At 39.9% G+C, this 72,089-nt stretch overlaps 1 non-coding gene across 1 annotated transcript; it reads right to left on the bottom strand.

The window, feature by feature from the left end:
- Positions 1-31,127: 31,127 nt before the first annotated feature.
- Positions 31,128-31,236, bottom strand: LOC148703698 (small nucleolar RNA R71). Its single transcript, XR_015982292.1, has one exon. It is a non-coding gene; the product is annotated as a small nucleolar RNA R71 (small nucleolar RNA).
- Between the last annotated feature and the right edge of the window lie 40,853 nt (positions 31,237-72,089).

The raw sequence follows: 72,089 nt of genomic DNA, 5'->3' as shown, positions 1-72,089 counted from the left end.
TTTCCATCCATATCAAACTTCTTTAGCATTTTCTTGATGTATTTAGCTTGATTGATGAAAATCTCTTCCTTGGATTGTTTGATTTGAAGTCCGAGGAAGTAGTTCAATTCTCCCATCATGCTCATCTCAAATTCACTCTGCATTAATTCAGCAAACTCTTCGCAAAGGGGATTGTTAGTAGCACCGAAAATAATATCATTTACATAATCTGCACTACTAGCATATTTTTGTTTTCCTTTTTCAAAAATAGGGTTGTATCAACATTTCCTCTAGAAAATTCATAGTCTAATAGAAATTTGCTAAGTCTTTCATACCATGCTCTAGGGCTTGTTTTAGACCATAAAGTGCTTTATTTAGTTTATAAACATGATTGGGGTATTAATGATTCTCAAAATCGGGATGTTATTCTACATAAACCTCCTCATTAACATACCCATTCAAGAAGGTACTTTTTACATCCATTTGGAATAATTTAAAATCTTTATAACATGCAAATGCTAGTAACAATCGAATTGCCTCAAGTCTAGCTACAGGAGCAAAAGTCTCATCAAAGTCTATACCTTCTTCTTGATTTTGCTACTAGTCTAGCCTTGTTCCTAACCACAACTCCATTTTCATCAAGTTTATTTTTGTATATCCATTTAGTTCCTATTATTGAGTATTCAGTGGATCTTTCAACTAAGTTCCATACTTTATTTCTTGTAAATTGGTTAAGTTCCTCTTGCATAGTATTTATCCAATTTACATCACTTTCAGCCTTAGGTTCTAAATGTGAAACAAATGCAAGATGATTATTTAAGTTTCTAAGAGAGGCTCTAGTTCTAACAGGTTGAGATGGATCATCTAAGATTAACTCTTTAGGGTGACCGTGAGCATACCTCCAAGCCTTTGTAAGCCCATGTTCGGCAATTACCTCTTGGCTTGTTGAAGTTTCTTCAACTTGCTTAGGTTCATCCTCTTGTAGAGTCATGTGATCCATCTTTTCTTCAATTATTCCTGCATCATCATCAAACACTACTCTCTTACTGGAGTAAGCATCATTAGACTCATCAAAAACAACATGGATGGATTCTTTAATAACAAGGATTCTTTTGTTGAAGACTCTATAAGCCTTACTCGATGTAGAATATCCCAAAAAGATACCTTCATCAGATTTGGAATCAAATTTACCTAAGTTATCTTTGCCATTATTATGAATGAAACACCTACAGCCAAACACATGAAAGTAGTTTACTTTGGGCTTTCTATCTCTCCAAAGTTCGTAAGGTGTTTTCTTTATAATTGGTCTTAATAGAACTCTATTTATTATATGACATGATGTGTTAATGGCTTCTCCCCAAAAATACTTTGGGAGGTCACTTTCACACAACATGATCCTAGCCATTTTCTCTACGGTTCTATTCTTTCTTTCCACAACTCTATTTTGTTGTGGTGTCCTAGGTGCAGAGAAATTATGAGTTATTCCCTTTTCACTACAGAATTCATCAAATAAATGATTTTCAAATTCCGTTCCATGATCACTCCTAATTGCTATAACTGAACTATTTTTTGTATTTGTTACCTCCTTGTGGAATTTCTTAAAAACTAAAAATGCTTCATCCTTATGAGCTAAAAACATGATCCATGTGTATCTAGAAAAATCATCAACTATGACAAGTCCATACTTGTTTTCACCAAGGCTTGTGGTCCTAGTTGGTCCAAAAAGGTCCATGTGAAGTAGCTCAAGGGGTCTAGTTGTAGAGACACAATTTATGGACTTAAAAGAGCTTCTAGATTGTTTGCCAAATTGACATGCTTTACAGATTTTGTTTTTCTCAAATTTCAGCTTTGGCAAACCAATCACGGAATCTCTTTTAACTAATTTAAATAATGTGTCCATGCTTGCATGACCTAATTTACGATGCCATAACCAACTTGCCTCACTAAGCTTAGTATCATTAGCTACTAAGCAGTGGCTGTTTTTAGCAAGATCATCAAGATCTACTACTAAATATTGCCACGTCTTAGTCCTTTGAAAACTAAACTATTGTTAGTTGAGTTGGTTATGATGCACATAGATGGCTTAAACAATACGTCAAAACCTTTATCACATAGTTGACTAATGCTAAGTAAATTGTGCTTAAGACCATCTACAAACCAAACATTATCAATAAAGGTTGAAGGTGTGATTTGTATCTTACCAATACCCATGATGTGACATTGGTTATCATCTCCAAAAGTCACCACACCTCCTTTCTTAGGTTCTAGGGCGAAGAATTGCTCCTTGTCACCCGTCATGTGTCTTGAGCAGCCACTATCTAAGTACCAACAGTTTTTATTGGGCTTGGCTGCAAGACACTCCTACACAAGAAAATTATATAATCTTAGGTACCCAAGTTTTCTTGGATCCTTCAAGGTTAGCTATGTTGGTTCCTTTTGGAACCCAAACGTTTTTAATATTTCTTTTAGCTTTTATTTTTCTATGGTCACACATATTAGCTTTATGTCCTACTTTTCCACAACAGAAACAAGTTACATTTTTAATTTTACTTTCTCCGGCTTTTACAAAAAAGTTTTTAAGAAATTTTTGCTTATTCTTTGGCTTATACCTTAAACCGGCTCTATTAAACATAGCTCTTTGATTATTAAGAATCATTTCTAATTTTTCAGAGCTATAGGTAAACTTCTCAACAATAGATTTATATTTTTCAAGTTCTTTTGTTAAGTTCAGTTTTTCTGTTTTTAGTAAGCTTAAGTCTTTTGTAAGGTTATCTTTTAGAGTTTGATTGTTGTTTTTAAGTTCTGAAATTTCTTTAGTTAGTCTTTTTTGTCTTTAATTAGGGTACAGTTCTTTTGAGTTAGCAATTGGTTGCTTGTTTTAAGTTCTAAGTTCTTCTTAATAATGGAATCCTTTTTCTTAATCAGATTGTCATTTTTATGACTGTAGGATTGATTAATTAGCCTCAAATTAGCCTCAAATCTTTATTTTTAAGATTTATTGATTTATACTCATCCATTAGCTCATTAAAGGCATCATACAATTTTTCAAAAGTAAAATCTAAATGAGTTTCAAATGTTACCTCATTTTCATTTGCCATAAAGCAAAGATTGGTCTTTTCCTCTTGTTCCTCATCCGATGATGATGATGATTGATCGGAGTCTATCAAGGTGGAGACAAGAGCTTTCTTTTTCTTGTATTTGTTGTCCTTCTTCAGCAAGGGACAGTCGACTCTGAAATGTTCCGGCTTCTTGCATTCATATTCCTTTCCTTACCTTTATCCTTGTTGAAGGAACTTGAGGAACATCTCTTTTGATGAAAGGACTTCTTCCGGTTGATGAATCTTCTGAACTTTCGCACGAGAAGAGCCTCTTCTTCATCTCCCTCATTGTCTTCTTCCTCGCTGCTGCTACTGTAAGATAGATCCTTGTTAGAAGAAGTAGATTTGAGGGCCATTACCTTTTTCTTATGAGAGGATTCTTCTTCGCTGTGTTGTTTCATTGTGAGCTCATGCGTCATTAGGGATCCAAGAAGCTCCTCGATTGGCAGCTTGTTCAAGTCCCTTGCTTCTTGAATTGCCGTGACTTTGGCTTTCCATGACCTTGGTAAAGAGCGAAGAATTTTCCTGACAAGATCACCGTTAGTATAACTTTTGCCAAGGCTTTTTAGGCCGTTGACAATATCAGTAAATCAAGTAAACATGCAAGAGATGGTTTCATTAGACTCCATTTTAAATAGTTCATATTTATGAACTAGCATGTTTATTTTAGATTCCTTGACTTGATTTGTGCCCTCGTAAGTCACTTCAAGCCTATCCCATATCTCTTTTGTAGAATTGCAAGTAGAGATTTTATTGAATTCATTAGCATATCTCTTCATGCTCCAAACATCATAGTCTTGGGCTTGGATATATATCCTCATCCTAGCCTTCCAATGGGTGTAGTTAGTTCTATTGAACAATGGAGACCTATTGGTGGATTGCCCCTTACTAAGGAAAGATCTAAAAGGGGTTGTCATTTTAATCTTTTACTCTTTTGGGGATTGAAACACCAATCGATATAAGAGCACCTGCTCTGATACCACTTGTTGCCCAAGAAGACAACCCAAGAGGGAGGGTGAATTGGGTTTTAATTAATTCTTGACAAATTAAAATTTAATGAGTAATTAAATAAATTTATTGCAAGCAGGTTAAATAGATTACTAGATGTAGTGAATGGAGAGAGTGGAAGAGATAATTAATCAATACAAACACAAGAGACTTTATAGTGGTTCGGAGCCAACTCTTGCTCCTACGTCCACTTCTCAAGCCGCACTTGGAAATTCACTATAATCTCTAGGATTACAGCTGGTTGTTTTACAAGTTCACAACCCAACTTGTTGTTTTTACGAGATCACAACGAACTCGGTCGGTTTTCACAGGCTCACCGACTAGAACCATCCGATTGTTTTTCCGGGATCACAATCAAACCCTTACACCGTTGGTTTTAACTTTGGCTCACTAACAAATCTTACCACCCTTATTCAATCCCCTGATTGAATCAAGTAAGAAAAACAGTTTGGAAAAATCACAAGGAAAGCTTCTAAAAAGCAAATGTGAACAATATTAATAGAGAAGGGTTAGAAGCCCTCAAACAGATTTCGAAAGAGAAAGTAGGGGATTCTCGATTTCTGAGTCTCCTCTTGAATGCACAGAAGATTGAATTACAGTAGTGTTAGGGTATGTGGAGACCATTGGTGATGAAGAGAATTGAAGGAGAATCAATTCTGCATAATTCTGTCTGGCGGACTGTCGGAGTCGACTCGAGCTATAGTCGAGTCGACTCGGGAACAGTCGAGTCGACTCGGGAACAGTCGAGTCGACCCAGGAGGAGAAAGGCCAGAAGACCGAGAAAACCATGTTTCTGTCTCGACTGTCAGAGTCGACTCGAGATACAGTCGAGTCGACTCGAAGCATCGTCGAGTCGACTCGAGCTACAGTCGAGTCGACTCTAGATCGTGCCAGTTTTGTCCAGACGTGCCAGAGTCGACTCGAACCACAGCCGAGTCGACTCGGGCTCGCGAAAAATCGTACGAACGATTTTCTTTTGGTGTTTTTGGTGGCGTTTCGACGGCTATGATCATCTGAAGGTCTTGAGACTATATATAGGACTCATGAGAGCCCTAGGAGGAGAGATATTCAAGGATATTTTTGAGAGAGACTCTTGTTTTGTGCGGCTAGGGTTCTAGAGAAGAAGAGGATTGGGATCCTACTTCTTGTGCAAAGGGAATTCTGTGTGAATCTCTTGTAAAGCGATCGCGTGTGATCGTTCCGGTGTGTGCTATCTCTGTAATCTGTTCATCCTAATTGAGATTTGGAGCGGTGGAGGACGTAGGCTACTTGTAGCCGAACCTCGTTACATCTTTGTGTTTGCTTTGCTATTTTCTTCCTATTTCTTCTTCTTTTGGTTTGATAATCCGCTGTGGTGCTCAAGTGTTTTACCCTATTGATACCACGGGGTAATCTTTTGCCCTTCGTAGCGGAAGCGAAGCGGTGATCCTTGAGTCCGGTGTCGAGGGAGCGAGAGAGTGCTTATCCGTTTGCTTCTCTCTTTGCTTGTCCGACGTTGGTGGTTGTACCGGTGTGAGTGGGTTCCGGTGCGGGTCGCTGCCAACAAGTAGTAGAGCCTTGATTGCGAAGGAAATACTTGTTGGGTTGAGTTGAATGTACTTCTTCCTTCTTTTGCTTGTATTGTCACTCTAGAGGATCTTGGTAGTTGAAAAGCTTTAATGCACACAATGGAATAGCTCAATCCTTGTCTACTACTGTTTACTCTGGCTATTTAAACTGTTTCCTACGGAAAATAGCGTTAGACACTGATTTGTAGCCGTTCTGTACAGTCTACACATCCTGATAATGTATCCGTTAGGGTCGGAGTCGACTCGCTCGATCTAGAGTCGACTCGGCTGTTGTTGGAGTCGACTCATGCTTCACTGGAGACGACTCGTCCACTGTTCAGGATTTGAATTAAAGTGCTGTCCCATTCTGGAGTCGACTCGGACCAAACCTGGAGTCGACTCGCCAATATCTGGAGATGACTCGGCACTTTTGGAGACGGCTCGTTCTCAGGGTTCCAGAAATCCATTTCTCTGCTTTTCTCTCTCGAGTCGACTCGGATTCTCTTGGAGTCGAGTCGGCTCTCAGAGTCAGAAAAGCCGATCCTCTGTCTGTTGATCTGAACTGCCTCGGAGTCGACTCGCACTTTGTTGGAGTCGACTCGGCTGACTTGGGAGTCGACTCGGCTGACTTGAGAGTCGACTCGTTCATAGGATCTCCGAAAATGGTTCTCTGCCTTTTGGACTTGCTTTCATCTGGGAGTCGACTTGGACATAACTGGGAGTCGACTCGCCAAACATCGGAGTCGACTCGGTAATAGGGTCTAAAAATCATCGTTCTATCTTTTTATCTGTTACCCTTTGGAGTCGACTCTGAACCATCGGGAGTCGACTCGGCAAGCATCGGAGTCGACTCGAAATCTTCGGAGTCGACTCGGTGACAGGATCTGAAATTCATCTTTCTGTCCTTCTGTCTGTTCTCAGTTGGAGTCAACTCGTAGTGTACCGGAGTCGACTCGAGCTTGTGCCAGAACCTCTGAAACACTTAGAGTCGACTCGCAATCTTCCGGAGTCGATTCGAGCTTCAGACTTTGGTTCAATTGAGTTCAACACTTAGCCAAATTACTTTGAACCAAGGCTCAACGCACTTAAACATAAATTCACATATATTCGCCTGAAATACTAGATTGAATTCATTAGTACAACATGAAATATACTCAAATGCTTTGAGTTCATCAAAATCAAATAGGGGTATAATCAATCACTCCACAATAACAAAAGTTTGAGCATAAAAGAGCGGGGAAAGGTCTCCAAACATCATAATGTATTATTTCTAGAGAATATTAATTAAGTAGCTGAAAGAGATAATAAAAATGGTAATATTTTGTTTTTTTCCTAATTGGCAAGATGAACATAAAGTTTGTCATGATTTATTTGAGATTGAAAGAGATGACAAAATAGAGGATAGGGTATCATAAGATGGATGGCCGAGATAATGTTGCTAGAGATCAATAGAGATGCAATGGCTCACATGGGCTATTGATGAGTGATTATGTGCATCTTTTTCTAAGAAATGGAAAGGATAAAGTCCATTCTCAGTCATCCCGCTATACAACATCTCTCGTGCATCCTTTTTCTTATCAATGAAGCCAGATTCATCAAACAAAAAATAGCAGTTATTATCATGAGAGAAATAGTTTATAGATAATATATTTGTTAAGGTTTAATGATAATGAAGAACATTAGATAAGTGAAATTTAGTTTTATGGATAGTGATGGAAGATGAACCAACATGATAGACAAACCTTATCCGTTGCCAACTTGGACACTATCAGAACTACCATATTTTGATAAGACAGAAACTTGATGAGGTCGGCGATGATATAGTGAATAGCACCAGTGTCAGAATACCAAGATTTATTGTTAGTGAGTGAGGATGATAGTGGTATTTTGATGATTAATACAATAATCAAGAGTATGTTACAAGTTAATTCGATACATCATTTATAAGTCTGTTACTCTCAGTACATTAGTATAATAAGATAAAGATGCATTTCATTGTTTATATGGATGAAACTAACCTTAAGTTGCAGCAAAGTGTGGATTGAGTCGACCCCAGGTTGATTGAGTCGACCCCGGCACATCAAGAAAGCATCTGGCACACTTCTGCAAAAATGGCACGGATGAACAGTAGTTGGGTCGACCCAAGCAAAGAATGAGTCGACCCAAACCTCAAGCCTCTCAGGCCTCAAGAAACAGTTCTCTGGAAACACTGAGAGGGTCGACCCAAATGAAACTTGAGTCGACCCAAACTTGAGTCGACCCTAAGTTAACATGAGTCGACCCAAAGGCAATGACATTCAAAAATAGGTTCTCTGGAAACCCTGAGAGGGTCGACCCAAGTGGAAGTTGAGTCGACCCAACTGAACCTTGAGTCGACCCAAAAAGATGTTGAGTCGACCCAAGTGAAGGAAGGCTGAAATGCAAAGTTCTGTGGTTCTGAGAGGGTCGACCCTAGCAAAGGTTGAGTCGACCCAAGTGAAAGTTGGGTCGACCCCAGTAAAAGTTGAGTCGACCCAAGCACGGGCAGAAGCATAACGGCTAGTTCTGCAGAAGTACTTTTTGACCTTCCAACAGTGAGTAACGGCTAGTTTTTGAATTCTAACCATTGGGGCTTGTCCAATGGATGAAGGAAACTATTTAAAGTGACACTATTCATCAGAGAAAACATCCTTTTGTAAAATATCAAAGATTACACAAGAAAGACAAGTGCCCTAATCTTCTTCATCCAAGTGCTTCATTCAAGAGTCAAAAGAAAGTGGTTGAGCAGATTTCAAGAGACATTAAGAGCTCCATCCACCCTTGAAGAGTGAAGCATTCTTGACAAAGAAGAGAGAAGTCTCATCAAGCGATAACTATTCTCTAAACTCTTCTTTGTAGATTATAATTGTTATATTTGCTCATCTAGGAGCTTAAACTTTCTTACTTCTTTTATTAATCACCTTGTAAAGGTTTGTTGGTGAGCCCGCAAAACCAACGGTGTAGGTTTATTGGTGAACCCGTAAAACCAATTGTAAAGGTTCGTTGGTGAGCCCGGAAAACCAACATAGGTTCGTTGGTGAGCCCGTAAAACCAACATAGGTTTTTGGTGATCCCGGAAAACCAAAGTGTAAAGGTTTTTGGATTGTGAGCCCGAAAAACAATCCAACTGTAATCCGCGGGATTACAGTGAACTCCCAAGGGGTCGCTTGGGGAGTGGACGTAGGTGCTTAGGAGAGCACCGAACCACTATACTGTTGGAATTTGTATCCTAAATGTCAATCGTCAGTATATTGATGATTGAATTTTGTAAATGAATTGACAAATTAATAAAGTGTTATTTGGCATTATTCATCATTTCATCTTCAAATGAACTCTTATATGATGAAGTCCTTAGGACTTATGTTATGATAAAGGAGGATTTATCTTTGAGTCCTTAAACTTGTTTGCGACGAAATGATATGTTGTTACTAGGACGACAACATTATCGAGATTAGGTCGTTGTGTGACATATACGTTGGTTGTCCTCTTAACCAAGGAGTGTGGAGACACTGGTATGCCACACAAGTGAAGTGTAGAAGTACATTTCACTAAACGTGACCAATTCCGGAACGCTCTACTGTCGAGAGATGTTCCGAGTGGATATGGGTATAAGTTTGGCCCTCTGACCTGAGACCGCAACCTGTGACTAGCAAGCAACTCACTGTACTTTGGTACCGGACTACCTGAATTTCTAATTCAGTGACGGAAGGTCACTGGGTGCAGTCAAGTACTTGCGTAGTCAGTTGTGAGTCAAGATGGAATTGACCCCTCCTGAAAACAGGAGATAATGTCTTGTGATTAATTTAGCAAAACCTTGGCCAGGGTAATCCCAGTGAGGAGTCACAGGATATCTAAAGTTAATCACATAATGGATGTACTAATTATAGGGTTGACAGTGAGCTCTAAGTCATCCTGGCATTAGGAGTCAAAGGGATTGAATTATACAGTAACCATAGTTCAGGGTTCCAGAATATTTGCTTCGCATATATTCGACCTATCCGGACGTTGGGTACCATTGCTAGATGGTCACATCGATTAGTGTAGAAAATTGTTCCTATACTACCGGCTTAGGTTCGAACCTATGAGGTCACACGCATAGAAGATTCCTGATTGATCAAGAAAGCTGATGAATGATTAAGAATCATTCAGGGGTAATTTGGTCAATTTGATTGGCAAATTATCTTATAAAATAATTAAAGTAATTATTGAAGGATTAATTAGTAATTAAATTACTAATAAACTCAATTTGATTGAGTAATTGTGCTAAGGATGAGCCAAATTGAATTGGATTCAAGTTTGGGCTCAATCAGGGTTTTGACCTGATTGGATTAGGTCAGAACCAAAAAGGACTTAAGCTGATCAAATTAATTTTAAATTAATTTGTTCTTAATTGGGGATTGACCTAATTGAATTAGGTCCAACACAAAGTAATAATTCAATTTGATTGAGTTTGCATGAGCCAAAATTGAATTGGATTCAATTTGAGCTCAATCAGGGTCTGACCTGATTAGATTGGGTTCAACCAAATTGCTTTGTTTTAATTCGGGTTTGACCAAATTTGATTAGGTGCAACCCAAGGGGATTAGGCTCAGATGATGTGGCAATTATTGGTGACATGGAATTGGATTTCATGAATTTTAAATAAACCAAAATTATTGCATGGCACATGGACCCATTGCTTGACACATGGCGACATTGTTTGTTATTTGAATTTAAATTCAAACATTAAGCAATGTGTTAAATGATTTTAATCACTCAAACCATCAGCCAAGGTGGCGTCTGAGTTTTTGAATGGATTAAATTCGAATTTCAAGAGGTGATTTCGAAATTATGAAGTGTTTTACCTTGCCGCATGGATTTCAAATTCCTTCCCTCTTGCACATGTGTTTAAAATTTGAATTTAAATCAGATTTGGTTGAGATCTGATTTGGGTTGTTCCTATTCCTTTGCATGTGCCAACTAAAAGAGGTTTTCTGAAAATAAATTTCGAATTTTGAATGAAAATTCGGAGGCCATTAAAAGGGGTCAAACATGGGCACCAAAAAGACATCCATTGCAGCCTTCTTCCTCACCCGCCTCCTCCTCCTCTTCTTCTCCATTTTAGATAGGGTTTTCAAGGTGAATATCTAGAAGATTCAAGATCAGATCTGAGTCCTCTACTTCCCTTACAAACCTCATCTCTATCTGCTTCAAGACGATTGATCAAGAGTTGATTGAATCCCGGCGGGCAGATTTCAGCTTTCAAGTGTTCTGCAGCTGCTAGCACTGTTGCGGAAGAAGATCCTTCAGGACTTCGCGTGTACTTCTCGTAGAGGCCATTCGTGTGCGTGGCTGCGAAGTCAAGAATCAGATTCACAACTTTCATCCATCATAAAAGGTATTAATCTAGCATTAATCATTTATTATGGTGTCAAGGTCTAGGTCCAATTTCCCGAGGTTTTACCCTCTTTTGGGGCTCCTCACGGAGATATCTCCAGAATCCATTCGATGGATATTCGGAGATTAATTGGAATAGAGTTCTTAAGTTTCAGATCTGATAGTTAATCATGCATAAAAGTTTTAGCATAATTGTTTAAACGATTCCGGCATAATCCTATATGTTCTTAAGGTGCTGATTTCCAGATTTGATCTTGTAAGCATGCATGAATTAAATTGTTTGATTCGGTTTTTCCGCTGCATTTTAAAACTTAAAAAGAACTACGTATGGCTTGATCCCCCTTATGAAGGGGTACGTAGGCAACCCGATCAGGTTCAGCCATGGTTTTCAAAAAAAAAAAAATTCAGCATGCTAAACACCGAAGAACCTAGGATTCACTTTCAGTGGTATTAGAGCCAGGTTTATGTTTAAACTTTTATGTTTTAATTCTTGCAATTAAATCTGAAATCATTAACATGTTTAGATTACATCTAAAGTGCTTTTTATGATTGATTTAATTGCTGATTATGCATGATTAAGTAGATCTGAAATTTTGGATGCATATGATGCATGTTTGTGTTAGGATTAGTAACATGAATAAATCTGAAATCATAATATTGTTTAGATTAGATCTAAATAAAGTTTATGATTCATATGATCTTTAATTTTAATGAACAAATCAGATCTAAAAATAAAAGTGAAAAAACAAATACATAAGATGTATGTTGTTTGTATTAATTCATGTTGTTATGTATATGTGATGTATGAACATAAAACATAATGACTTAAACATGAATTAAATCTGATTACATGTGATTAATTACAAAAACTCAGATCTGAAAATATGTTTTAAGAACTGAAAGATTGTAATTAATATGTAATTAAAAAAAAATATGCAATGATCAAAACTTTCATAAGTCTAAACTTAATTGAGAATTAAGTGTTATGAAATAGAATTGTAACTCAATTAATTGACATTGCATAATTCTTTGGGCATATGGGTTAGCTTGAATCAAGTTCTTAGGATTGGGTTAGACCTAAGGTTAGAATCAAACATGGTCTAATTAGAGTTAATTGATCAAATCTAATTAAGTAGTAACTAGATTAGGTCAAGGAAACTCTAGGTTAAATACAATAGTTGTAGATTGATCAATTCCATGTCTTTGATTAGACCAAGATGGAACTTGATTTAGGCTCAGAGGTGTAGCCCGAGTCATTTGAGTAATCAAATCGAAATTGATTAACCAGTCGGTGTCTAAGGTAAGTTTGGCAGTTTTGACCGGTGGTTTTTAATTGGGAGCTACTCGCACTGATTCGTCTTTGTCGAGTTAATGGCATATCCCTTCCACCGATCTCACTTACCTGGCCGACATGGTCAATCACATTTTGATTGGATCACTTAATGATTCGAGTTAGCCCATGCCTTAAGGAAAATCAGTGTGACTGATTTAGGTGTCTCCTTAACCGATTTGAGTCTAATCTGATTTGGTGAAGTCAGTGGGAGAAATTAGACTAACCGGATCTTCTCATCTATCCTAATTATGAAATCCTCTAAAATTATTAGGTCCTTAAAATGAAATGGTTATGGAGATAACTAGGTCATAGCCTCCCATTAAGTTGGGTGATAATGGATCCAATGTTTTGATAATTATTGGAGGCGCCACACGCCTGGTACTTATCAAGCATTGGAATTGTCATTCAATATATGATGAGTTAAGTGTACCTTCAATAGGCGGTCAGGTGAGCCGAGCCATACTTGGGCTTGGTCGTCTATTAGTTGATTAGACTTAACCCTATCATTTAATGGTTGGACCTGACTAGGGTATTCGGTGGAGGCGCCACACGCCTGCCGGAAAACCTAGGGCAAAATCATCACTAGAAGTTGCTTGGTGAAGCAATTGGTTAAGAACCTACCAATAGGTGCATATGGATTGGCCGAGCCACACTCGGGCCTATATGGGATCTATTGGGTTCTAGTGCCCACTAAAGAATTAGAGTAATTTTTTGAATTAGAGGTAGAGGCTACCAATTTGTATAAAATAGTGGGAATATCTTTAGACTAAAGTCCAAGTCTACTGTGTTTAGTCAATTCATATACTAATAGCCAATTTTTTTTTTTATGTAGAAATGGCCACTAATTTATCACTTCGCTCATTGTTGGACAATGACAAGTTGACTGGTCCAAATTTCAATAATTGGCATTGAAAACTGAAAATAGTGCTAGAGCATGAGAGGATCCTTTATGTGATAACGGATCAAGCACCTGAGCAGCCCGCTGCTAATGCATCAAGATCGGCCAGAGACACTTATCAGAAGTGGCTCAGTGACCGGATCACTGTTCGATGCATCATGTTGGCAGCAATGAGTGATGAGTTTAGTAGGCGTTTTGAGAATACGCAGCCGGAAGATATCATTCAAGTGTTGAATGAATCATTCGGCGTTCCTGACGACGTTGAGAGGCACAAAACTAGTTGTGCCATCTTCAGCGCCCGAATGAAAGATGGGACCTCGGTAACTGATCATGTACTGTACATGATTGAGTTGATCGAGCGTCTAAGCTCTCTTGGCTTTCCCCTTCATGATCAATTGGGAAAGGATGCCATACTAAACTCATTGCCTGGATCATACCGTCCTTTTCTCACTCATTTTCGTATGACGAACCTGTAGTGAATTATCACCAATTGTTGGGGTTACTACAGACGTTTGAGAATGATCACCAACTTCTTAAGAAGACGGTGAATTTAGTGGGAGGTTCATCCAAGGGTCGCACCTTTAAGAAAGGAAAAAAGAAAAATAAAATCCAAAAGAAACAGGTGCACCATGCTCAGCCTAGTCAGAAAAAGAATAAAAAGGCTGATCAGAGCAAGGCGGAGTGCTTCTTCTGCAAGAAGCAAGGACATTGGAAGAGGAACTGTCCTCTTTACATTGCATCCCTCGATCCGAACCGGCCTAAGAAAAGTGGGCAATCAGTTGCCAATCAAGGTACTTATATGATAACACCTTGCAATTTTTCTATTTGTGATAATTCGACCTAGGTATTGGATACCGGTAGTCCTTTTAATATTTGCAATTCGTTGCAGGGGCTACAAGTCAGTAAGAGGTTTGAAGAAGGAGAAAGGTTCCTGAATGTTGGAGATGGAAGACCAGTTCCAGTTCTAGCTTTAGGAATTCTTAAACTTGAATTCAGCTCTCATGTAAATGTCCTTAGTGATTGTCACTATTGTCCAAGTTTTCTATTGAATATCATTTCTGTAGGCCTTTTGGCCAAAAATGGTTATGAAATATCAATAAAAAAGGATTATTGCAATGTCATTTGGAATGGTGTTGTTGTAATGAATGGAATTCTGAGTAATGGCATTTACATTTTGTCACAGCCTGTTCATGTAATGTATAAATCCAATAAGCGCCCTATAATAGATAATGTCACGGATGTCTACCTTTGGCATCATAGGCTAGGTCATATTAACAAGAATAGGATGAACAGGTTAAGTAAAGAGGGAATCCTTGATGTTAATGATTGTGAATCATTGACAACCTGTGAATCATGTCTTCTTGGTAAAATGACCAAATCACCTTTTACCGAAAAAGGTGAACGAGCCAGTGATTTATTGACCCTTGTACATTCTGATGTATGTGGGCCAATGAGCACAGATGCTAGAGGTGGGTATTCATATTTCATTACGTTTACAGACGACCTTTCTAGGTATGGTTATGTCTATTTAATGAGACATAAATCTGAATCATTTGAAATGTTCAAATTATATCGTAATGAAGTAGAAAAACAAACTGGAAAGAGTATTAAAACTCTTCGATCAGATCGAGGAGGTGAATACCTCTCCAGTGAATTTTTGACATATCTAGGAGAAAATGAGATTCTCTTCCAATGGACTCCTCCTGGTACACCACAATATAATGGTGTGTCAGAAAGAAGAAATCGAACTCTGTTAGACATGGTTCGATCCATGATGGGGTTTGCTAATCTGTCCATATCCTTTTGGGAATATGCTCTTGAGTCAGCTTGCTATATTCTAAATAAGGTTCCAAGTAAGTCTGTAAATAAAACACCACATGAGATGTGGACTGGATGTAAGCCGATGCTCTCTCACCTTAGGATTTGGGGGTGTCCGGCGTACGTCAAACGTTTGAAGACAGACAAACTTGAACGCAAGTTTGACAAATGTTTCTTTGTTGGTTACCCTAAAGAAACTAAAGGATATTACTTCTACTTTGCTGAAGAACAAAAGTTGTTCGTAAGCAATATAGCAATTTTCTTAGAAAAGGAATTCCTTGGTGAAGGAACAAATAGCTCTAATGTTGAGCTTAGAGAAGTTCAACATGTAGAAGATCCGACACCATCTACTGAACCAGTTGAGTCAGATTTGATTAGATCAGATCCAGAACCCATATTAGATGCACCATTAGGGCGATCGAGTAGAGTACCACGTCAGCCGGACAGATACTACGGTTTCTTGGTCCGGGATGGGGATCCTATCGAACTTGATGAAAACGATGAGGATCCGATCACATATATGGATGCAATGCAGAGGTATGACTCTGATAAATGGCTAGGAGCCATGCAATCCGAAATGGAATCCATGAAGGTCAATGATGTTTGGACATTAGTTGACCCACCTGAAGGAATTAAATCCATAGGGTGTAAGTGGATATTCAAAAGGAAACGGGGCGCAGACGGAAAGATAGAGACCTATAAAGCCCGTTTGGTTGCCAAGGATTATCGTCAACGTTATGGTATTGACTATGACGAGACGTTTTCTCCTGTGGCAATGCTCAAGTCCATTCGGATTGTGCTTGTGATAGCAGCACATTTAGACTATGAAATCTGGCAAATGGATGTAAAGACCGCATTTCTAAATGGAGATTTAGAAGAGGAAGTGTATATGATACAACCTGAAGGTTTTACATCTGCAGATGAGTCTAAAGTGTGCAAGCTTCAAAAATCCATTTATGGATTAAAGCAAGCTTCACGGAGTTGGAATATACGTTTTGATAAGGTAATCAAAACATATGGCTTCATTAAGAATGAAGAGGAATCTTGCATTTATAAATGGGCAAATGGTTCAGTTATTATATTCCTTATTTTGTATGTGGATGACATTCTTTTAATCGGGAATGACATTCCTGCATTACAAGGAATAAAGGTTTGGCTATCATCTCAATTTGCCATGAAGGATTTGGGAGAAGCATCTTACATCCTATGGATGAAGATCTATAGAGATAGATCTAGAAGATTGCTTGGATTATCCCAATCCACATACATTGATACTATACTGAAGAGGTTCAGTATGATTAATTCCAAGAAAGGCTATCTTCCGATGGGCCATGGAATTAACCTCTCTAAAAGGGATTGTTCGACAACCCCTCAAGAAAGAGAGAGTATGGATAGAATTCCATATGCTTCGGCAGTGGGATCTATAATGTATGCCATGACATGTACTAGACCAGACGTGGCATACTCACTAGGAGTAGTGAGCAGATACCAGTCTGATCCAGGTAGCAACCACTGGAAGGTTGTAAAAACCATCCTTAAGTATTTGAGAAATACTAAAGATCAGTGGCTTGTCTATGGTGATTCTGACTTAAAACTTGAGGGATATACTGATTCAAGTTTTCAGTCAGATCAAGATGATAGCAAGAGCGTGTCAGGATATATCTTCACTCTTAAGGGTGGGGCCATCTGCTGGAAGAGTTCCAAGCAGCATACAGTGGCAGATTCTACATGTGAAGCAGAATATATCGCAGCATCTGATGCCGCCAAGAAAGCTGTATGGTTGCGGAAGTTCATCACCGAGCTTGGAGTGACACCCTCCATTGATGGTCCAGTGCCTGTATTTTGTGACAATACTGGGGCCATAGCTCAAGCAAGAGAACCCAAAGCACATCAGCGGACCAAGCATATTCTACGTCGCTACCACCTGGTTCGAGAGATCATCGATCGAGGTGATATTGATCTTCATGAGATTGACACAAAAGAAAATCTGGCTGACCCATTTACCAAAGTCCTCGGCATCAAAGAGTTCGACGAACACAAGTCGAAGATGGGTATTAGATACTGTGCCGATTGGCATTAGGCTAAGTGGGAGTTGTTGGAATTTGTATCCTAAATGTCAATCGTCAGCATATTGATGATTGAATTTTGTAAATGAATTGACAAATTAATAAAGTGTTATTTGGCATTATTCATCATTTCATCTTCAAATGAACTCTTATATGATGAAGTCCTTAGGACTTATGTTATGATAAAGGAGGATTTATCTTTGAGTCCTTAAACTTGTTTGCGACGAAATGATATGTTGTTACTAGGACGACAACATTATCGAGATTAGGTCGTTGTGTGACATATACGTTGGTTGTCCTCTTAACCAAGGAGTGTGGAGACACTGGTATGCCACACAAGTGAAGTGTAGAAGAAGTACATTTCACTAAACGTGACCAATTCCGGAACGCTCTACTGTCGAGAGATGTTCCGAGTGGATATGGGTATAAGTTTGACCCTCTGACCTGAGACCGCAACCTGTGACTAGCAAGCAACTCACTGTACTTTGGTACCGGACTACCTGAATTTCTAATTCAGTGACGGAAGGTCACTGGGTGCAGTCAAGTACTTGCGTAGTCAGTTGTGAGTCAAGATGAAATTGACCCCTCCTGAAAACAGGAGATAATGTCTTGTGATTAATTTAGCAAAACCTTGGCCAGGGTAATCCCAGTGAGGAGTCACGGGATATCTAAAGTTAATCACATAATGGATGTACTAATTATAGGGTTGACAGTGAGCTCTAAGTCATCCTGGCATTAGGAGTCAAAGGGATTGAATTATACAGTAACCATAGTTCAGGGTTCCAGAATATTTGCTTCGCATATATTCGACCTATCCGGACGTCGGGTACCATTGCTAGATGGTCACATCGATTAGTGTAGAAAATTGTTCCTATACTACCGGCTTAGGTTCGAACCTATGAGGTCACACGCATAGAAGATTCCTGATTGATCAAGAAAGCTGATGAATGATTAAGAATCATTCAGGGGTAATTTGGTCAATTTGATTGGCAAATTATCTTATAAAATAATTAAAGTAATTATTGAAGGATTAATTAGTAATTAAATTACTAATAAACTCAATTTGATTGAGTAATTGTGCTAAGGATGAGCCAAATTGAATTGGATTCAAGTTTGGGCTCAATCAGGGTTTTGACCTGATTGGATTAGGTCAGAACCAAAAAGGACTTAAGCTGATCAAATTAATTTTAAATTAATTTGTTCTTAATTGGGGATTGACCTAATTGAATTAGGTCCAACACAAAGTAATAATTCAATTTGATTGAGTTTGCATGAGCCAAAATTGAATTGGATTCAATTTGAGCTCAATCAGGGTCTGACCTGATTAGATTGGGTTCAACCAAATTGCTTTGTTTTAATTCGGGTTTGACCAAATTTGATTAGGTGCAACCCAAGGGGATTAGGCTCAGATGATGTGGCAATTATTGGTGACATGGAATTGGATTTCATGAATTTTAAATAAACCAAAATTATTGCATGGCACATGGACCCATTGCTTGACACATGGCGACATTGTTTGTTATTTGAATTTAAATTCAAACATTAAGCAATGTGTTAAATGATTTTAATCACTCAAACCATCAGCCAAGGTGGCGTCTGAGTTTTTGAATGGATTAAATTCGAATTTCAAGAGGTGATTTCGAAATTATGAAGTGTTTTACCTTGCCGCATGGATTTCAAATTCCTTCCCTCTTGCACATGTGTTTAAAATTTGAATTTAAATCAGATTTGGTTGAGATCTGATTTGGGTTGTTCCTATTCCTTTGCATGTGCCAACTAAAAGAGGTTTTCTAAAAATAAATTTCAAATTTTGAATGAAAATTCGGAGGCCATTAAAAGGGGTCAAACATGGGCACCAAAAACACATCCATTGCAGCCTTCTTCCTCACCCGCCTCCTCCTCCTCTTCTTCTCCATTTTAGATAGGGTTTTCAAGGTGAATATCTAGAAGATTCAAGATCAGATCTGAGTCCTCTACTTCCCTTACAAACCTCATCTCTATCTGCTTCAAGACGATTGATCAAGAGTTGATTGAATCCCGGCGGGCAGATTTCAGCTTTCAAGTGTTCTGCAGCTGCTAGCACTGTTGCGGAAGAAGATCCTTCAGGACTTCGCGTGTACTTCTTGTAGAGGCCATTCGTGTGCGTGGCTTCGAAGTCAAGAATCAGATTCACAACTTTCATCCATCATAAAAGGTATTAATCTAGCATTAATCATTTATTATGGTGTCAAGGTCTAGGTCCAATTCTCCGAGGTTTTACCCTCTTTTGGGGCTCCTCACGGAGATATCTCCAGAATCCATTCGATGGATATTCGGAGATTAATTGGAATAGAGTTCTTAAGTTTCAGATCTGATAGTTAATCATGCATAAAAGTTTTAGCATAATTATTTAAACGATTCCGGCATAATCCTATATGTTCTTAAGGTGCTGATTTCTAGATTTGATATTGTAAGCATGCATGAATTAAATTGTTTGATTCGGTTTTTCCACTGCGTTTTAAAACTTAAAAAGAACTACGTATGGCTTGATCCCCCTTATGAAGGGGTACGTAGGCAACCCGATCAGGTTCAGCCATGGTTTTCAAAAAAAAAAAAAAAATTCAGCATGCTAAACACCGAAGAACCTAGGATTCACTTTCATATACTTCTTGTGTGTTTGTATTGTGCTTTGTTATATTTCACTAACTCATCAATTGACATAAGTAAGATAGTAAAAATTAAGAGAAACTTAATTCACCCCCCCTCTTGGCTTGTCACCTTGGGCAACAAGTGGTATCAGAGCAAGGTTCTCCTATAGTATTTGTTGATCTCACAATCAAGAGTCAAAGATCATGACAACCCAAGTGGGATGTTCTATGAGTGAGGGGCAATCCACAAATAGACCTCCTCTATTTAATGGCACAAATTACACATACTGGAAAGCTAGGATGAGGATATTCATTCAAGCTCTAGACTATAAATTATGGTATATTATAACTAGAGGACCTCACACACCCACAATTAGTATAGAGGGCACTATCATACCCAAACCAGAAATGGATTGGAATGAAAGTGATAGAAGATTAGCACAATTAAATGCTAAAGCGATTAATGTACTTTACTGTTCACTAGATGTAAGTGAATTCAATAGAATATCTACATGCATCTCTGCAAAAGAAATTTGGGATAAACTTGAGGTCACACATGAAGGAACTAATCAAGTTAAGGAGTCAAAAATAAACATATTAGTACATAAGTATGAATTGTTTAAAATAGAATCCACTGAGTCCATAACTGATATGTTCACTCATTTTACTGAAATCATAAATGGGTTAAAGAGTTTAGAAAAGTCTTATACTAACTCTGAATTGGTGCGAAAAATTCTCAGGTCTCTACCAAGAGTTTGGGAGGCCAAGGTAACAGCAATTCAGGAAGCAAAGGACCTCAATACACTGCAATTGGAGGAACTTCTAGGATCACTCATGACCCATGAGTTGACCATGAGGCAAAATTCAGAAGATGAGGTCAAGAGAAGAAAGACTATTGCCCTAAAGTCTACCACTCCAAAACAAGAAACTAAGTCGGAAGAATCTGATGATGATGATGAATTTGATGAAGAAGAAATGGCTATGCTTGGAAGAAAATTCAAAAAATTTATGAGAGGTAAGAAGAGATTTCATAAAAAGAAACCCTTATTCAAAGGTAGCTCAAGCAAAGAAAAAGGTAAGGACAAAAAAAAGAAAAAGGAAACACCTATTTGTTATGAGTGTAACAAGCCCGGGCATTATAAGATTGATTGCCCGGAATTAAAGTGGATGGCAAGAAAACTTAAAAAGAAGAACTTCATGGCTGAATGGAGTGAAAGTGAGGAGTCAAGTTCGGAAGAGGAAGATCATCCAGAGACGGCCCAAATATGTCATATGGCCAATGACGATGAGGGGTGTCTTGCAGCTAATAAAGTGGATAAACGATGGTATCTAGATAGCGGCTGTTCAAGACACATGACCGGTGACGTAGACCAATTTGTCACCTTGAAATCTAAGAAGAGTGGAGTAGTAACCTATGGAGACAATGGAAAAGGGTATATCATTGGAAAGGGTAAAATTTTCATTACTCCATCTACCTTCATAGAAAATGTCTTATTAGTTAATGGTTTGAAACATAACCTACTTAGCATAAGCCAATTTTGTGATAAAGGATTTAAAGTCACATTTGAAGCATCAGTATGCATAATCACAAATCCTAAAGATAATAGTATTGTACTTATAGGACAAAGGCAAAGAAATATTTACATGGTAGATCTTCATGAATTAGGCAAGAAAAATGGATTATGTTTAATTACTAATGAAGAAAAGAAAAATGAAACAAGTTGGCTTTGGCATCATAGACTAGGATATGCTAGTATGGAATTAATATCAAAACTAGTCAAGAAGGAATTAATAAAAGATGTGCCAAAATTGATCTTTGAAAATGACAAAATTTGTGGACCATGCTCATTAGGAAAACAAACAAAATCATCCTTCAAATCAAAGAATATAGTATCAACAACTAGGCCTTTTGAACTCATACATATGGATCTATTTGGACCCACTAGAACTGCGAGTCTAGAAGGGAAGAAGTATGGACTAGTTATAGTAGATGATTTTTCAAGATATACATGGGTTTCATTTTTGGCACATAAGAATAAAGCATTTTCAGCATTCTTGAAACATTATAATTATATTATAAATGAAAAGAAGCTCACCTTAATAGCAATTCGAAGTGATCATGGAACTGAATTTGAAAATCAACACTTTGAAGAATTTTGTAATGAAAACGGTATCTCACATCAGTTTTCAGCACCTAGAACGCCTCAACAAAATGGGGTTGTTGAAAGAAAAAATAGGACCTTGGCAGAAATGGCACGCACGATGTTGTGCGAGTCAAATCTTCCAAAGTACTTTTGGGCTGAAGCTATAAGCACTGCTTGCCATATTCTAAATCGGATTTTAATACGACCTATAACCAAAAAAAACTCCTTATGAACTTTGGAAGAATAAGAAACCAACCGCTAAATATCTTAGAGTCTTTGGATGTAGATGTTTCATTTTAAACAATGGCAAGGAGGATCTAAGTAAATTTGATGCCAAGTCAGATGAAGGTATCTTCTTAGGATACTCCACATCTAGCAGGGCATACAGAGTGTTCAATAAAAGAACTCTTGTAGTCGAAGAGTCAGTTAATATCATATTTGATGAGTCTGATAGTGAGTCTGCTAGGAAAGAAAATATTCTTGATGATGATGTAGGAATTATTAACTTTGAAAAATTAAATCTTGATGACGTGCCAATTCAAGATAAGGAAAATGATAGCGTGCCACCACAATCTCAAGACTTGCCAAAGGAATGGAGGTATGCATATGGATACCCTAAAGACTTAATCATTGGTGATCCATCTCAAGGGGTAAGAACTCGATCCTCTCTTAGAAATTTAAATGATTATCTTTCTTTTGTTTCACAGTTAGAACCTAAGACTTATGAAGAAACTGAAAAAAATACCAATTGGATAAATGCTATGCAAGAAGAATTAAATCAATTCAAAAGAAGTAATGTATGGACATTAACTGAGAGACCAAAGCATAACTCTGCAATTGGAACAAAATGGATCTTTAGAAATAAATTAGATGAAAATGGGGTAGTTATAAGAAATAAAGCTAGACTTGTAGCTAAGGGATACAATCAAGAAGAAGGGATAGATTTTGATGAAACATTTGCTTCCGTAGCTAGATTAGAGGCTATTAGATTACTTCTAACTTTTGCATGTTTCATGGATTTCAAATTGTATCAAATGGATGTAAAAAGTGCATTCTTAAACGGTTTTATAGAGGAAGAAGTATATGTAGAGCAACCTCCTGGTTTTGAAAATAATGAATTGCCAAATCATGTGTTTAGACTACATAAGGTATTATATGGATTGAAGCAAGCACCTAGGGCTTGGTATGATCGATTAAGCAAATTTCTACTAAATAATGACTTCAGTAGAGGAAATGTAGATAAAACACTTTTTCTCAAAAGAAAAGACGAAAATCTGCTAGTGGTACAAATATATGTAGATGACATAATCTTTGGTGCCACAAATGATAATCTTTGCAAAGAGTTTGCTAATTTAATGCACGGAGAATTCGAGATGAGTTTGATGGGAGAACTAAGTTTCTTTCTCGGATTACAAATCAAACAAACTAAAGAAGGTATCTTCATTCATCAAACTAAGTATACAAAGGAAATACTAAAGAAGTTTGGAAATGAAAATCACAAGGGAGTAGGCACTCCAATGAATCCTACTAGTAAGCTAGACAAAGATGAGAAAGGAAAGAGTATTGATATTAAGCTTTATAGAGGATTAATTGGATCCTTGCTTTACCTTACTGCTAGTAGACCAGACATCGTGTTTAGTGTAGGAATATGTGCTAGATACCAATCCGATCCTAAGGAGTCACATTTAAATGCTGTTAAAAGAATCCTTAGATATTTAAGAGGAACTACAAACATAGGATTATGGTACTCGAGAGACTCCTGTCTAGATTTGCTTGCCTACTCAGATGCTGATTTTGCTGGATGCAAATTAGATAGGAAGAGCACTAGTGGAACATGTCAATTTTTAGGAAATAACTTAGTATCATGGTTTAGCAAAAAGCAGAGTTCAGTAGCACTGTCGACGGATGAAGCTGAATATATAGCTGCCGGCAGTTGTTGTGCTCAAGTACTATGGCTTAAGCAACAACTAGAGGACTATGGAGTTAAACTAGATAACATTCCTATAAAGTGTGATAACACTAGTGCCATCAACCTTACTAAAAATCCGGTTCAGCACTCTAAAGCCAAACACATTGAAATAAGATATCATTTTATTAGAGATCATGTGCAAAATGGAAATATATGTATTGAGCATGTATGTACTGAGAAACAATTAGCTGACATATTCACGAAACCTTTGAGTGAAGATAGATTTTGCACGCTTAGGAGGGAATTAGGCATATGTGATCCTTTTTATTGAGGAGATATAAAAGGGAGCAAGCAGTCTCATGATACACTCCTCCCATTTCTAAAAACCCATGAAACATTAGTCAAACTTGTCATCTATAGATTCCTTACTCATGTATCATTGTCCCAGTAAGAGTTTGTAAGGATTGGAAGAAAGAAAAATTTTTAAAATGAAAAAAGGAAGAGAAAGAAAAATTTCTGAACTTGGGTCGACCCAACCCAGAATAGGGTCGACCCAACGTTGAGTCGACCCAAGAAAAATCTAGGGTCGACCCAACGACGGGACCCCACTGTTAAAAGGGGGACCCGTGAGCCATCTAGGGCACTATTTTCACTTTGTCCTCTTCCGAAAACCCTATTCCCCACTCTCAAATCTCCTCCAATCGTCTCCAAACAGTAGATTACATCAAGATCTTGAAGAAATGGGACCCAAGAGAGCCGTAGCCAAGCGATCCGGGAGAGTTTCACGGATCACCCGTGCGGATAGGGCTGCTACAGAGCTGTCAACAGTGTCTCCACAAGGTGAGACACGTGTAGAGCCTCCTCCTCCTCCCTCTCCTTCAGTTCAACTTGCAAAATTTGCGGGGAGACCGGTTACCACGGGGAGAAGGATCCACTCCGAGTTTTTGGATCAAGAAGGGTTCCATTTGGGGGAATGGATCCGAAGGCAAGGATGGGAGTATCTTTGCTCCCTAGATGTGGTGATCTACCCAGGATTAGTCCGTGAGTTCTATGCCTTCCTCAAAACTGGAATGGGAGGGCTTATATCTGAAGTTCGCGGAGTAAGGGTTAGAGTCTCCAAAGAGAGTTTGAGTGAGTTACTTCATCTCCCCTGCGAAGGAGCAACTCCAGAAAAGCCCGAAAACAAATTGAGAGCCTTGCAGTTGATTCTTGAGAATGAAGACTTCGATTACTTTGAAAATGTAATAGCAAGCTCTCTTTCAGCTGAAATGAGGTTGTTGCACAACTTCATTGGTCGGATTTTATTTCCGAAGAGCGGAAGATTTGATCTCATTTCTGAACGAGATCTGGTTGTTATGGAGCACATTATTCAAGGCATTCCCCTGAATCTCCCGGCTATGATACTGAGACAGATGAGAAAGGTAATATGCAACTCCAAAGTCTCCCTGCCTTATGGTATGATACTCACCCTGATCTTACGACAGCATGATATATCTGTAGAGGGAGAGATCTCCAGGCATCTACTTTTCACTGACACATACACTGCACGAACCCTTATTCGCATGGGTTATGAGGTGAACGGGCAGTGGGTACGTACTGGAGCGGAGATTCAGGGTGATGCACCAGAGATTGGAGACCCTATCCCTGAGGATGAGGAGCCTACGGATCATCCTACAGCACCTTCAGAGCCTAGACCTTCGTCATCTGTTCCTGCGGGAGACACAGATGAGTTTTGGAGTAGGATGACTGAGCTTATGTCAGCTCAGGCGAGGACTATCACTGATGGACTGACGAGTAGACTGGATATTATGACTGCTGAGATCAGTGATCTTAGAGAGCAGATAGGAGCTCTACGGAGAGAGATAGAGGTTCATGGACCATCTGTGCCACAGGCAGCTGAGTCAGAGATTTCGGCACAGAGTCATCCAGCTCACCGAGCTCCACGCCAGACTCAGTCCCATCAGGCTCGACCTCCCCTCGCCACTTATGCTAGAAGGATGAGGACTAGATCACAGCCTTTAGATACCCCCTAGGCTGATATTAGCATTCTGATTAGAGCCTAGGATATGTATCTAGTTCTCATATGCATTTTGTGTTGATCATGTACTTTGAACTTTGATTGAGGAACATTGTATTTGTTTTGTTTTGGCATTATTGTACTACAATGTTCCATTTTGATCAATGAAACTGAAATGTTTGTTAATTATTGTGTCTATTCCCATGCACCTATTTGATGATAACAAAAAGGGGGAGAAGCAAGGAAATAAAAATAAGTTGAGGAAGGAAAGAGAAATAAGTTGACAAACAAGTTGAAAATTATAATAGGAAAGCAGATACATTTAAGGGGGAGCAATTTGTAACAATGAAAATGTTAAAGTCTAAAATTTAAATCGAATTTCAGAATTTGGCACATACCTTTCACACCTCGATACGTAATCTGAAACTCATGCTTTATCTCAAACTTTTGAAGTTTCATCTTTAATGAAATATAAAAGAAAGGGGGAGTAATTCAAAAGGTCAAATTGGAAACATTTGGATGAAATAGGGGGAGACTTCACTCTCAAATTTGAAAAGCTGAAATTCAGCAACTTGAGCCCTTTTAAAACTAATTTTAAGATAAGTATCAATAGGCTCATACTCTATATTTTGTAATCATCAAAAAGGGAGAGATTGAGGATGATAATGGTATTTTGATGATTAATACAATAATCAAGAGTATGTTACAAGTTAATTCGATACATCATTTATAAGTCTGTTACTCTCAGTACATTAGTATAATAAGATAAAGATGCATTTCATTGTTTATATGGATGAAACTAACCTTAAGTTGCAGCAAAGTGTGGATTGAGTCGACCCCAAGGTTGATTGAGTCAACCCCGGCACATCAAGAAAGCATCTAGCACACTTCTGCAAAAATGGCATGGATGAACAGTAGTTGGGTCGACCCAAGCAAAGAATGAGTCGACCCAAACCTCAAGCCTCTCAGGCCTCAAGAAACAGTTCTCTGGAAACACTGAGAGGGTCGACCTAAATGAAACTTGAGTCGACCCAAACTTGAGTCGACCCTAACTTAACATGAGTCGACCCAAAGGCAATGACATTCAAAAATAGGTTCTCTAGAAACCCTGAGAGGGTCGACCCAAGTGGAAGTTGAGTCGACCTAACCGAACCTTGAGTCGACCCAAAAAGATGTTGAGTCGACCCAAGTGAAGGAGGGCTGAAATGCAAGGTTCTGTGGTTCTGAGAGGGTCGACCCTAGCAAAGGTTGAGTCGACCCAAGTGAAAGTTGGGTCGACCCCAGTAAAAGTTGAGTCGACCCAAGCACGGGCAGAAGCATAACGGCTAGATTCTGCAGAAGTACTTTTTGACCTTCCAATAGTGAGTAACGGCTAGTTTTTGAATTCTAACCATTGGGGCTTGTCCAATGGATGAAGGAAACTATTTAAAGTGACACTATTCATCAGAGAAAATATCCTTTTGCAAAATATCAAAGATTACACAAGAAAGACAAGTGCCCTAATCTTCTTCATCCAAGTGCTTCATTCAAGAGTCAAAAGAAAGTGGTTGAGCAGATTTCAAGAGACATTAAGAGCTCCATCCACCCTTGAAGAGTGAAGTATTCTTGACAAAGAAGAGAGAAGTCTCATCAAGCAATAACTATTCTCTAAACTCTTCTTTGTAGATTATAATTGTTATATTTGCTCATCTAGGAGCTTAAACTTTCTTACTTCTTTTATTAATCACCTTGTAAAGGTTTGTTGGTGAGCCCGCAAAACCAATGGTGTAGGTTTATTGGTGAACCCGTAAAACCAATTGTAAAGGTTCGTTGGTGAGCCCGGAAAACCAACATAGGTTCGTTGGTGAGCCCGTAAAACCAACATAGGTTTTTGGTGATCCCGGAAAACCAAAGTGTAAAGGTTTTTGGATTGTGAGCTGATGAGAGCACAAAAGTGCGATCTAAGTACCAATTAATTTAGCCTAATGCTAGCAAAATAATGATAAATAATAGATGTTAATATTTGCATGATTAATATTTTATCCTTAGCAATTATTATAATATTTAACATTATTTTATATAAATTCATCTAAAAAGGATGCATCCTCCCAACTGCAGAACAGAGTCTATGACTCTTCTTCCGCGCACCCAAGTGACTCCCCAAATTCCGCAATGCAACTCAAGCTTCCAGTCGTCCGTAAGCCAGGATATGTGATCTGATCTCCCGCACCCAATCCTAGCATCCTGATTCCATCTGCACCAGTGATCAGCTCCCTTCCCGTCTTGACCGCAATCACCTCCCAAGCGTCCGTGGAGCACCCGCATCCAAGCTTCCCGCTCCACATCGTCCATGCGGAGTCTTTCCATCTTCGCCAGGACGATCCCGAGCGTCCCAGTCATCCCGTCCGCTCAATCCGCCTCCTCCAGCGATGCAACCATTTCCATCTCCAGCATCCCGATCAACGCCCCTTCTTCTGCCCATTTCACACGCCTCCCAGCTTCCTCCATCTTCGTTCTTCAGCCCGCTGATCTCGCCTGCAGCCATTCATGATCGCCCAACCATCCCTCCTGATCCGCCCGCGATCACTCCCGGCTGTCCGTGAAGCGTCCCGACAGCCCGTGAAGCATCCCGAGCCTCACGGATAGGTTTCCACCCACGGACAAATTCCCCTGTTCCAAGATCACCTCCCAGGCCTCAGCCTCCCTTGCACGATCCTCGGCGTCCGTTCTCAATGCCGGATCCGCCCGCAATCTCCTCCACAGCGTCGCACCCATCAGCGCCGGATCCGCTCCATTGTCACCTCCTCTCCACGCGCGATCAGAGGAATCCTAGCTTGTCCATGGGCTCTGGGGCGATCTATATGAAGAGGGCCTTCTCGACTGGAAAGGGAGAGCTCCGATTCCGAAAAGAAAGAAAAACAGGGGAGCTGCTGCGGCTGAAGGAAGAAAACAGAGGAGTTTTTCCTCTCTCTCGGGTTGTTCTTCAAAAGAAAAAAAAAGAGTGATGAGAGGGAGGATAATATTTTTAATGGAAGGCTAAAGTCCTAGGTGAAGGGTGATAGAGGAACCTTTGATGTATTGCTTTCTTTGAAGTAAATTCTAATCCTTTGCTTTATACGATTTATTTTTGGATTATGTCATGATTCTTATGTGTTGAAAATTATTTTATGATTTATGCTTATTGATATATGTCTTTCTTGATTATTTGATTCATCGTTGACGTTATATGGCACGTTGAATGCTTAAAAAAAAGAATTCATGTTATCAAGAACATACTCCATAATTAAGTTTTATCTGCTTATAAATCTTAAAGAAAACAAAAGAAGCATAGAATTTATTTCATGAATTTGATATTATCGAAGGAGATTCTGGATCCCTACACCATCTTAATATATCCAAAATTTGATTTATTTTCTATCTGCAAAACATCATCTTAACCCACGAATTTATTGAATTAATTAATCTGAAATTACGCTAATAATCCATATTTCGTTCCCTGAGGAATCGACCTCGGACTTCCGAGTTATACTACTTGTGCGATTCTCCTGCACTTGGGAGAACAATTTTATTTTTGCACCAAGTTTTTAGCGCCGTTGCCGAGGAACGGCTGATTTATTAGTATAATTTTAGATTTAATTTTTACCTTAGTAGTTAGTATTTTTCTTTTGAAAAAAAAAATTAAATTACATCTTTACTACTATTTTTAATTTCCCTGCATGGTCTGCCTCAAACTCTGATATCATAGAAATTAGCCGTCTGATTTGACTCAAATTTGGTCAGCTAGTGCAAGACACATTGTTAGATAATCTGAATGGTCTGATTGACATTCTGACATTTTTAAGAGCATCAGATTAATACGAAACCTTGCTGCTTTCTACTTTAAATTTTCTGCATTTATTCTTTTTAGAATCAGAATTTTATCGTTATCATATCTCATTAACCCTTGTTGCTAATTGAAAATTTAAAAAAAAAAACTTTAAGAAAAGATCAAGGGTGATTATTCAAAACTAAAAAAAAAAAGAAAAGAAAAAAAAACCTAAGATTTCAAATTTCAAATTTCAAATTTCAGAATTCAAATTTCAAACGTCAACTCATAAAATTTAAAAAAAAATAATAATAATTAATTTGCTTGATCACCTATTCAATGAAATTTAATGTCATGTCATAAAACATTAAAAAAAAAATCTCTTGATTGTTGCATATAGTATAAGGCATCAGCATAAAATATTCTAAGGGCTGAACCCATTTAAAAAGATAAGGTCGGAATTTCATCACTCGTCCTTAGCCCAAAAATCACCCCAGTGCATAAATATCCTAAGCTTAACTAAAATCAACTAGACGTTGGCCCCTAAGGACATTCGAGCTCAATAGGACGAAGACCACCGAAAGTTGCACCAATTTCGCTCTGTGGCTTAGTTGATGTCTAGGCAAGCTTTGTCCCTATAAGGGAGACAGTTCATCTGTTCGAGGCAAGTGGGTTTTAAGTGGGACCTTTGCGAACGCATCGTGACCCCTCCACTTACCTGGGAGCTTACCTGGTCAACTCGGTTCATTAGACCGGATTGGAGGCTTAGGTGTCCTCTTCAAACCAGTTAGGAGCTGTCTAGAAATTTAAGAAAAACATTAGAAATTGAGGTGTAATATTTTGTTGCATGTTTGATTGTGAATAAAATTTTTGTTTTAGGATATCGTTTTAGGGTAACTTTAGTTGGTACTTATATTTATTTTTTATTTTCTTTTATTTTTTAAAAAAAAAGAAAAAGAAAAAAAAAAGAGGTAAATATTTTGCATGCTAAAGTGGAATAGGGACGACACCGGTCGATTAAATCGTACAACTTTAGATCATCCCTTAGGACATACCCCTGAAATTCCTTCGCAGTATCTCACACCTTGTGAGATGGTTGATCTAAACGAAGATGCGGGGAGTCACCACAATCGAGAACGAGAACCCCATGTTATGACTCTAAGACAACACCTACAACCGGCTAGGACTAGTCAGCCTTCATGCATAATTTTTTCCTGATAATGTAGGACATTTTGACATCAAACCCGGGGTAATTCAATTGCTTCCCAAGTTTCACGGGTTAGAATCCGAGAGTCCGTATCTTCATTTAAAAGATTTTGAAGAATTGAGTATTACATTTAGAGTGCCAAACATCACCGAGGATGTCCTCAAATTGACATTGTTCCCTTTCTCTCTAAAGGATAAGGCCAAAACATGGCTAAACTCTTTGCGACCTAGATCAATAAGAAATTGGCAAGATATGCAGAGAGAATTTTTAAAGAAGTTCTTCCCCACACAAAGGACTAACTTTTTGAAAAGACATATCAGCAATTTCCAACAAAAAGATAATGAAACATTTTATGAATGTTGGGAAAGATTTAAAGACCTTCTTCTCTCATGCCCTCATCACGGATTCGAAACTTGGAGAACCATTAGCTTCTTTTATGAAGGTTTATCTCCACAGTTGAAACAATTTGTAGAGACCATGTACAATGGTAGATTTTTAGAAAAACAACCTAATGAGGCATGGGAGTATTTGGATTCCCTTGCTGAGACTGCCCAACTTTGGGATAACGGGGATAGAAACAACAAGTCTTTGCCTAAGCCTACTAGCTCTGTACATGGAGGCCTTTACAACCTCAGAACTGAGGATGATCTTCACGCTAAAATGGCAGCCCTCACTAGGAAGGTAGAAGAAATTGAGCTTAGGAAGGTTGAGCCTGTCAAGACTATAGAGCTTAGAAACGAGTGTTGTGGTATCTGCGATATGTCGGGTCATACTACTACTAATTGTCCCACCATACCGGCATTCAAAGAAGTCTTGCACGATCAAGCAAATGCTATGAACTCCTACCAAAAGCCTTATAACGATCCATACTCGAATACCTATAACCCTGGTCGGAAGAATCATCCAAACTTTAGGTGGAGAAATGATCATCCTCAACAGTCACACCATTCAGCTCCTCCACCTGCACATCCTACTTATGCACCATCACCTTCTCAAAAGCCAAATATCGAGGATACCTTGCAATCCATACAAACTTTTCTACAAGGTCAAGCTAATATCAATGCTCAAAATACTCGAAATTTTGAAGACATAAGGAACCAATTGTCAATGTTGACTACCGTCCTAAGTACCCAAGAGAAGGGTAAGCTTCCAGCTCAACCCCAACCTAACCCACAAGTGCACGGTAGTAATAATACGGCTCCCTCTAGTTCGCATACAGAACATGCAAAAAGCATCATGACTTTGCGTAATGGGAAAGTCATTGATCAAACCATCCCATTGAGACCGCAGGTCACTTCTAATTCTGATGCTCCCAAAGTTGATGAAAAGGACAAAGAAGAAGTTGAGGTCCCAACTTCTACTAAGAAAGTTGAATGTCCTTTTCCTCCACCTTTTCCACAACGGTTAAAGCCGTTGCAAAAGCTCGAACCTAATTCTGAAATTCTTGAGCTTTTTAAACAAGTAAAGATCAACATACCTCTTCTTGATGCAATCAAACAAGTACCCTCATATGCCAAATTTTTGAAGGACTTGTGTACTGTTAAGCGCCGATTAAATGTTAAGAAGAAGGCATTTTTAACTGAAAATGTGAGTGCTATTTTGCAGCACAACATTCTCCCTAAATATAAAGATCCAGGTTGCCCAACCATCTCATGCATCATAGGCAACTTTAGGATAGAGCGAGCATTGTTAGATTTAGGGGCGAGTGTGAATTTGTTGCCATATTCTGTATATGAGCAACTTGGTTTAGGTGAGTTGAAGCCAACCTCCGTCACTTTGCAATTAGCTGACAGGTCAGTTAAAATTCCAAGGGGGATTATCGAGGATGTATTAGTCCAAGTAGACAAGTTCTACTTTCCTGTCGATTTTATTGTATTGGACACACATCCGGCTTCGAACTCACAGTCTTAGATTCCGGTCATTTTAGGACGTCCATTTCTTGCAACTTCTAATGCATTGATTAATTGTAGGAATGGCTTCATGAAGCTTTCTTTTGGTAATATAACCTTAGAACTGAACATTTTTAATGTATGCAAACAACCCAATGATTCCGAAGAGAGTAAGGAGGTTGAGTGGGTTGAAACCATCGCAGAAGAATATTTGTTAGCTAAAGCAATTAACGACCCATCCAATGATAGCTTAATTGATTGGTGTCCTAATGGAACCGATGATGATGATTTGTCAGTCACACCTATTGTTGATAATCTGGATATCAAGATGGTCAATGGGTGGAGACCAAAAGTAGGAGAATTTGAGAGGTTGTCGCCTCGAGAGATGAAAATAGTACTATCCCATGAGCAAGCACCCAAGCTCGAATTGAAACCCTTACCAAAGGAACTTAAGTATGCTTTTCTTGGACCCGAAGATACTTTTCCTGTAATCATCTCGTCTGGACTTGATCATACCCAAGAAAAAAAATTAATTGATGTTTTAAAGAATCATAAAGGAGCCTTAGGGTGGTCTATTGCCGATTTGAAGGGAATTAGCCCCTTAATTTGCACGCACCGGATATATTTGGAGGACAATGCCAAAACCACAAGGCAAATGCAACGAAGGTTAAATCCTACAATGAGAGATGTGGTTAAGGCAGAAGTCCTCAAGTTGCTTGGCGTGGGTATTATTTACCCAATTTCCGACAGCAAGTGGGTAAGCCCTACTCAAGTCGTTCCTAAGAAATCGGTTTTGACGGTAGTAGAAAATGAACAAGGTGAACTAGTTCCAACTCGTGTCCCGACGAGTTGGCGCATGTGTGTTGACTACCGAAAGCTGAATTTGGTCACACGAAAGGATCACTTTCCTCTACCCTTCCTAGACCAAGTGTTGGAGAGAGTTGCAGGGCATGATTTCTATTGTTTTCTCGATGGCTATTCGGGATATTATCAAATTGAAATTTCACCAGAAGATCAAGAGAAGACTACCTTCACTTGTCCTTTTGGCATATTTGCTTTCCGACGAATGCCATTCGGGTTGTGTAATGCACCTGCAATATTCCAAAGATGCATGCTCAGCATCTTTGAAGACATGAATGAGAAATTTTTGGAAGTGTTCATGGACGACTTCTCCATTTTTGGCAACACATTTGATGATTGCCTGTCACATTTACAAGCTGTCTTAGCTCGATGTATGGAAAAGAATTTGATACTGAATTGGGAGAAATGCCACTTCATGGTGCCAAAGGGAATTGTCTTAGGACATATTATTTCATCGAAGGGCATGGAAGTAGATAGAGCTAAGACTGATTTAATTGCTAAGCTACCTGCACCCAAGACGGTTAGAGATGTTAGATCATTTTTGGGTCACGCCGGATTTTATAGGAGATTCATCAAGGACTTTAGTGTCATATCTCGACCATTATGTAATCTCCTATCCCTTGATACACCGTTCAATTGGACTGAAACTTGCCAAGATGCATTCGAGAAGTTAAAGTCTATGCTTAGCACTGCACCCATCGTTCGACCACCCGATTGGTCATTACCTTTTGAGATTATGTGCGACGCTAGCGATTATGCAATAGGAGCTGTCTTAGGACAACACAAGGATAATAAGCCATATGTCATTTACTATGCAAGCAAAACCTTAAACGATGCTCAAATAAATTACACTACCACCGAAAAGGAATTGCTTGCAGTAGTATTTGCCTTAGATAAATTTCGCTCTTATATCTTTGGTGCTCCGATTGTTATCTTCACGGACCATGCGGCACTAAAATATTTGTTGGATAAGAAAGAGGCCAAACCACGCTTAATACGATGGATACTTCTACTCCAAGAATTTGACATCACTATCAAAGATAAAAAAGGAGTAGAGAATGTGGTTGCTGACCATTTATCACAATTAGTTTTTCATGATTCAGTGCCACAGTTTTCCATCAAGGACTCATTCCCTGAAGAGCAGTTGTTTGCACTTTCTAGTATACCATGGTATGCAGATATTGTAAATTTTCTTGTTACAAGCCGGATGCCGGAGCATTGGGGGTCGACAGATAGAAAAATTTTCTTGCGCGAAGTAAAGAATTATTACTATGACGAACCCTATTTGTTTAAATATTGCAATGATCAAATCTTTAGATGATGCATACCGGATCATGATATACAAAGCGTACTTTCTTTCTGCCACACTGATGCTTGCGGTGGACACTTTGCCTTTAAGAAAACTGTTGCAAAAGTTTTGCAATGTGGTTTCTATTGGCCCACTATGTTCAAAGATGCCCACGAGTTCTGCAGGACATGTGATCCATGTCAACGTATTGGAAGTCTAACTCGTAGGCAAATGATGCCTCTTCAACCCATTACTATTATCGAAATTTTCGATTGTTGGGGGCATCAATTTTATGGGCCCATTCCCACCATCTTTTGGATATGAGTACATTTTAGTCGGTGTCGAATATGTGTCAAAATGGGTAGACGCTGTCGCTTATAGGACCAATGATCACAAACCTGTCCTGAAGTTTTTAAAAGAAAATATTTTTTCACGATTTGGGATGCCTAAAATCATAATTAGTGACGGTGGAAAATACTTTTGTAATAAGCCTTTCGAAACCTTATTGAAAAAATATGGTGTCACCCACAAAGTTGCTACCCCATATCACCCGCAAACTAGTGGCCAAGTAGAATTAGCCAATAGGGAGATAAAGCGTATTTTAGAGAAAACGGTGAACCCATCACGAAAAGATTGGTCCTTGAAACTATCAGATGCATTATGGGCCTATCGTACTGCATACAAAACCATTCTTGGCATGTCTCCCTACCGGCTAGTCTATGGAAAAGCGTGTCATTTGCCCGTAGAAATAGAACATAAATCGTATTGGGCAATTAGAAAATTGAATTTTGATTTACAAGATGCCGGTCTTGTGGAGTGATTGATTAAAACCCCATTTGATTTTGATGAGCTCAAAGCAATTGAGTATATCTTGTGATTACTAATGAATTCAATTGAGTGTTTCAGTGAAAATCCTGTCCAAGTGTTTCTAGACTTGGTTCATAGCATTTTGGATAAGTTAAGAAGTCTGCATGAACCAATGTCTGAGACTCGAGTCGACTCCCGAGTATCACGAGTCGACTCCAAGCGTATCAAGTTCACTGGCACGAGCTCGAGTCGACTCCAGATTAGTACGAGTCGACTCCGACTGAGAACAGAAAGAAGAACAGAAAGCTTCATCTCAGAACCTGTCAACGAGTCGACTCCTGAAGTGCGCGAGTCGACTCCAATGTTCACCGAGTCGACTCCAGGGAAGTAAGAGTCGACTCCAAGCAGTCACAGGCAGAAAAGTCAGAGAGCAGTTTTCGGGTCTGAGATTCGAGTCGACTCCAGTGGAACGCGAGTCGACTCCGATGGTTGGCAGGTCGACTCCAAAGAAGGTAAGAGTCGACTCTCAGAGGAACACAAGGAAAAAGTCAGAGAACGATTTTCGGACTCTGAGATTCGAGTCGACTCCCGCAGTACACGAGTCGACTCCGAGACTGAGTGACCATCAACAGACAGAAGACCATGTTACTGCCTCTGAGATTCGAGTCGACTCACAGACAGCTCGAGTCGACTCCAAGACAAGCTACACGTCAAAAGGCAGAAGACCAACTTTCGGAAACTGAGAGCCGAGTCGACTCCAAAGAGGTTCGAGTCGACTCCAAGACTGGATGAGCCAAACGACAGAGAATCGAGAGTTCGGGCTCTGAGATTCGAGTCGACTCCCAGGACAGTCGAGTCGACTCGAGTGGACAAAATTCAAATTTGGATCCACGGACTTCAGTGGATGAGCCGACTCCAAAAATTGCCAGGTCAACTCCAGAAGTTGGCGAGTCGACTCCAGGTCAAGACGAGTCGACTCCCAGTCAAGACGGCAACTTTAATTCAAATTTGGAACAGTTGCCGAGTCGACTCCGGAAAAGCGTGAGTCGACTCCTGCTACAGCCGAGTCGACTCCTGATCGCGCGAGTCGACTCCAACCCACCAACGGTCATATTGTCAGGCTGCGCAGAGTGTGCAGAACGGCCAGAAAAAGCAGAGTAACGGCTAGTTTCCGTGGGGATTGGCTTAAATAGCCACAGAGGACTGTAGCAAGGAAGAGAACAGATATTCCACTCCAAGCATTCAAGTTTTCAAGCTCTCCAAGTGCTCTTAAACGAAAAAGGGGAGATCTGCATTTACTGCTCCAACAACTTCTTCCCAACAATCAAAGCTTCCTCCTCCTGCATTCAAGTCGACCACTTTTTCAAGAGGAGACCGGAGTTTCAGAAGCCATACCTCTTCACCAGCTTAAAAGCGTTTGAGGGCTTCTAACTCCTTTACGATTATATTGTCTTAAATCTGCTTTTTGAGAAGCTATTTTCTGTTTTCTCCTATCTCTTGTATTTACTTGATTCAATCGGGGGATTGAATCAAGGGGTTTAAGGTTGGTTGGTGAGCCAAGTTAAAACCAACGTGTGTAAGGGTTTGATTGTGAGCCCGGGAAAACAATCGGGGTTGGTTCTAGTCGGTGAGCCTGGGAAAACCGACCGAGTTCGTTGTGAGCTCGTAAAACAACAAGTTTGGTTGTGAGCTTGCAAAACAACCGGCTGTAATCCAAGGGGGTTATAGTGAAATTCCCAAGTGAGACATGGGGAGTGGACGTAGGAGCAAGGGTTAGCTCCGAACCACTATAAAACTTTGTGTTTGTAGTGCATTGTCTCTCATCTTCTTCCCCGCACATTACTCACAGCACTAGGCTTTAATTAAATAACTTGCTATAGTTTTTAATTAATCATCCACAAAGTTTTAATTAGCCAAATTATATTAAAAACCCAATTCACCCCCCCCCCCCCTCTTGGGTTGTCTATCTGGGCAACAAGTGGTATCAGAGCCAAAAACTCTTCCACTCAAGAGTTAAAAGATCAAAATGACAACCCCATTTGGATCTTCTCACATTGAGGGTCAGTCCACCCAAAGACCCCCTTTCTTCAATGGATCTGACTACTCATACTGGAAGGCTAGGATGAGAATATTCATCCAAGCCCAAGACTATGAGATGTGGTCCATTGTAGTAAATGGGCCATACATCCCATCCATATACGTAGATGGTGTTAAGGTACCTAAACTAGAAATGGACTGGGATGAACATGACATGAGGAAGGCACAATTAAACTCTAAAGCTATGAATGTGTTTTATTGTGCCTTAGACCGTAATGAATTCAATAGGGTCTCTACTTGCAATTCTGCAAAAGAGATTTGGGACAGACTTGAAGTGACCCATGAGGGCACGAATCAAGTGAAAGAGTCCAAAATAAATATTTTGGTTCATAAATATGAACTATTTAAAATGGACTCTAACGAAATAATTACATGCATGTTCACTAGGTTTACTGATATTGTCAATGGCCTAAAAAGCCTTGGCAAGAACTATACTAACAGTGAACTTGTCAGGAAAATCCTTCGGTGTCTACCAAGGTCGTGGGAAGCTAAAGTGACGGCAATCCAAGAAGCTAAAGACTTGAACAAGCTTCCACTTGAAGAGCTCCTTGGATCCCTTATGACGCATGAGCTTACCATGAAACAACACAACGAGGAAGAGTCCTCCCATAAGAAAAAGGTAATAGCTTTAAAATCTACTTCTTCTAACAAGGACTTGTCTTGCAGCAGCAGCAGTGAAGAAGAAGAAGATGAGGAAGATGGTGGTGAGGCTCTTCTTGTGCGCAAGTTCAAGAAATTCATCAACCACAAGAAGTCCTATCATCAAAGGAGAGGCCCCTCAAATTCCTACCGCAAGGACAAAGGTAAGGAAAGGGAAAGTGAGGGGATCGGCTGCTATGAGTGCAAAAAGCCGGGACACATCCGAGCTGAGTGTCCCTTACTAAAGAAGAGCCGCAAGTACAAGAAGAAGAAGAAAGCCCTTGTCACCACCCTATCGGACTCCGACGCATCATCTTCATCATCGGATGAAGAACAAGAAGAGAAGGCCAATTTTTGTTTCATGGCCAACGAAAATGAGGTAACTTCCGATACGCACTATGATTTTTCATTTGATGAACTTTATGATGCGTTTAACGAACTAATGATTGAATATAAGGATGTCAATGTTAAAAACAAGGAACTAAAAGTAACTAACCAAACTTATATCCATAAGTATGATTCTTTAATTAAGGATAAAGATGCTATTACCAAAGAAAATCTAGAACTTAAGACAAGCAACCAACTCTTAATTAAGAAAACTAATACCTTAACTAAAGATAATGAAAAACTAACTAAGGAACTTTCAGAACTCAAAAACCATAAACAAGTCTTAAACAAGGATCTAACAAAAGAACTAAATGATCTAAAAGCCGAAAATCAAACATTAACTAAAGAACTTAACAAATACAAACCCTTAGTTGAAAAATTCACATATAGTTCTGAAAAGTTAAACATGATACTTAACAGTCAACGAGCCGTATTCAATAAAGCGGGTTTAGGGTATAAACCGAAAAATAAACAAAAACTTCTTAGTAACTTCTTTGTCAAAGCTGGGGAAAATAAAACTAAGAAAATGACCTGTTTTTGTTGTGGAAATATAGGACATAAGGCAAATGCATGTGACTATAGGAAAAGAAAAACTAAAAGAAAAATTAAACGGGTATGGGTTCCAAAAGGAACCAACTTGACTAACCATGAAGGACCCAAGAAAACTTGGGTACCTAAGATGACATGATTTGCTTGTGTAGGAGTGTCTTGCAGCCAACGTCAACAAGAACTGCTGGTATTTGGATAGTGGCTGCTCAAGGCACATGACGGGTGATAAAGACCAATTTTTCACCCTTGAAGCTAAGAAGGGAGGTGCTGTGACGTTTGGAGACAACAACCAAGGTCACATCATTGGTATTGGTAAAGTTCAAATCACCCCTTCTACTTTTATAGATAATGTTAGATATGTTGATGGTCTTAAACATAACTTGTTAAGCATTAGTCAATTATGTGATAAAGGATATGATGTTATGTTTAAACCATCACTATGTATTATAACAAATCTTAATGATAATAGTTTAGTTTTTAAAGGGATTAGACGTGGAAATGTATATGTTGTAGACCTAGAAGATCTTGCTAAACATAACCAATGTCTAGTTGTAAATGAAACTAAAGATAATGATGCTAGTTGGTTATGGCACCGTAAGTTAGGTCATGCAAGCATGGACACAATAACTAAATTAGTTAAAAGAGACTCCGTGATAGGTTTGCCGAAATTAAAATTTGAAAAGAACAAAATATGTGAGGCATGTCAATTTGGCAAACAATCTAGGAACTCTTTTAAATCCATAAAATGTGTCTCTACCTCTAGGCCTCTAGAATTATTACACATGGACCTATTTGGTCCAACTAGAACAACAAGCCTAGGTGGAAATAAATATGGTCTAGTCATAGTAGATGATTACTCTAGGTACACATGGGTCATGTTTCTAGCACATAAGGACCAAGCATTTTTCATGTTTAAAAAGTTCCATAAGGAAGTAACAAATGCTAGAGAGTCTTCAGTCATAGCCATTAGAAGTGACCATGGTACCGAATTCGAAAATCAATTATTTGATGAATTTTGTAGTAAAAAGGGGATAACCCATAATTTTTCTGCACCTAGGACACCACAACAAAATGGAGTTGTGGAAAGGAAAAATAGAACACTAGAGAAAATGGCTAGAACGATGTTATGTGAAAGTAACCTCCCTAAGTACTTTTGGGGAGAAGCCATTAATACTTCTTGCCATATATTAAATAGAGTTCTATTAAGACCCATCATAAAGAAAACACCTTATGAACTGTGGAAAAACAGAAAACCAAAGGTTAACTATTTTCATGTTTTTGGATGTAGGTGTTTTGTACATAATAATGGGAAAGATAATCTAGGAAAATTTGACCCTAAATCTGATGAAGGAATATTCTTAGGTTATTCTACAACTAGTAAAGCCTATAGAGTCTTTAATAAAAGAACACTAGTTATAGAAGAATCTATACATGTTGTATTTGATGACTCTAGTGACATCTCCTCTAGTAAGAAAGCCAATCTTGATGATGATATTGAAATACTTGAAGAAAAGATAGATGAGATGGGATTACAAGATGATAATCAAAAATTGATTGAAGAAGCATCATCAAGCCAAGAGCCTATTGTGGATCATGGGTTAACAAAAGCTTGGAGGTATGCTCACGGGCATCCTAAGGAACTCATTCTAGATGATCCATCTCAACCGGTTAGGACTAGAGCATCTCCTAGGAATTTGAATAACCATCTAGCTTTTGTTTCACACTTTGAGCCCAAACATATAGAAGAGCCGAGAATGATGTAAATTGGATAAATGCAATGCAAGAAGAACTAAACCAATTTACTAGAAACAAAGTGTGGGATCTAGTAGAGAGACCTTCTGAATATCCAATAATAGGTACAAAATGGATATATAAAAATAAACTAGATGAAAATGGAATTGTTATAAGGAATAAGGCTAGACTAGTAGCAAAGGGTTATAATCAAGAAGAAGGCATAGATTTTGATGAAACCTTTGCTCCCGTAGCTAGATTTGAGGCGATTAGACTTCTATTAGCATATGCATGCTCTAAGGACTTCAAGCTATATCAAATGGATGTAAAAAGTGCTTTTCTAAATGGGTTTATTAATGAGGAGGTGTATGTAGAACAACCTCCTGGTTTTGAAAATCATCAATATCCTAATCATGTGTATAAACTGAACAAAGCGCTTTATGGACTAAAACAAGCACCTAGAGCATGGTATGAGAGACTTAGTAAATTCCTATTAGAACATGAATTCTCTAGGGGAAATGTAGATACAACATTATTTCTGAAAAATAAAAATAAGGATATGTTATTAGTACAGATCTATGTTGATGATATCATTTTCGGTGCTACTAACAATCGCCTCTGCGAGGAATTTGCTGATTTGATGCAGAGTGAGTTTGAGATGAGCATGATGGGAGAGCTGAACTATTTCCTCGGGCTTCAAATCAAACAATCTGAAGGAGGCATCTTCATCAATCAAGCAAAATATATCAAGGAGATGCTCAAGAAGTTTGATATGGAGGGAAACAAGTCAATCAGCACCCCCATGAGCTCATCATGCAAGTTAGACCAAGATGAATCAGGTAAATCTGTAGATCAAAAACTTTATAGAGGTATGATAGGTTCTTTACTGTATCTTACTGCAAGTAGGCCTGATATTATGTTTAGTGTGTGCATGTGTGCTAGATATCAGGCTAATCCTGAAGAATCACACCTAGCTGCAGTTAAGAGAATCTTTAAATACTTAATTGGAACTAAGAACATAGGGCTGTGGTACTCTAAAGAATCTAGCTTAAACTTAATAGGGTACACAGATCAGACTTCGCTGGATGTAAGCTTGATAGAAAAAGTACCAGCGGGTGTTGTCAATTTCTAGGAGAAAACCTAATCTCATGGTTTAGCAAGAAACAAAACTCGGTTGCATTATCCACTGCAGAAGCTGAATATGTTGCAGCCGGGAGTTGTTGTGCTCAAATCTTATGGATTAAACAACAATTAGAAGATTATGGCATTAAACAAGATAAAATTCCCATTAATTGTGATAACACAAGTGCCATAAATCTAACTAAAAATCCAATTCAACACTCAAGAACTAAACACATTGAGATAAGACATCACTTCATAAGAGATCATGTATTGAATGGTGATGTGTCACTCCAATTTGTGTGTACTGATAATCAATTAGCAGATATTTTTACAAAACCCCTAAGTGAAGAGAGGTTTAGTGTGCTTAGAAGGGGATTAGGAGTGATTGATCCATCCTAGTGGGAGTTTTTCACTAGATTAATTGATTTTGATGATTAGAATGAGGTTAAAATAGAGTTTCTATGCAGTGATCATCAAATCAGTCCTTAATTAGGTGATTTTCCCTCATTTGGCACGATTATGGCATGGTTTTTAGGTGCGTGCCAAGGTTAGAGACGACTCGAGTAAGTTTCAGAGCCGGCTCCTAAGGGGGAGTCGACTCGCGCATTAGCGGGAGTCGACTCGCAAAGTTGGCAGCTGAGGGGGAGTCGACTCGCACACTGTCGGGAGTCGACTCGAAGTCTACATGCGCTAACAGAGAGTCGACTCGCGCATATTCTGGAGTCGACTCGAGGTCGAGTCGACTCGCGACTCAGGGGAGTCGACTCGCAGTCGGGATCCGACTTTTTAACCCTAGGTTTGTCGTTTCGCAAACACTTTTCCTCAAGCCGCCACTGTTCACAAAGCCCTAGAGCCGACTCCTAGGTCATCCCCGATCGTCTCCAAGCCCTTTTCCCGTCGATTCTTCGCCGGACATTGAGTTTCCGTCCGTTCCTAGGTCATTTCCGGTCCGTCCCGAGCTTCCTCTGTCGGTTCTTCACCGTCCTCTAGGTATTTTTCTTCCCGTTTAAGTCAAGATGCCTCGTAAGACCGTCGTTAGGAAGAGGTCCCGTCCCGAGGCCGGTCCCGAGCGACGCTCCAAGGCGCGGCACGATCCCGCGAGGCAACCACCTCCGGATCGGTCCCCGCCTAGGGTGGTTCTCGTTAGGCCGTTGGCCGGGAAGGCCGTCACCTCCGGGAGGTTTGTCGATTTCGACTATCTCTCCCGGGAGGGGTTCACCATAGGCGATAGGCTTAGAGCCCAGGGCCTAGAGTACTTCCTCACCTTGGACCTTCCCACCTATCCTGGCCTAGTTCAAGAGTTTTACAGTAACGTCCATCGGGGAGATGGAGGTATCGAGGGTACGGTAGTAGGTGTCCCGTTGCGTGTCACAGAGGACCTCATTGCCCATATCCTTCACCTTTCATTAGTAGGGGTGGCTCCCGCGCACCCTGAGGATAGAGTTGCGGCCCTTACGGTCGTCTTAGGGCATCCACCTCAGTCCCCCCTAGATGAGGTATCTGCTAGCTCACTTCCTATTGAAGTGAGAATCCTTTTGAGCATTCTGTCCAGGTCCATCTTCCCTAAGACAGGGAGATTTGATTTTGTGAATGAGAGGGACTTAGCTATTATGTCTTATATCCTTCAGGACACCCCGATCAACTTCCCAAAGCTCATTTATAGGTATATGTGTGAGCCCCTAGATAGACCTAGGCTCTCACTCCCATACGGGATGTTATTCACTCTTCTTTTTAGGCAGTACGAGATTCCCATTCCTGAGAGGGAACCCTCTCGTGCCTTGCGATGGACTGATCGCCTGTGTACGGGGACTATGCACAGGATGGGATTTCGGAAGAGAGAAGGGATCTGGGTTAGGAAGTCTACTCTCACTGCTCAGACCACCAGACCATCACCCAGTCCTGAGCCAGATTCAGACTACCCAGACCTTCCAGACCATCCAGACCTCCCATCCACTCCTCCTGCTCCTACCACCTTTGCCGGACCGTCCTCCTCAGCTACACCATCTATGGAGGTTCGGATTGATCCAGAGCAGCTCCGGAAGCTGCGGCAGGAGATCGTCCGAGATCTGAGGGACGAGCTGCTTCGGGAGCTCCGAGGTGCGGTGCCTGCTCCCACTCCTGCACCCGTATCTTCTCAGTTGGTCCCTTCCTTGACAGCCGTGACTGACATGACGGCTCATGTACGGGAAGAGATCTACAATATCCGGAGTTTGGTCCAGGCCCAGTTCCACAGCATGAGTGAGGTCACGAGCTCCACTCGACAGATGCAAGAGGAGATAGGTCGTGACATGCACACCACCACCAAGGGGGCCGAGCGCTTGTCGAATGTACTCATCGACAAGCTGGACGCACTTCAGACATCGGTGACTGGGCTTCAGGCGTCGGTGACAGAGCTCTCCACTACACATAGCAGAGCCACCACGTCTATCATCGCACAGCTTGGCCATGTGACAGATGCAGTCACCCTCCTCATGGAGCAGAGCCGATTGAGAGGAGGAGCCACATCCTCGAGAGGAGGAGCCACATCCTCCAGAGGAGGAGATGCATCCTCGAGAGGGGGAGCCTCATCCTCGAGGAGGCCATAGATGTTTTTGTGTTTTGTCTTGTTTTGCTTTACTTATTGTATTCTCAAATGTATTCACATTCATATCAATACAATGAGTAGACATTTTATCTTCAATTATGTGCCATTTGATGTGCCATTTGTTGATTGTGCCATTGATTGTGTGTGATTACCTCCTTTTTGGTATGATGACAAAAAGGGGGAGAAATATGTATAAAATATGGTAAAATATGTAAAAGGGGAGAAATATTAAAAAAACAATATGTAAAAGAAATCAATGGAAATAAATATAACGATAAACTCTTAGAAACACACACAAATTTGTTCTAAGTGGATTCGGTACCTCGAGGCTCATTATCTCTCTTTTGGGGCTCCTAATGGAGTAATCTCCAGAATCTATTCAAGGGATATTCGGAGATTAGCTGAATCCTACTCAAGAACAAATTGACAGATTTTCCCTCTAAAAAGATAAAATTCAGTTCAAAAAAAACTTCAAAGCATGAAGAGAAAATTCAGAAAATCAAAATATAGTTGAATGCATATGTTGAGGGGGAGAATCTGAATTTTAATCAAGCTAAAACATTAATGACATATAAGCCAAACAATTGATTGCATAATATGAAGGCTTATATAATTCCTAATGAAAGGGGGAGCTTTAACTCCGAAATTTAATGTTTCACTCCTTTCAAACTTGGATAAATTAAATTATCAGACATTTGAATTCATTTATGGATTTTACTTCATTGTTTTATGAGCAATTCATTTTACATATACTCAAAGTTTTGTCATCATCAAAAAGGGGGAGATTGTGGAGTGATTGATTAAAACCCCATTTGATTTTGATGAGCTCAAAGCAATTGAGTATATCTTGTGATTACTAATGAATTCAATTGAGTGTTTCAGTGAAAATCCTGTCCAAGTGTTTCTAGACTTGGTTCATAGTATTTTGGATAAGTTAAGAAGTCTGCATGAACCAATGTCTGAGACTCGAGTCGACTCCCGAGTATCACGAGTCGACTCCAAGCGTATCAAGTTCACTGGCACGAGCTCGAGTCGACTCCAGATTAGTACGAGTCGACTCCGACTGAGAACAGAAAGAAGAACAGAAAACTTCATCTCAGAACCTGTCAACGAGTCGACTCCTGAAGTGCGCGAGTCGACTCCAATGTTCACCGAGTCGACTCCAGGGAAGTAAGAGTCGACTCCAAGCAGTCACAGGCAGAAAAGTCAGAGAGCAGTTTTCGGGTCTGAGATTCGAGTCGACTCCAGTGGAACGCGAGTCGACTCCGATGGTTGGCAGGTCGACTCCAAAGAAGGTAAGAGTCGACTCTCAGAGGAACACAAGGAAAAAGTCAGAGAACGATTTTCGGACTCTGAGATTCGAGTCGACTCCCGCAGTACACGAGTCGACTCCGAGACTGAGTGACCATCAACAGACAGAAGACCATGTTACTGCCTCTGAGATTCGAGTCGACTCACAGACAGCTCGAGTCGACTCCAAGACAAGCTACACGTCAAAAGGCAGAAGACCAACTTTCGGAAACTGAGAGCCGAGTCGACTCCAAGGAGGTTCGAGTCGACTCCAAGACTGGATGAGCCAAACGACAGAGAATCGAGAGTTCGGGCTCTGAGATTCGAGTCGACTCCCAGGACAGTCGAGTCGACTCGAGTGGACAAAATTCAAATTTGGATCCACGGACTTCAGTAGATGAGCCGACTCCAAAAATTGCCAGGTCAACTCCAGAAGTTGGCGAGTCGACTCCAGGTCAAGACGAGTCGACTCCCAGTCAAGACGGCAACTTTAATTCAAATTTGGAACAGTTGCCGAGTCGACTCCGGAAAAGCGTGAGTCGACTCCTGCTACAGCCGAGTCGACTCCTGATCGCGCGAGTCGACTCCAACCCACCAACGGTCATATTGTCAGGCTGCGCAGAGTGTGCAGAACGGCCAGAAAAAGCAGAGTAACGGCTAGTTTCCGTGGGGATTGGCTTAAATAGCCACAGAGGACTGTAGCAAGGAAGAGAACAGATATTCCACTCCAAGCATTCAAGTTTTCAAGCTCTCCAAGTGCTCTTAAACGAAAAAGGGGAGATCTGCATTTACTGCTCCAACAACTTCTTCCCAACAATCAAAGCTTCCTCCTCCTGCATTCAAGTCGACCACTTTTTCAAGAGGAGACCGGAGTTCCAGAAGCCATACCTCTTCACCAGCTTAAAAGCGTTTGAGGGCTTCTAACTCCTTTACGATTATATTGTCTTAAATCTGCTTTTTGAGAAGCTATTTTCTGTTTTCTCCTATCTCTTGTATTTACTTGATTCAATCGGAGGATTGAATCAAGGGGTTTAAGGTTGGTTGGTGAGCCAAGTTAAAACCAACGTGTGTAAGGGTTTGATTGTGAGCCCGAGAAAACAATCGGGGTTGGTTCTAGTCGGTGAGCCTGGGAAAACCGACCGAGTTCGTTGTGAGCTCGTAAAACAACAAGTTTGGTTGTGAGCTTGCAAAACAACCGGCTGTAATCCAAGGGGGTTACAGTGAAATTCCCAAGTGAGACTTGGGGAGTGGACGTAGGAGCAAGGGTTAGCTCCGAACCACTATAAAACTTTGTGTTTGTAGTGCATTGTCTCTCATCTTCTTCCCCGCACATTACTCACAGCACTAGGCTTTAATTAAATAACTTGCTATAGTTTTTAATTAATCATCCACAAAGTTTTAATTAGCCAAATTATATTAAAAACCCAATTCACCCCCCCCCCCCCTCTTGGGTTGTCTATCTGGGCAACAGGTCTAGCTAGAAAATTGCAATTGAACGAGCTTAATGAGATCCGCAGAGATGCTTATGATAATGCTAAAATTTGCAAAGAACGAATGAAGATCTTACATGATAAATCAATTTTAAAAAAATCTTTTGAACCTTTACAAAAGGTTCTTCTATATGATTCCCGCTTACATCTGTTTCCTGGTAAGTTGCGATCGAGATGGACAGGTCCTTACATTATAAAAACTGTTTTTCCACATGGGGCGGTTGAGATTGAGAATCCACGGGATGGTAGAATTTTTAAGGTAAATGGACACAGACTTAAACCTTTTCTTGAGAATTTTGCAGATGAAGAAGACTCCTTTTTCTTGGGGGAGCCTTCTTATGACTGAACATGAAGGCAAAGGTATGTGTATATTAGTTAGGATTATTTTTCTAGTTTTGTAGGTTTTATTTTCTGGATATCAACAGCTCAAGGTATTCCTCTTCTCTCCAATATTATTTTCTCTACTGTCTTTCATTATAATTTTCTCGTATCTATTACATTGAGGACAATGCAATGTTTAAGTTAGGGGGAGGGAAGTATTTTGCAAAAAAAAAAAAAAAAAATATTTTTGCATTCTTTTCTAAGCAAATGCACATGTATTTTCATATTGAGTTTGTGCAACTATTAAGGCAAGGAATACATGCGTACTATGACTGATCAGAGACCTATTATTAGATCCCCGCACATGTATTTAATGATTATAGGAAGGCCTCAGGAGTTCACATTTGTTTAATGCATTTTTATTAAGCCATATCTGTAAAAGAAGTACGAGTATCCTTGTCCATACTATAAGGTTCTTGATTTGGTTTTCATATAAAGATAGAGATTGAATACCCCGGCTAGATCATCTAAGTACCTTATGTTCCGACCTTGGATGACCTATAGTCACGTTGCAGTCACATTATGTGGTCTAGTTTACCTTCTCTATTTTGAAAAAAATAATAATAAATAATAATAATAATAATAAAATGAGGAGATGACAAGTCTAACCTCGTGGCGTAGTCTGGTTCGAGTAATTAAGCCCGAGAGGTGTTTTACCTAATGCCTTGAGCCAACTGGATCAGGAGTCATTGGCCGAAAACTCGCTACATGGACCTTGCTAGAGCCTAAGGGGGTTGGACTATTGTAATCACCATATGTGTTTAAAAAAAAAAAAAAAGCATGAATAGGGTTGGTCGGGCTGAACCCAGTGACATGTGGTAATGGCTGGTTTGACTCCATTATATTGGACCTTTGTGTACTTTGGATATTTAGTTGGGATTGATAGCTCTTTCTTTACATTACGAACCATTCTTGACGAATGTAGACAACATGTGATATTCTGAAATTTTGATAGATCAGGTTCTAATAAACTGTAGTAAACACTTGCGAACTTGAGTAGTGCACCTAAAATTCAAGCGGTACCATGTTGTGGTGGAGGTATTAGTGCTCTAAGAAAATCATTCTGTTTATGCATACTACACTTTAGTATTCCCCTTGCTTTGATAGTTGCCAAGCTTAAGAAAAATATATATATCACATGTCTATTGACTTAGATTTCATTGTATATCATTTTATGAATGATGTTTGTGGGTAACATTACGGCAAATCCTCACGAGACAACACTCGTCCACTAGGATAACCTAGGGGTTTAACGGCTTGTTGCACGTGCTAAGTGCAATCATGATGCCCTACGAAAGTGGGTACATATCTTAGTTTTATGTCTTTAGCTTTAATAAAAAGTCAAAGAATTGACCAACACTTTTTGTACTCTCATGTTATTATTTACTCTGAATTGCTAGAGACTAGCAATAAGCAAGTTGGGGGGTATGATGAGAGCACAAAAGTGCGATCTAAGTACCAATTAACTTAGCCTAATGCTAGCAAAATAATGATAAATAATAGATGTTAATATTTGCATGATTAATATTTTATCCTTAGCAATTATTATAATATTTAACATTATTTTATATAAATTCATCTAAAAAGGATGCATCCTCCCAACTGCAGAACAGAGTCTATGACTCTTCTTCCGCGCACCCAAGCGACTCCCCAAATTCCGCAATGCAACTCAAGCTTCCAGTCGTCCGTGAGCCAGGATATGTGATCTGATCTCCCGCACCCAATCCTAGCATCCTGATTCCATCCGCACCAGTGATCAGCTCCCTTCCCGTCTTGACCGCAATCACCTCCCAAGCGTCCGTGGAGCACCCGCATCCAAGCTTCCCGCTCCACATCATCCATGCGGAGTCTTTCCATCTTCGCCAGGACGATCCCGAGCGTCCCAGTCATCCCATCCGCTCAATCCGCCTCCTCCAGCGATGCAACCATTTCCATCTCCGGCATCCCGATCAACGGCCCTTCTTCCGCCCGTTTCACACGCCTCCCAGCTTCCTTCATCTTCGTTCTTCAGCCCGCTGATCTCGCCTGCAGCCATTCATGATCGCCCAACCATCCCTCCTGATCCGCCCGCGATCACTCCCGGCTGTCCGTGAAGCGTCCCGGCAGCCCGTGAAGCATCCCGAGCCTCACGGATCGGTTTCCACCCATGGACAAATTCCCCTGTTCCAAGATCACCTCCCAGGCCTCAGCCTCCCTTGCACGATCCTCGGCGTCCGTTCTCAACGCCGGATCCGCCCGCAATCTCCTCCACAGCGTCGCACCCATCAGCGCCGGATCCGCTCCGTTGTCACCTCCTCTCCACGCGCGATCAGGGGAATCCTAGCTTGTCCATGGGCTCTGGGGCGATCTATATGAAGAGGGCCTTCTCGACTGGAAAGGGAGAGCTCCGATTCCGAAAAGAAAGAAAAACAGGGGAGCTGCTGCGGTTGAAGGAAGAAAACAGAGGAGTTTTTCCTCTCTCTCGGGTTGTTCTTCAAAAGAAAAAAAAAAGAGTGATGAGAGGGAGGATAATATTTTTAATGGAAGGCTAAAGTCCTAGGTGAAGGGTGATGGAGGAACCTTTGATGTATTGCTTTCTTTGAAGTAAATTCTAATCCTTTGCTTTATACGATTTATTTTTGGATTATGTCATGATTCTTATGTGTTGAAAATTATTTTATGATTTATACTTATTGATACATGTCTTTCTTGATTATTTGATTCATCATTGACGTTATATGGCACGTTGAATGCTTAATCATGTTATCAAGAACATACTCCATAATTAAATTTTATCTGCTTATAAATCTTAAAGAAAACAAAAGAATCATAGAATTTATTTCATGAATTTGATATTATCGAAGGAGATTCTAGATCCCTACACCATCTTAATATATCCAAAATTCGATTTATTTTCTATCTGCAAAACATCATCTTAACCCACGAATTTATTGAATTAATTAATCTGAAATTATGCTAATAATCCATATTTCGTTCCCTGAGGAATCGACCTCGGACTTCCGAGTTATACTACTTGTGCGATTCTCCTGCACTTGGGAGAACAATTTTATTTTTGCACTATGAGCCCGGAAAACAATCCAACTGTAATCCGCGGGATTATAGTGAATTTCCAAGGGGTCGCTTGGGGAGTGGACGTAGGTGCTTAGGAGAGCACCGAACCACTATACTTCTTGTGTGTTTGTATTGTGCTTTGTTATATTTCACTAACTCATCAATTGACATAAGTAAGATAGTAAAAATTAAGAGAAACCAATTAACCCCCCCCCCCTCTTGGCTTGTCACCTTGGGCAACAGTGAGTGAGGGAGCGGTGGTTATAGTTGCAAATTTCTTTAGAGGATGACAATCTTATTATGCATAGTTCAAGCGATGATAGCAATGTGATCGCAAATTTGAGAGATTGGGTGAGTAGACTATGACCGATGGGTCCAAATAACCGATGGGTCATAACGTATTCCCCCATTTAAACCCCGTTTAAGCCCAACAAATAACTGATGGGTCCTAACATATTCCCCCATTTAAGCTCTAACGACCTTAATAAGCCTGTGTTGTAGTATCTCCTAGTCCACATAAGCTTGGGGCCGGGTCCACTCTAATACCATTTGTAACAACCTAGTATCTCATCCAAAAAGGCTAGCTAGAAAATATTATTTAGATTTCTTAATTCAGTATAAATACTTTATATCTACCCAGCAAATAATTGATGTGGGACTAAACACATGCCCACGTGGGTCTAACAATCCATCGCATGGAAAATCTCCTGAGCCACCTCTATGATATTATCTGATATATTTCTATCAGGTATAAGTGCTCTTTGTTTAGCTGAAATCAAACTAGGCATAAGAGGCTTCAAACGGTTGACCAGAACTTTAGCAACCAATTTGTAGTGCACCGCAAACACTAACAGGCCTGTAGTGTCTCACCTCCTTTGGTCAATCATTCTTCGGAATAAGAATAATATAAGCAGACTTCCAACCTCTGGGCATGTATTATGATTTGAAAGCTTCTTGAACAGCAGCAATTAGATCAGATTTTATGATGTGCCAAAAAGATCTGAAAAATAAAGGCTGAAGACCGTCAGGACCTGGGCCCTATCCGATGGGAGCTGAGTCAAAGGCATCTTCAATCTTCTTCTCAGTTACCTCATGGGTAAGGTGCTGGTTTTGCTGATCTGTGACCGTCATTTGGATAGAAGGAAGCTCAGTGGATTAACATGCCCGCCTTAGAAGCGAAAAAGAAAAAAAAAAGAAAAAAAAAAGAAAAGGAGGAAGGAAGCTCAATGGAGGAAGTAGGGCTGGGGGAACACCAATGATTCTGAAAGAAATCTAATATAGTGGATGCGATCTCTATTTCATCTTCTGTCATATTTCCTTCAAATTTAGTAATGCTACTGATTCGATTTTCCCTTCTTTTGAGAATTGATGAGAGCACAAAAGTGCGTTATACACGTTGCTTAAATTAATTTTATTGCTAACAAATAATGATAAAAGGGCTGCATTAATTTTATATTTTATTTGGCACAGATTATCGTAAATCAGAGTTTAAATGTGCATTTGGTTGACTTCAAGCCTGATTACACTGGAATAGAATTGAACCTGGTCAAGCATACTTGCACCCGAGGGACACATGGCAGCCATCCGGAGGCAGCACAAGATGGATCCACTAAGGGTCGAATTTCATCATCCGGGAGGATCCAAAAGCCCGCAACGGATCTGTGATTTGATCTCCCGCAACCCCTCATCCAGATCCCGCGATCAAGGCCCTCATCTTCCGCCCGTTTAAGGCGCTTCCCAGCTTCCTCCTTCCGCTTGCGACTCCGTATCCCAGCGCCCGTGAAGCTTCCCAGCAAGCCGTCCGCTCACCCTGCGCCTCACACGCTCCAGCTCCAGCTACCGCGATCGCGATCCGTCCCGGGTAGCCGTGAAACGTCCCAAGCCGTCCGTGATCAACGCCCAGCCATCCGCCCACCTCATCCGCCTGCGTCCGTCCGCCTCCCAGCAGCATCCGCGCGTCGTCCTCAAACCGCGATCGGCTCCCTTGCTTCCGGATCCGCATCTCAGCCATCCCAACCATCCACGATGCTCCGGGGTTCACGATCAGCCTTCCTCCCGGCCGAGATTAGCGTTCAGTCCTCCTTCATCAACATCCCGCGCGATCCACGTCCGAAATTCATTCCGGTCCGCCCATCTCCACCACGTGCGCAGTGGGGGGATGCTATCTATATAGCTCTCCATCGGCTAGGAGCTAGGGGACGGCGATTTCGAAAAGAAAGAAAGAAAACAGGGGAGCCGGCTGTTGCGGTTGAGAGAAAAGAGAAGAAGGAAACAGGGTATGCCCTGTTTCCGAAAAGAAAAAGAAAAAAAAAAGTGATTAGAGGGAGGATAATGTTTTTAATGGAAGGCTAAAGTCCTAGGTGAAGGGTGATGGGAGAACCCTTGATTTGCTACTCTCTTGAAGTAAACTCTGAACCTTGGTTTTATTTAGGTTACATCTTTTCATATGTTCTGATTCTCTCCTATTTATTTTTCAGATAGATTCATCATGTTTTATATTTATTGATGCATGGATTGCTCTGATATTTGATTTGTCGTAGACATAATTGACACGATGAATGCTTAAACATTGAGTTCATGTATTCAAATGATATATTTCATGATTAGAACTATTTTATTTATTTGATCCTTGATCGAGAATCACTGAGTTTATTTGTTGAAAGTAATATTATCAAGGGAGATTCCGGATCCCTAACCATCTCTATCTTATTGAACTTTGTTTAATTCACCTATTATTCGCTGCTTTTAATTTCAAAAAAAAATCAACTAAAAATTACATCGAAAAATTACGCTAATAATCCATAGATCGATTCCTGAGGAATCGACCTCGGACTTCCGAGTTATACTACTTGTGCGATTCTCCTGCACTTGGGAGAGCAGTTTTATTTTTGCACCAAGTTTTTGGCGCCGTTGCCGGGGAACGGCTGAGTTATTAGTATAATTTTAGATTTAATTTTTACCTTAGTAGTTAGTCTTTTTCTTTTGAAAAAAAATAAAAAAAAAATAAATCTTTACTACTATTTTCATTCCCTACATAGTCTACATCAAACTCTGATATCATAGAAATTAGCCGTCTGATTGGACTCACATTTGGTCAGCTAGTGTAAGACAATTGTTCGATAATCTGAACGGTCTGATTGACATTCTGACATTTTTAAGACCATCAGATTAATACGAAACCTTGCTGTTTTCTATTTTAAATTTTCTGCATTTAATTTTTTTTTTTTTAGAATCAGAATTTATTGTTATCATATCTCATTAACCCTTGTTGCTAATTGAAAATTTAAGAGAAAAAAAAAACCTTAAGAAAAGATCAAGGGTGATTATTCAAAAATGAAAAAAAAAGAGGGAAAACCTAAAATTTTAAAAAAATTTAAATTTCAAAATTCAAATTTCAAATTTCAGACTTCAACTCATAAAATTTAAAAAAAAAATAAATAATTTGCTTGATCACCTATTCAATGAAATTTAATGTCATGTCATAAAACACAAAAAAAAAAAAATCTCTTGATTGTTGCATATAGTATAAGGCATCAGCATAAAATATTCTAAGGGCTGAACTCATTTAAAAAGATAAGGTCGGGATTTCATCACTCATCCTTAGCCCAAAAATCACCCGAGTGCATAAATATCCTAAGCTTAACTAAAATCAACTAGACGTTGGCCCCTAAGGACATTCGAGCTCAATAGGACGAAGACCACCGAAAGTTGCACCAATTTCGCTCTGTGGCTTAGTTGATGTCTAGGCAAGCTTTGTCCCTATAAGGGAGACAGTTCATCTGTTCGAGGCAAGTGGGTTTTAAGTGGGATCTTTGCGAACGCATCGTGACCCCTCCACTTACCTGGGAGCTTACCTGGTCAACTCGGTTCATTAGACTGGATTGGAGGCTTAGGTGCCCTCTTCAAACCAGTTAGGAGCTGTCTAGAAATTTAAGAAAAATATTAGAAATTGAGGTGTAATGTTTTGTTGCATGTTTGATTGTGAATAGATTTTTGTTTTAGGGTGTCATTTTAGGTTATCTTTAGTTGGTACTTATAATTATAAAAAAAAAGAAAAAAGAGAGGGAAATATTTTGCATGCTAAAGTGGAATAGGGACGACACTGGTCGATTAAGTCGTACAACTTTAGATCATCCCTTAGGACACATCCCTGAAATTCCTTCGCAGTATCTCACACCTTGTGAGATGGCTGATTTAAATGAAGATGCGGGGAGTCACCACAATCGAGAACGAGAACCCCATATTATGACTCTAAGACAATACCTACAACCGGCTAGGACTAGTCAGCCTTCATGCATAATTTTTCCTGATAATGTAGGACATTTTGACATCAAACCAGGGGTAATCCAATTGCTGCCCAAGTTTCATGGTTAGAGTCCGAAAGTCCGTATCTTCATTTAAAGGATTTGGAAGAATTGAGCATTACATTTAGAGTACCAAACATCACCGAGGATGTCCTCAAGTTGACATTGTTTCCTTTCTCTCTAAAGGATAAGGCTAAAACATGGCTAAACTCTTTGCGACCTAGATCAATAAGAACTTGGCAAGATATGCAGAGAGAATTTTTAAAAAAGTTCTTCCCCACACAAAGGACCAACTTTTTGAAAAGACATATCAGCAATTTCCAACAAAAAGATAATGAAACATTTTATGAGTGTTGGAAAAGATTTAAAGACCTTCTTCTCTCATGTCCTCATCACGGGTTCGAAACTTGGAGAACTATTAGTTTCTATTATGAAGGTTTATCTCCCCAGTTGAAACAGTTTGTAGAAACCATATGCAATGGTAGATTTTTAGAAAAACACCCTGATGAGGCGTGGGAATATTTGGATTCCCTTGCTGAGACTGCCCAACTTTGGGATAACGGGGATAGAAACAACAAGTCTTTGCCTAAGCCTACTAGCTCTGTACAGGGAGGCCTTTACAACCTCAGAACTGAGGATGATCTTCATGCTAAAATGGCAGCCCTCACTAGGAAGGTAGAAGAAATTGAGCTTAGGAAGGTTGAGCCTGTCAAGACTATAGAGCTTAGAAACGAGTGTTGTGGTATCTGCGATATGTCGGGTCATACTACTACAGATTGTCCCACCATACTGGCATTCAAAGAAGTCTTACACGATCAAGCAAATGCTATGAACTCCTACCAAAAGCCTTATAACGATCCATACTCGAATACCTATAACCCTGGTTGGAAGAATCATCCAAATTTTAGGTGGAGAAATGATCATCCTCAACAGTCACACCATTCAGCTCCTCCACCTGCACATCCTACTTTTGCATCACCACCCTCTCAGAAGCTGAATATTGAGGATACCTTGCAATCTATACAAACTTTTCTACAAGGTCAAGCTAATATCAATGCTCAAAATACTCGAAATTTTGAAGACATAAGGAACCAATTGTCAATGTTGACTACCGTCCTAAGTACCCAAGAGAAGGGTAAGCTTCCAGCTCAACCCCAACCTAACCCACAAGTGCACGGTAGTAATAGTACGGCTCCTTCTAGTTTGCATACAGAGCATGCAAAGAGCATCATGACTTTGCGTAACGAAAAAGTCATTAATCAGACCGTCCCATTGAGACCGCAGGTCACTTCTAATTCTGATGCTCCCAAAGCCGATGAAAGGGACAAAGAAGAAGTTGAGGTCCCAACTTCTACCAAGAAAGTTGAATGTCCTTTTCCTCCATCTTTTCCACAACGGTTAAAGCCGTTGCAAAAGCTCGAACCTAATTCTGAAATTCTTGAGCTTTTTAAACAAGTAAAGATCAACATACCTCTTCTTGATGCAATCAAACAAGTACCCTCATATGCCAAATTTTTGAAGGACTTGTGTACTGTTAAGCATCGATTAAATGTTAAGAAGAAGACATTTTTAACTGAAAATGTGAGTGCTATTTTGCAGCACAACATTCTCCCTAAATATAAAGATCCAGGTTGCCCAACCATCTCATGCATCATAGGCAACTTTAGGATAGAGCGAGCATTGTTAGATTTAGGGGCGAGTGTGAATTTGTTGCCATATTCTGTATATGAGCAACTTGGTTTAGGTGAGTTGAAGCCAACCTCCGTCACTTTGCAATTAGCTGACAGGTCAGTTAAAATTCCAAGGGGGATTATCGAGGATGTATTAGTCCAAGTAGACAAGTTCTACTTTCCTGTCGATTTTATCGTATTGGACACACATCTGGCTTCGAACTCACAGTCTCAGATTCCGGTCATTTTAGGACGTCCATTCCTTGCAACTTCTAATGCATTGATAAATTGTAGGAATGGCGTCATGAAGCTTTCTTTTGGTAACATGACCTTAGAATTGAACATTTTTAATGTGTGCAAACAACCCAATGATCCCGAAGAGAGTAAGGAAGTTGATTGGGTTGAAACCATCGCAGAAGATTATTTGTTAGCTAAAGCAATTAACGACCCATTCAATGATAGCTTAATTGATTGGTGTCCTAATGGAACCAATGATGATGATTTGTCAGTCACACCTATTGTGGATAATCTGGATATCAAGATGGTCAATGGGTGGAGACCAAAAGTAGGAGAATTTGAGAGATTGTCGCCTCGAGAGGTGAAAATAGTACCATTCCATGAGCAAGCACCCAAGCTCGAATTGAAACCCTTACCAAAGGAACTTAAGTATGCTTTACTTGGACCCGAAGATGCTTTTCCTGTAATCATCTCGTCTGAACTTGATCATACCCAAGAAAGAAAATTAATTGATGTTTTAAAAAATCATAAAGGAGCCTTAGGGTGGTCTATTGCCGACTTGAAAGGAATTAGCCCCTTAATCTGTACGCACCGGATATATATGGAGGACAATGCCAAAACCACAAGGCAAATGCAACGAAGGTTAAATCCTACGATAAAAGATGTAGTTAAGGCAGAAGTCCTCAAGTTGCTTGACATGGGTATTATTTACCCAATTTCCGACAGCAAGTGGGTAAGCCCTACTCAAGTCGTTCCTAAGAAATCGGGTTTGACGGTGGTAGAAAATGAACAAGGTGAACTAGTTCCAACTCGTGTTCCGACGAGTTGGCGCATGTGTGTTGACTATCGAAAGCTGAATTTGGTCACACGAAAGGATCACTTTCCTCTACCCTTCCTAGACCAAGTGTTGGAGAGAGTTGCAGGGCATGATTTCTATTGTTTTCTCGATGGCTATTCGGGATATTATCAAATTAAAATTTTACCAGAAGATCAAGAGAAGACTACCTTCACTTGTCCTTTTGGCACATTTGCTTTCTGACGAATGCCATTTGGGTTGTGTAATGCACCCGCAACATTTCAAAGATGCATGCTCAGCATTTTTGAAGACATGAACGAAAAATTTTTAGAAGTATTCATGGACGACTTCTCCGTTTTTGGCGACTCATTTGATAATTGCCTTTCACATTTACAAGCAGTCTTAGCTCGATGTATGGAGAAGAATTTGATACTGAATTGGGAGAAATGCCACTTCATGGTGCCAAAAGGAATTGTCTTAGGACATATTGTTTCATCGAAGGGTATGGAAGTAGATAGAGCTAAGACTGATTAATTGCTAAGCTACCTGCACCCAAGACGGTTAGAGATGTTAGATCATTTTTGGGTCATGCCGGATTTTATAGGAGGTTCATCAAAGACTTTAGTGTCATAGCTCGACCATTATGTAACCTCCTATCCCTTGATACACTGTTCAATTGGACTGAAACCTGTCAAGCTGCATTCGAAAAGTTGAAGTCTATGCTTAGCACTGCACCCATCGTGCGATCACCCGATTGGTCATTACCTTTTGAGATTATGTGCGACGCTAGCGACTATGCGATAGGAGCTGTCCTAGGACAACACAAGGATAATAAGCCATATGTCATTTACTATGCAAGCAAAACCTTAAACGATGCTCAAATGAATTACACCACCACCGAGAAGGAATTGCTTGCAGTAGTATTTGCCTTAGATAAATTTCGCTCTTATATCCTTGGTGCTCCTATTGTTATCTTCACAGACCATGCAGCGTTCAAGTATTTGCTGGATAAGAAAGAGGCCAAACCACGCTTAATACGATGGATACTTCTACTCCAAGAATTTGACATCACTATTAAAGATAAAAAGGAAGTAGAGAATGTGGTTGCTGACCATTTATCACGGCTAGTTTTTCATGATTCAGTGCCACAGTTTTCCATCAAGGACTCATTCCCTGAAGAGCAGTTGTTTGCACTTTCTAGTATACCATGGTATGCAGATATTGTAAATTTTCTTGTTACAAGCCGGATTTCGGAGCATTGGGGGTCGATAGATAGAAAAAATTTTTTGCGCGAAGTGAGGAATTATTACTATGACGAACCCTATTTATTTAAATATTGCAATGACCAAATTTTTAGACGATGCATACCGGATCATGATATACAAAGTGTACTTTCTTTCTGCCACACTGATGCTTGCGGTGGACACTTTGCCTCTAAGAAAACTATTGCAAAAGTTTTGCAATGTGGTTTCTATTGGCCCACTATGTTCAAAGATGTCCACGAGTTCTGCAGGACATGTGATCTATGTCAACGTGTTGGGAGTCTAACTCGTAGGCAAATGATGCCTCTTCAGCCCATTACTGCTATTGAAATTTTTGATATATGGGGCATCGATTTTATGGGCCCATTTCCACCGTCTTTTGGATATGAGTACATTTTAGTCGGTGTCGAATATGTGTCCAAATGGGTAGAAGCTGTTGCTTGTAAGACCAATGATCACAAACCCGTCCTGAAGTTTTTAAAAGAAAATATTTTTCACGATTTGGGATGCCTAAGGTCATAATTAGTGATGGTGGAAAACACTTTTGTAATAAGCCTTTTGAGACATTATTAAAAAAGTATGGTGTCACCCACAAAGTTGCTACCCCATATCACCCGCGAACTAGTGGCCAAGTAGAATTAGCCAATAGGGAGATCAAGCGTATTTTAGAGAAAACGGTGAACCCATCACGAAAAGATTGGTCCTTGAAACTATCAGATGCATTATGGGCCTATCGTACTGCATACAAAACCATTCTTGGCATGTCTCCCTACCAGCTAGTCTATGGAAAAGCGTGTCATCTGCCTGTAGAAATAGAACATAAATCGTATTGGACAATTAGAAAATTGAATTTTGATTTACAAGATGCCGGTCTAGCTAGAAAATTGCAATTAAACGAGCTTAATGAGATTCGCAGAGATGCTTATGACAATGCTAAAATTTGCAAAGAACGAATGAAGATCTTACATGATAAATCAATTTTTAAAAAAAATTTTGAACCTTTGCAAAAAGTTCTTTTATATGATTTCCGCTTACATCTGTTTCTTGGTAAGTTGCGATCGAGATGGATAGGTCCTTACATTATAAAAACTGTTTTTCCACATGGGGCGGTTGAGATTGAGAATCCACGGGATGGTAGAATTTTTAAGGTAAATGGACATAGGTTAAAACCTTTTCTTGAGAATTTTACAGATGAAGAGGACTCCTTTTCCTTGGGGGAGCCTTCTTATGACTGAGCATGAAGGCAAAGGTATGTGTATATTAGTTAGGATTATTTTTCTAGTTTTGTAGGTTTTATTTTCTGGATATCAACAGCTCAAGGTATTCTTCTTCTCTTCAATATTATTTTCTCTACTGTCTTTCATTATAGCTTTCTTGTATCTATTACATTGAGGACAATGCAATGTTTAAGTTGGGGGGAGGGAAGTATTTTGCAAAAAAAAAAAAAAAAATGCATTCTTTTCTAAGCAAATGCACATGTATTTTTATTGAGTTTGTGTAACTATTAAGGCAAGGAATACATGCGTACTATGACTGATCAGAGACCTATTATTAGATCCCCGCACATGTATTTAATAATTATAGGAAGGCCTCAGGAGTTCACATTTGTTTAATGCATTTTTATTAAGCCATATCTGTAAAAGAAGTACGAGTATCCTTGTCCGTACTATAAGGTTCTTGATTTGGTTTTCACATAAAGATAGAGATTGAATACCCCGGCTAGATCATCTAAGTGCCTTATGTTCCGACCTTGGTTGACCTATAGTCACGTTGCAGTCACATTATATGGTTCAGTTTACCTTCCCTATCTATAAAAAAAAAATTAAAATAAATAAATAAATAAATGAGGAGATGACAAGTCTAACCTCGTGGCGTAGTCTGGTTTGAGTAATTAAGCCCGAGGGGTGTTTCACCTAATGCCTTGAGCCAACTGGATCAGGAGTCATTGGCCGAAAACTCGCTACATGGACCTTGCTAGAGCCTAAGGGGGTTGGACTATTGTAATCACCATTGGTAAAAAAAAAAAAAAAAAAAGAGAGCATGAATAGGGTTGGTCGGGCTGAACCCAGTGACATGTGGTAATTGCTGGTTTGACTCCATTGTATTGGACCTTTGTGTACTTTGGTTATTTAGTTGGGATTGATAGCTCCTTCTTTTTATGCGAACCATTCTTGACAATTTTAGACAACATGAGATATTCCGAAAATTTGATGGATCAGGCTCTAATAAACTGTAGTAAACACTTGTGAACTTGAGTAGTGCACCTAAAAATTCAAGCAGTGCTATGTTGTGGTGGAGGTATTAGTGCTCTAAGAAAGTCATACTCTTTGCACACTACACTTTCATATTTTCCTTGCTTTGATAATTGCCATGCTTAAAAATATATATTAGTTACATGAGTATTAGCTTAAAATTTAGGACCTCATGTCATATCATTCATGATGTTTGTGGGTAACATCTCTACAAACCCTCACGAGACAACACTCGTCCGCTAGGGTAACCTAGGGGTTTAACGACTTGTTGCACGAGCTAAGTGCATTCGTGATGTCCTACGAAAGTGGGTACGTATCTTAGTTTTGTGTTTTTAGCTTCAATAAAAAGTCATAGGTTAGACGACACCTTTTGTGCTCTCATTATTGTTTGCTCGTTAATTACTAGAGACTAGCAATAACCTAGTTGGGGGGGATGATGAGAGCACAAAAGTGCGTTATACACGTTGCTTAAATTAATTTTATTGCTAACAAATAATGATAAAAGGGCTGCATTAATTTTATATTTTATTTGGCACAGATTATCGTAAATCAGAGTTTAAATGTGCATTTGGTTGACTTCAAGCCTGATTACACTGGAATAGAATTGAACCTGGTCAAGCATACTTGCACCCGAGGGACACATGGCAGCCATCCGGAGGCAGCACAAGATGGATCCACTAAGGGTCGAATTTCATCATCCGGGAGGATCCAAAAGCCCGCAACGGATCTGTGATTTGATCTCCCACAACCCCTCATCCAGATCCTGTGATCAAGGCCCTCATCTTCCGCCCGTTTAAGGTGCTTCCCAGCTTCCTCCTTCCGCTTGCGACTCCGTATCCCAGCGCCCGTGAAGCTTCCCAGCAAGCCGTCCGCTCACCCTGCGCCTCACACGCTCCAGCTCCAGCTACCGCGATCGCGATCCGTCCCGGGTAGCCGTGAAACATCCCAAGCCGTCCGTGATCAACGCCCAGCCATCCGCCCACCTCATCCGCCTGCGTCCGTCCGCCTCCCAGCAGCATCCGCGCGTCGTCCTCAAACCGCGATCGGCTCCCTTGCTTCCGGATCCGCATCTCAGCCATCCCAACCGTCCACAATGCTCCGGGGTTCACGATCAGCCTTCCTCCCGGCCGAGATTAGCGTTCAGTCCTCCTTCATCAACATCCCGCGCGATCCACGTCCGAAATTCATTCCGGTCCACCCATCTCCACCACGTGCGCAGTGGGGGGATGCTATCTATATAGCTCTCCATCGGCTGGGAGCTAGGGGACGGCGATTCCGAAAAGAAAGAAAGAAAATAGGGGAGCCAGCTGTTGCGGTTGAGGGAAAAGAGAAGAAGGAAACAGGGTATGCCCTGTTTCCGAAAAGAAAAAGAAAAAAAAAATGATTAGAGGGAGGATAATGTTTTTAATGGAAGGCTAAAGTCCTAGGTGAAGGGTGATGGGAGAACCCTTGATTTGCTACTCTCTTGAAGTAAACTCTGAACCTTGGTTTTAATTAAGTTACATCTTTTCATATGTTCTGATTCTCTCCTATTTATTTTTCAGATAGATTCATCATGTTTTATATTTATTGATGCATGGATTGCTCTGATATTTGATTTGTCGTAGACATAATTGACACGATGAATGCTTAAACATTGAGTTCATATATTCAAATGATATATTTCATGATTAGAACTATTTTATTTATTTGATCCTTGATCGAGAATCACTGAGTTTATTTGTTGAAAATAATATTATCAAGGGGGATTCCGGATCCCTAACCATCTCTATCTTATTGAACTTTGTTTAATTCACCTATTATTCGCTACTTTTAATTTCAAAAAAAAATCAACTAAAAATTACATCAAAAAATTACGCTAATAATCCATAGATCGTTCCCTGAGGAATCGACCTCGGACTTCCGAGTTATACTACTTGTGCGATTCTCCTGCACTTGGGAGAGCAGTTTTATTTTTGCACCAAGAATGGTAAGTAGAGCAATGAAAGAACGTGTTGGCATCACCTTCTTTTAGCCATCTCAACCTGGATTTTTAACACCAATAAACTTCTTCGGATCTCAAAAGCTTTTGATATTCATTAACCTTCCTTGTAAGTGTAATCTACACTTGAGCATCGGTTCCACCATATCGAATATTCTCTTCTTGAAGATCTTTAATTTGAGGTTCGAGTCTTTCGGCCCTGTGAAACAAGTTACGCCCATTCATGCTCCTTATTCCACCTTTGTAATGCCAGCCCGGTATTTTTTAGAAGGTGGGAAATTTCAATAGCATGAGAAACATTATTACTATGCCGCCAAGCTCTCTTCGCAACTTCATCAATTCCATCACAAGAAAACCCAAACTTTTCGAATCTAAAAAGGAAGGTGTGGAGTGATTGATCATAACCCTATTTGATTTTGATGAGCTCAAAGCATCTGAGTATATCTCTTGTTTACTAATGAATTCAATTGAGTGTTTCAGTGAAAATCTTGTCTAAAGTGTTTCTAGACTTGGTTCATAATATTTTGGATAAGTTAAGAAATCAGTTTGAACCAAAGTCTGAGACTCGAGTCGACTCCGGAGTATTACGAGTCGACTCCAAGCGTATCAGAATCACTGGCACGGGCTCGAGTCGACTCCGGATCATTACGAGTCGACTCCGACTGAGAACAGACAGACGAGCAGAAAGCATCAACTCAAAACCTGTCAGCGAGTCGACTCCGATGTTTACCGAGTCGACTCCGGAGTAGTATGAGTCGACTCCAAGGAGTTACAGACAGAAAAGTCAGAGAGCGAATTTCGACCCTGAGATTCGAGTCGACTCCTGTGGAACGCGAGTCGACTCCGATGGTTGGTAGGTCGACTCCAAAGAAAGCGAGAGTCGACTCTCAGTGGTTCACAAGGCAAAAGTCAGAGAGCAGTTTTCGGACTCTGAGATTCGAGTCGACTCCCGCAATGCGCGAGTCGACTCCGAGACAGCGCGACCCCAAAAAGACAGAAGACCGAATTATTGTCTCTGAGAGCCGAGTCGACTACCAGACAGCTCGAGTCGACCCCAAGGCAGCGCTACACTAAAAAGGCAGAAGGCCATGTTTCGGAAACTGAGAGCCGAGTCGACTCCAGAACAGTCCGAGTCGACTCCAAGACTGGACGAGCCAAAAGACGGAAGATCGGGAGTTCGGGCTCTGAGCGCCGAGTCGACTCCCAGGATTGTCGAGTCGACTCGAGTGGGCCAGGTTGAAAATTGGCTCCGTGGAATTCATGGGATGAGCCGACTCCGAAAATGCCAAGTCAGCTCCAGAAGTTGGTGAGTCGACTCCGGGTCAAGTCGAGTCGACTCCCAATCGAAGAGGCCACTTTAATTCAAATCCGGAATAGTTGCCGAGTCGACTCCAGAAAAGCATGAGTCGACTCCTGCTACAGCCGAGTCGACTCCTGATCGCGCGAGTCGACTCCGACCCCCAACGGACATATTGTCAGGTTGTGCAGAGTGTGCAGAACGGGCAGAAAAAGGTGTCTAACGGCTAGTTTCCATGGGGGATGGCTTAAATAGCCACAGAGGACTGTAGCAAGGCAGAGAAGCACCATTCCATTCAAAGAAATCAAGCATTCATTCTCTGCATACTTGTCTTCAACGAAAAGAAGGAAGAGTGCCATTAACTCCATCCAACTTCCTCTTCCCAGCATTTAAAGAAGCCTCCTCCTGCATTCAAGTCGACCAGACATTCCAGAGGAGACTCAAAGTTCAAGAAGCCCTACTCTACTCCAACTCAAAAGTGTTTGAGGGCTCTTAACTTCTCTCTAGTTTATATTGTAGCAAATCTGCTTTTTAAGAAGCTCAGTTTTTCTGTTTGTTTCTTATTCTTTCCATATTGTCTTTGCTTGGTTCAATCGGGGGATTGAATCAAGGGTGTAGAGGTTGGTTGGTGAGCCGAGTGTAAAACCAACGTGTAAGGGTTCGATTGTGATCCCGGAAAAACAATCGGGGTGGTTCTAGTCGGTGAGCCAGGAAAAACCGACCGAGTTCGTTGTGAGCTCGTAAAACAACAAGTTTGGTTGTGAGCTTGTAAAACAACCGGCTGTAATCCAAGGGGTTATAGTGAATTTCCAAGTGAGACTTGGGGAGTGGACGTAGGAGCAAGGGTTAGCTCCGAACCACTATAAAAGCCTTGTGTTTGTGATTGTTTGTCTCTTTCTTTTACTCTCATTTCATTCACAGCACATAGCAATTAATTAATCATCTTGGTAACGCATTAATTAGTCATCCACAACGTTTTAATTGCAAAATTATTTTAAAACCCAATTCACCCCCCCTCTTGGGTTGTCTATCTGGGCAACAAGTGGTATCAGAGCCTAAACTCTTCTACCCTAAGAGTAAAAGATCGAAATGACAACCCCATTTGGATCTTTCCATATTGAGGGTCAGTCCACCCAAAGACCCCCATTCTTTAATGGATCCGACTACTCATATTGGAAGGCTAGGATGAGAATATTCATCCAAGCCCAAGACTATGAGATGTGGACCATTGTAGTAAATGGACCATACATCCCATCCATTTATGTAGAGGGTGTCACGGTACCCAAACTCGAAAAGGATTGGGATGACCATGACATGAGAAAGGCACAACTCAATTCCAAAGCAATGAATGTGCTTTACTATGCATTAGATAGGAATGAATTCAATAGAGTCTCTACTTGCAATTCTGCAAAAGAGATTTGGGACAGACTTGAAGTGACCCATGAGGGCACGAATCAAGTCAAAGAATCCAAAATAAATATATTAGTTCATAAGTATGAACTATTTAAGATGGATTCTAATGAGACAATCACTAGCATGTTCACTAGGTTTACTGACATTGTCAATGGCCTAAAAAGCCTTGGCAAAAACTAAACTAACAGTGATCTTGTCAGAAAAATTCTTCGCTGTCTACCAAGGTCATGGGAAGCCAAGGTGACGGCAATCCAAGAAGCTAAGGACTTGAACAAGCTTCCACTTGAAGAGCTCCTTGGATCCCTAATGACTCACGAGCTAACAATGAAGCAGCACAGCGAAGAAGAGTCCTCCCATAAGAAAAAGGTAATAGCTCTTAAATCTACATCAACTAACAAAGACTTGTCTTGCAGTAGCAGCAGTGAAGAAGAGGATCATGAGGGAGATGATGATGAGGCTCTTCTCGTGCGCAAGTTCAGAAAATTCATCAACCACAAGAAGTCCTATCATCAAAGGAGAGGCCCCTCAAATTTCTATCGAAAGGATAAAGGTAAGGAAAGGGAAAATGAGGGGATTGGATGTTATGAGTTCAAAAAGTCGGGGCACATAAGAGCTGAGTGTCCTCTACTAAAGAAGGGGGGCAAGTACAAGAAGAAGAAAGCCCTTGTCACCACCTTATCGGACTCCGACGCATCATCGTCATCATCGGATGAAGAACAAGAAGAAAAGGCCAATTTCTGCTTCATGGCCAATGAAAATGAGATAACATCCGAAACACATCTTGATTTTACTTTTGATGAACTGTATGATGCATTTAATGAACTAATGATTGAATATAAGGCTATAAACATTAAGAATAAAGAGCTAAAACTAGCTAATCAATCTTACCTACATAAATGCGATAAATTAGTTAAGGATAAGGACTATATCACCAAAGAAAATCTAGAACTTAAGACAAGTAACCAACTCTTAACTCAAAAGACTAATACCTTGAGCAAAGATAATGAAAAACTAACTAAGAAAATTTCAGAACTTAAAAACAATAAACCAATCTTAAACGAGAATCTCATAAAAGACTTAAACATTCTAAAAACCGAAAAACAAACTCTAACTAAAGAACTTGAAAAATACAAACCTTTGGTTGAAAAATTTACATATAGTTCTGAAAAATTGAATATGATACTTAACAGTCAACGAGCGGTATTCAATAGAGCGGGTTTAGGGTATAAACCTAAAAATAAGCAAAAACTTCTTAGTAACTTCTTTGTTAAAGCAGGAGAAAGTAAAACTAAGAAAATAACCTGTTTTTGTTGTGGAACTGTAGGACATAAAGCAAATGTGTGCAATTATAGAAAAGAAAAAACAAAAAGAAAAGTTAAAAGGGTATGGGTTCCAAAAGGAACCAACATGACTAACCATGAAGGACCCAAGAAAACTTGGGTACCTAAGATTACATGATTTGCTTGTGTAGGAGTGTCTTGCAGCCAAGGTCAACAAAAATTGCTGGTACTTGGATAGTGGCTGCTCAAGACACATGACGGGTGACAAGGATCAATTCTTCACCCTTGAAGCTAAGAAGGGAGGTGCTGTGACTTTTGGAGACAACAACCAAGGTCACATCATTGGTATAGGTAAAGTACAAATTATCCCTTCTACTTTTATAGATAATGTTCGATATGTTGATGGTCTTAAGCATAATTTATTAAGCATTAGTCAATTATGTGATAGAGGTTATAATGTTATGTTTAAACTATCACTATGCATCATAACAAACCCAAATGACAATAGTTTAGTTTTTAAAGGAATAAGACGTGGAAATGTGTATGTTGTAGACCTTGAGGATCTTGCCAAATACAACCCATGTTTAGTTGTTAATGAAACTAAGGATAATGATGCTAGTTGGTTATGGCACCGTAAGTTAGGTCATGCAAGCATGGACACAATATCTAAACTAGTTAAAAAAGATTCTGTGATAGGTTTGCCAAAATTAAAATTTGAAAAGAATAAAATATGTGAAGCATGTCAATTTGGCAAACAATCAAGGAACTCCTTTAAATCTATAAATTGTGTCTCTACCTCTAGACCTCTAGAACTACTACACATGGACCTCTTCGGACCAACTAGAACCACAAGTCTAGGAGGAAATAAATATGGTCTAGTTATCGTAGATGATTACTCTAGATTCACTTGGATTATGTTCTTAGCACATAAAGATCAAGCTTTTTCAGTCTTTAAAAAGTTTCATAAGGAAGTAACAAATGCTAGAGATTCTTCAGTCATAGCCATTAGAAGTGACCATGGAACCGAATTTGAAAATCAGTTATTCGATGAGTTTTGTAGTAAAAAAGGGATAACTCATAATTTTTCTGCACCTAGGACACCACAACAAAATGGAGTTGTGGAGAGAAAAAATAGAACTCTAGAGGAAATGGCTAGAACTATGTTATGTGAAAGTAACCTCCCTAAGTACTTTTGGGGAGAAGCCATTAATACTTCTTGTCATATATTAAATAGAGTTCTATTAAGACCCATTATAAAGAAAACACCTTATGAACTTTGGAAAAATAGAAAACTAAAGGTAAACTATTTTCATATCTTTGGATGTAGGTGTTTTGTTCATAATAATGGGAAAGATAATCTAGAAAAATTTGACTCTAAATCTGATGAGGGCATATTCTTAGGGTACTCTACAACTAGTAAAGCCTATAGAGTCTTTAATAAAAGAACCCTAGTCATAGAAGAATCTATACATGTTGTTTTTGATGACTCGAGTGATATCTCCTCTAGTAAGAGAGTTAATTTTGATGATGATACGGAAATTCTTGAAGAAAAGATTGATGAGATGACATTACAAGATAACAATCAAAAATTAATTGAAGATGCATCATCAAGCCAAGAGACTATAGTAGATCATGGGCTAACTAAAGCTTGGAGGTATGCTCACGGGCATCCTAAGGAATTAATTCTAGATGATCCGTCTCAACCTATTAGGACTAGAGCATCCCTTAGGAACTTGAATAATCATCTAGCCTTTGTTTCACATTTTGAGCCCAAACACATAGAAGAAGCTGAAAAAGATGTAAATTGGATAAATGCAATGCAAGAAGAATTAAATCAATTTACTAGAAACAAGGTATGGAATCTAGTTGAAAGACCTTCTGAATATCCAATTATAGGTACCAAATGGATTTATAAAAATAAACTTGATGAAAATGGAATCGTAATAAGGAATAAGGCTAGACTAGTAGCAAAGGGCTATAATCAAGAAGACGGTATAGATTTTGATGAAACCTTTGCTCCTGTAGCTAGACTTGAGGCTATTAGATTATTATTAGCATATGCATGCTCTAAGGACTTCAAACTATTTCAAATGGACGTAAAAAGTGCATTTTTAAATGGGTATATTAATGAGGAGGTATATGTAGAACAACCTCCTGGTTTTGAAAATCATCAATACCCTAATCATGTATATAAATTGAACAAAGCACTTTATGGTTTAAAACAAGCACCTAGAGCATGGTATGAGAGGCTTAGCAAATTTCTATTAGAACATGAGTTTTCTAGGGGAAATGTAGATACAACATTGTTTTTAAGGAAGAAAAACAAAGATATGTTGTTAGTGCAGATTTATGTTGATGATATCATTTTCAGTGCTACTAACAATCGCCTCTGCGAAGAATTTGCTGATTTGATGCAGAGTAAATTTGAAATGAGCATGATGGGAGAGCTGAATTACTTTCTTGGACTTCAAATCAAACAATCTGAAGAAGGCATCTTCATCAATCAAGCCAAATACATCAAGGAGATGCTCAAGAAGTTTGATATGGAGGGAAACAAGTCAATCAGCACCCCCATGAGCTCATCATGCAAATTAGACCAAGATGAATCAGGTAAATCTGTAGATCAGAAACTATATAGAGGTATGATAGGATCTTTATTGTATCTTACTGCAAGTAGACCTGATATCATGTTTAGTGTTTGCATGTGTGCTAGATATCAGTCTAATCCTAAAGAATCTCATCTAATTGCAGTCAAAAGAATCTTTAAATACCTAATAGGAATAAAGAATATAGGATTATGGTATTCTAAAGAATCTAGCCTAAACTTAATAGGATACACAGATTCAGACTTTGCTGGATGTAAACTTGATAGAAAAAGCACCAGCGGGTCATGTCAATTCCTAGGAGAAAACTTAATCTCATGGTTTAGCAAGAAACAAAATTCGGTTGCATTATCTACTGCTGAAGCTGAATATGTTGCAGCCGGGAGTTGTTGTGCTCAAATCTTGTGGATCAAACAATAATTGGAAGATTATGGCATTAAAAAAGATAAAATACCCATTAATTGTGATAATACAAGTGCCATTAATCTAACTAAGAATCCAATTCAGCATTCAAGAACTAAATATATTGAGATAAGACATCACTTCATAAGAGATCATGTACTGAATGGTGATGTGACACTACATTTTGTTTGTACTGATGATCAATTAGCTGACATTTTTACAAAACCCCTAAGTGAAGAGAGATTTAGTGTGCTTAGGAGGGGATTAGGAGTGATTGATCCATGCTAGTGGTGTTTTTCACTAGTTTATTGATTTTGATGATTAGATCGTGGTTAATTTAGAGTCTCTTTACAATGATCATCAAATCAGATCATAACTTGGTGATTTTCCCTCATTCGGCACGAACACAGCATGATTTCTAGGTGCGTGCCAGAGTTCGAGACGACTCGAGTAAGTTTCAGAGTCGGCTCGTAAGGGGGAGTCGACTCGCACATTTACGGGAGTCGACTCGAAAACAATGGCAGCAGAGGGGGAGTCGACTCGCATACAGTAAGGAGTCGACTCGAGGTCAACAGGCGCCTAAGGAGAGTCGACTCGCGCATATTTTGGAGTCGACTCGAGGTCGAGTCGACTCGCGACTCAGTGGAGTCGACTCGCAGTCGGGATCCGACTTTTTAACCCTAACTCCGTCGTTTAGAAAATACTTATTTTCACCGCCGCCACTGTTCAAAACCCTAGAGCCGACTCCTAGAACGTCTCCGGCCGCCCCTAGGTCCTTTTCCCGATGATCCTTCATCGTCCATTAGGATTTCATACCATTCTAGGTCAACCATGCCTCGCAAAAAAGCCACTGTCCCAAGCCGGAAGAGGCCCCATTCCGCGACCGGTGCCGAGCGGCGTTCCAAGGCTCGGAACGACCCCATGAGGCCACAACCTCCGGCTCGTTCCCCACAGAGGGCCGTTCCCTCGAGGCCGTGTGCCGGGAAGGCGGTCTCCACCGGGAGATACGTCGATTTCGACTATCTCTCCCGAGAGGGCTTCACTATAGGAGATAGACTTAGGGCCCAGGGTTTAGAGTACTTTTGTTCCCTAGACCTCCCCACATACCCTGGCCTAATTAGAGAGTTCTATGGTACTGTCCATAGGGGGAATGGAGGAATAGAGGGAACCGTAGCCGGTGTCCCATTGTTTATTTCCGAGGATTTCATAGCCCAAATCCTCCACCTTCCACAGTTAGGGGTGGCTCCCACACACCCCGAAGATAGGACTGAGGCCCTTACGGCCATTCTAGGGCATCCACCCCAGTCCCCTTTAGATGAGGTGTCCGCCAGCTCACTTTCAGTTGAGATGCGGCTCCTCTTGAGCATCATTTCTCGGTCTTTGTTCCCAAAGATCGGACGGTTTGATTTTGTGTCTGAGAGGGACCTAGCCCTCATGTACTACATTCTTCAGGATACCCCCATAAACTTTCCCAAGATGATATATAGATACCTATGTGAGCCACTAGATAGACCTAGGCTCACCCTCCCCTATGGCATGATGTTCACCCTTATATTTAGGGAGGCCGAGATCCCTATTCCTGAGGGGGAACCCTCTC

Source organism: Phoenix dactylifera, chromosome 4 (assembly GCF_051530095.1).
Source record: "Phoenix dactylifera cultivar Ajwa chromosome 4, Ajwa_hap1_PhDact_Kaust_v1.1, whole genome shotgun sequence".
Taxonomy (NCBI): domain Eukaryota; kingdom Viridiplantae; phylum Streptophyta; class Magnoliopsida; order Arecales; family Arecaceae; genus Phoenix; species Phoenix dactylifera.
The sequence above is the reverse complement of the archived record's forward strand: the minus strand, read 5'-3'. Positions and strand labels throughout refer to the sequence as shown.